This window comes from Cheilinus undulatus, linkage group 16, assembly GCF_018320785.1.
Source record: "Cheilinus undulatus linkage group 16, ASM1832078v1, whole genome shotgun sequence".
Classification (NCBI taxonomy): Eukaryota; Metazoa; Chordata; class Actinopteri; order Labriformes; family Labridae; genus Cheilinus; species Cheilinus undulatus.
Genome location: NC_054880.1, coordinates 20,187,231 through 20,257,236, shown reverse-complemented (window position 1 = coordinate 20,257,236; position 70,006 = coordinate 20,187,231). Strand labels below are relative to the sequence as shown.

Sequence of the window (70,006 nt, the reverse complement as noted above, 5' to 3'; positions counted from 1 at the left end):
CCTTTTTTATGGAACAAAGCTGTTTTTCTGAGGCATTCCTCAAGAAACTGCTTAAATTTTTATAGTATCTTGGTATTATACTCTCATCAACGCTGTAAATAATGTCTGTTCCAGTAATCTCTTCGGCTAACATCTCCCCTACAGCCGTGACGGGCAGTAAAGATTATTGTAATAAAATCTTGTTGATCATCGTCTTGTTTTTTTTTTTTAGATCATAAAGAGGTACTGATATTACCTTTGGCCTGTTTAATAACCAGATAACCCCCCTACAAGAGTTTTAAAGGCAAACTCTCAGTTATTCATTGTCATAGGTTGGTTAATCAGGAATTCATATTTAAGCTAATTTGAATGTATTTGATTAAGACTCACTTTTGTTAAACCCATATCTACTGACTTTGTCTTTCCTCTCCCCCGTCAACAGGGCTGTGTGACTGCCAGTGACATCATGATAGAGGTCAATTCATCTTCACCCGACCAGGAACAGGAAATCGGTGCAGTTTTGGGTCGCGTCCTGTACCATGCCTTGCTGGGTCGATGCTTTATCAGCCGTTCTCTGCCTGAAGAGAGCTTCTTCCTCGACTACATCCTGGACCGTCTGGGGTCGGAGAATTTCACAGTTGGGGGTAAAAGTCCTTCAGAGAAACACTGATGCAGACCCAGATGTACAAGAGATAGAGCCAGTCCATGTAAATTTACATATTAATGGTATTCATACATATTTAATGTTGTGTTTGTGTTGTGTAGATCTGGAGGCTCTCATGAAAAGTTTGAATATCGGGCCTGAAGGCGAACATGGACACGAGGACAATGGCCATGATCACGATCATCATGATCATCGCCATTGGAGAAGAAAGAAGAGGAGCAGCCATAAGCATGAACATCATGAGGATCATGAAGGAAACTCCACCTCGGATCATGTACATATGCGCACACCAAATAAATTAATAAATATGTAAATATATAGAGTCCATAGTATCATAATGTGCATGTGCACAATTCCCAATCTAGCTGATTCACCTAATTTTTGCTTCTATGCTCAACGTTCATTTTCAGTTATGTTTCTCGGCCAAAGAGCTTGTCGTGATCTATGGCCTAACAGACAACAGCTCCGCCTCCCCTGGCCTGGGTCGGTCCAGCTTGGCTCGGCTCAGCCCTGCACTCGTACAGCAGATCCTGAGTGGAGCCTGCACAGACACCACAGAAACAGTGACGCCTGATGGGCTCACCAAGACAGAGAGTAAGTCTCTGAGATCCTGACAAACTGAAAGAGGTCTTCACCTATCCTGACGATAAAAAAGCAGCAGGTGACATTGTACTACAGATCTTAAAGCTGTTCTTCCTTTCTGCTCTCTTTTTCTCATGTAGGATACATCTATGCCACTGTTGCTAATCTGGTGATAACACTGACAAGCATGTTTGGCATTGTGGTGCTGCTGTGTACTTCTTGCACCTCTGTATTCCAGATGTGCATTCAGTTCTGCATCAGCCTGGCTGTGGGATCACTGACTGGAGATGCTTTACTGCACCTGCTACCAATGGTAGGTAAAGCTGCATTTCCACCTGTCCCATTCAGTATGCTACAGTTATTTGTGTTTCCACTGTCAAAAGGAGGGAAAGGAGCCAAAATAACCAGACTACACCGTCCAACTTATTTTGGCACCATTCTGTTTTGGTACAAAACCACTGATTTGTCGAAAGAGTCGCTACTTCCTATGCAACAGGAGTTGTAATGGACAAAAACAAAATTCACCATGATTTGTACTGTGTTAACAAGCTAGCAACACGTCTTTAGCAGCTTTAGGTCCTCAGCATTCTTTAGACCACTTAGTCAAAACACAGTTTGCTGTTATTCATATTTTGTTTTTATTAGCAGCTGTTATTAAGCATTTATTGCTGTTATTAATATTTGGTGGAATGACTGTCCTGGGATCCAGTCAGTTGGTAGAAATGCAATTAAAGTTTTTTAATTTCACTTTCAGAGCAAGGTTTGCAATTTTTTTTTCCTTGGGTTGTAAAGATACTGGATTTTAAAACTCCAAGATCATACTAGTTAAAATTGAACAGAATTGATGCCTGTTTTGATACCAGTCCTAGACACCGTAATACAGGTGATTGTCAAAGTAAAAACGGCAGGGATCATTGGCAAGATTTTGTGACTGCAACATTGTAAGCATTTCTGTGCAGTTAAGACAGTGCCCTCTTTCTCAAAGCAGCACCTTTGGTTAAAAACATGATTTTCATATCAGCCTGTTTCATAGTAGAGATATTGTTTTGTTTTTTTTTTTTTAAGTTTAATACTTTTATATACCATTTATCATACATTTCCATAGAATGTCTTGTTTCCAAACACGTGGTATCAAAAGTATCAAATAATCATCTACAGTCATATTCATTAAGATTTTAGCTCTGTTTTTTTCATAATTGTGTCATGACATTGATAATTAACAAAGTGTTTGTGTTTAGTTTCTAGGTTTACATGTGCACTCTGTAGGAGAGGCTCATCATTCACATGAGGAAGAAACTCCAGACTACATTTATAAGATGCTGGTGGTGATTGGAGGGATCTACTATTTCTATCTGATGGAAACAATCTTCTCTCTGATCGCATATAAAAACAAAAATCATCACCATCATCAGCATCACCACGGGGTAAGAGACAGACATGTGAAGCAATGTGGTTAAAAACAGAGGGCATACAAACAGACGAGGTTTCCTCTTTTGCCATCAGTTATCAGCTGTGACTGTTTTGTTATACAAGAATTGCTTCTGAATATTGAATGTCCACAGATTTTTTTGTTTGAGTTTTTAAATGTGAAAAAGGCCGAAATCAATTCTGACGACCTTCAAAAGCAAACCAAGAAACACTGACAAGATTGTTTCAGTATTGTATTTATGTAGTTCTTTAAATGTCTTGAAACCCCTATCGCAGGGTAGGTGTCTGACAAAATGAGTTAAAGCAACCAAACCAGCCTTTGTTTACTCTCTCTATAAATAAATAAATAACCACAGCAACACATACTGAAAAAGAAGAATGAGAATCTTTGTCAGAAAACACTGCCAACACATGGTTATGAAAAAAGTAAGCAAAGGCATAGGATGTTACTCTTTCCACAGGGGGTGCCAATTTCAACACAAATTTGAAGTTCCTCACTGGTGTGTGTTTTCCAAATTGTGCTAACCCGAATGGTGGAGCTAATAGATGAATAAAACAGCTGGAGAAGTGCAAAACCATCTTCTCTGCCATAAAAGGCTTTCTGTGCTCCTCTTTTAATAAAGAAATGTTGTCCAAATCTGATAAAAAAAAATGTGCCGCTGTTGCTACATAAGAGCTAGCTGCTACACCAGCATCCACTGAATATATCTGTCTACAGTGCAGCTGCACCTCGCCTGTATCTATTACAAACTCATGCAAAAGCAGGTCTGCTGAGAGGGAAAACATCCTTTCCACCATGAAAAGCATTTAATGCTTGCTCTTTTTCATCAGGAAATATTGTGCAAAACTGCCACTATACTGTAGCTACCTCTGTGCTAATCACTACACAGGCAACAGCCATTTCTACCAGTTTTCAGTACAACTGAAACTCGCCCTTAGTTACTGCCTCGTTCTTCTCAAATTGGTTAGGTCTGTTTGCAGACCGGCATCATTTCAGATTGAAATTTTAAAAAAATAATCCACCTGATGACAAACGTGAAATCTGGCCAATCCATCCTCTGCAAGGTTAAAATGGTGCTGCATCTCTGAAGTTATTATTCTAACTAAAATGCCTAAATTGCTTTTGTCACTAGCAGTAGAAGTAGTATTGTAATGCAGCTACCTACATTTTAAGATCTTTTATTTGACTAACATTCTGTCCTGTGAATAAGTCCTTATAGTCATTTAACTTCTTTTGCTAACTTAAAATTATTCTCCCTTTTTCTCTCCTCAGGAAGAATCAGAGCCTCACCACTGTGATCATGGGAGAGTTTTAGAGATGTATCAACAAGAGAGAAAAAAGAAAGATAGGACGGCATCAAAAGCAGATCTGGTGAGACACAAACACACAAAAAGACTAAAGACTGAATATTAATTCAAACTTGAAGAATAGAGAAAAAATTTTGCCTCTTAATACCGAATCAATATTCAGTCAGTCAAAGCATTTCCCCCAATTTTGAACTTGGATATGATTTAGATCACCACAGGAACCAAAGCTCTAGGCACTCAATGTTGCCTAAGTTCTTGGTTTTTAACTGTAAAAAATGGAGGGAAACTCCTGAACATTGTCTAAATGGCACAAGTTGTCAACATATCCGTGCACTTTAGACAGTTTGCAGGAATTTGCCTGCATTTTTTTTTTTTGCCTGCTTTTATTCTTTTTGACACTACAATCATAGATTTATGGTTTTAAAGCAGCAATTTGTAACTATTACACATTAAGCTGTCACACAATAATCCTGGGAATGTCAAAACAGGATTATTTTCAGAAGTTTTTGTGACGGGTTGATTATTTATATAAGTGGTTCTCAACTGGTCTGGCCTTAGCACCCAGCCATCCGTCTTACGACAGATCACAACCCAAGTTTCTAAAAACATTTTAAGCAACGCATGTTTAGTTAATTCAATATGTTGCAGTTTGGAGTATGATGAGCAGACTAAAACAGCTGATATAAAAATAGAAAAGGGACAAAACTGACAAATTTTATACCCTGTTTTCCCCATCATTATGTGTCAATTTTTGCCAATTTTGTAGAGAACTTGTGAAATTACATCATTATCATGGAAAAATAGCCATTTATTGGAAGAAGAAGAGATAAATTAGTTGAAATATTGATTAAACATTTAAATTGACCTAATTTCACAGTAAAACTGGGTAAAATAAACAGTGTTGATGCATTTTCAATAAAGACGTCAGGTTTTTTGCCACCATGTTTTTTCCAGACACCTAGTTGTGACCCACTGAAAAACTGCTCCGCGACCCACTTTTGGGTCCCGACCCACCACTTGAGAACCACTGATTTGTATGTTTGTTTCAGGTTGGCGCTGAAGACAATGAAAAGTCACTCCCAGAGCAAAAAGAGCGCACCAGAGGTGAGTGAAGTCATTTTTTACACGAGTATGTCATCATAATGTGACGACAACTCTCCACCACTAACGACACCCCTGTCCGCCTCTGCAGAGCAGCGTCTGCTGCCCTATATGATAACTATCGGTGACGGCATCCACAACTTTGCAGACGGCTTAGCAATAGGCGCAGCTTTCTCCCTGTCATGGAAGTCTGGTCTGGCTACATCCCTGGCTGTGCTCTGCCATGAGCTACCACACGAGCTGGGTAAAAACATACAAAATAGGCAGAATGTGATATCATCAGTTTCTGTTAAATATTTCAAATGACCAGTCTTTCTCTCTCTTGTTTGTTCACAGGTGATTTTGCCATTTTGCTCTACAGTGGTATGTCCGTCCGTAGGGCATTACTCTTAAACATAGGCAGTGCTTTAACATCATTCATAGGCATGTACATCGCTCTGTCTGTGGCCACTGACCTCGCGACCAAACAGTGGATAGCTGCCGTCACTGCTGGGCTCTTTCTTTATGTCGGGCTTGCTGATATGGTGAGTATTTACCAGACAATATAAACCGCAACTGATTATTGAGAAATCAAACTTGAATCTTTGACATTTATAAATTCTTTTAATCTTTCCAGCTCCCCACCATGGTCCACATCAGTAACAAGAAACCCTGGCTGATGTTCCTGCTGCAGAACCTCGGCCTGCTGACTGGATGGGGTATTCTGCTGGTGCTGTCACTTTATGAGGAGAGAATCACCTTTTAAAGTGTGGACAGTCATTACAGTCAACTGAGTTTATTATAGCTTTAATGAAATGTCCTGGAACAGATTAAAGAGACTAAATGACACGGCCAGTCTGATGAGAAACTTATCCAGTTGTATGAGTTCTTGAATGTCGAAAGTTTACTCAGCCACCCAAAGCCTTAACTTCTAAAACCAACCTACATGTATTTTTTATTTGACTTGTTTCAAATGTTGTTTAAAAATATTTGATACAGGCCCCCTAACTGCTATCTTTGGCGTACCCCCAGCAAATGTATCCACAACTTCTAAACAGAATAAGGCTCTTGCATTCTCTTCCCTGTTAGCACAGTGGTTGATATTACTGAACTGGAAAATTGCTGCTCCACCCACCCACACTCATCTCATCTGCATTATTATGTCTAATCTTCAATTAAAAAAGATCCGATATAGTGTAAATGACGCCCTCCAGAACTTCCACAACACTTGGGATGATTTTATGAACTTTGTCAGGAATCTTGATGGTCTGCAGTTGGACTGATTTATATCCAGCAGATTTGATACACAATTAAAATACTTTGACAACACTTCACCTATGTGTGCAACTGTCTCTCTGATTATTATGAATGTATTTCCATGAAAATTCAATAAAAATATATATTAAAAAAATTATAATATTTGATACAGAAAACTGATCAGTTCCAGTCAATCTTCCTTTAATTTTTGTGTCCTTTCTATAGCTCTATATATTTTTGTACCAAATCAGTTGGAAACCACTTTAAGTTATATTCATAGGGAATATTTTGTAAACTAGCAAAGACTTTCTGTGTACAAATCAGTATGCCTGTATTAGATTATCAGGACTGATCTACTAAGAACAGGATTGTGGCCTCAAAAGTTCCAAAAGTTGCACATCATCTGTCCATCTCAAGGTCTGATTCACAAAGTACTTTATATGCAGTTATGTGCATACGTTGTAGGCATGTAGGGTGCTTAGGATTGCCCCGATATGGCACAACCTGAGGCTGGAGAGGGGGGTGGCAGCCAGAGTCAAGCTTGTCCAAACACGTGTCACTCAGCAAACAAGGTCAAGCTTGGCGGCATCTCTCTTTTGTTTGGGCCTTTTCACACCTGGTAATATATTCGGATACTGTTTGTGGTTTTCAGGCCCTTGGGCCATCCACAGCACAACCAGTGGCTCATGGAACCCCTATTACCCATCCAGATTGTACCCTAGGCCATGCTTACCACATCTACCCTAAAGGTATGGACTTTGTCATTTTTCAACAGGCTATTTCCCATGCCCCTGGTAGTATGCAAGGACATCCAGAGCACAACCAGGGTTGTGTCAATCCACTTGCCATTACACACCTTACTTCAACCTTAATTCTTGGCTCAAACATGCCTGAACATTTGGCACAGTACTGTTGCTTTTATGTCTGGGCGCAAGCATGCCCAAAATGTAGCTCCAATTCTTTTATTGTGTCTGACTGAAATAAGCTATCTGCACCTTTACCCTTCAGAGCTGTGCTATGATGCTAGCAGAGCATATTTCTGTCCACAAAAAGAGGATGCACCCGGTGAGAAAAGAACACATTTTCAGGTTTATTTTTAGATAAGACTAGAAAAGTGGGATTTGGGTTCACTGAGGGGCAGATTTAAGCACAGGTTAGCCAAGGCTGCAGCCTAGATGCCCCATGTGTGCAAAGCTCCCTGGAATGGCCAGACAGTTCATGATTTAAAGTTACTTCAGGGGAGAAAGTATGATATTGACCCATATAGGTCCACAAGAAGCATTTATTTTTTAAATCAGCACTTATTTGATTAGATATAATGGGCCTCATTAGGGCCTACAAAATCATAGACAGGCCTCCTCTAGCCATGTTCATAAAAACAATTTTTCTTCTACATGATACCTCTGCATTCACAGTGGCAAAATGTCAGTGAGAAAAATCTCACAGCTGTTATCAGCCTATAAATGCACTTCAAATAGCTTTAGATAGGACTGCTGTTCATACTAAAAGCCCCTTTAATAAATATGTAGTGTATGCAATTGTGCACCAAGGACAGTATTGTTCAGTTGATCACCAGAAAGTTTGCACAACTTCTCCTAAATGCTCTCTGCAGATGTCATTTTTCAGCCCATGGCTATTGGCAGTACTCAGGTTGATTAATAAGACACTTTTTGCAATGAGGCCCATTTGCATTGGAGGGGAGCAGTATTTCCCCCGAATACCGCCTACACAAGCAGCCCCACGGATGACGCTGTTTGCTCTGCAGCACAGTTAAGGGTGTATTTGAACCTTTTGTGTGGGTTTTGTGAATAAGCCACTGACTTTCTGATTCATTTGCACAAATCTAGCAGATGCAAAAACTGCATTCCTTTAGATTACATTCACACTACAGGCCTTAATGTTCAATTTTGCTCAGATCTGATGGCTTGTTTGTGTTTTTGGCTGTTCACACCACTGCCATTCTCCAAAAGATCATATATGTATCTGATTTAGTACCACATATGAAAGTGGCCTGAATCTGGTCTGAAAGGACCGATCCAAGGTGACTTGTGCTGTATACACTGCCAGAAAACAAATCAGATTTAAGTCACATAAAAGCAAAAAAAACCCAAAAACAAACAAACAAAAAAATTTGGGTCACTTTTAACTACAGTGTGACTGTAGCCTTGGTGAATCCAGCCCAGAATGTTTTGAAAAAGTGTACAGCTGTCTTCTGAAATGTGTTTTTTATAAAGAAGAAGTGTAGAAGAGAAATATCCAGTCTGTAAAAGAAAACCCTGAAAAAGTGTCAGTTATATAGTATTTTTTTTAACTACAAATCCCACCACTCACAGCATACATTTAACAATCTATGTTTTGATACATTTATATGTATGTGACGTGTATTTTTAGTCTGCTGTGTTTGAAAAAATAAAAAATAAAACTCATTCACAATCTATTTCCTGCATGTTTTTTTAGTCTTTTACTTGTAGCAGTTGGGTCAAGACTTTGGTCACTTTGAAGGATAAAAGAAAAGCGCCTCAACTATCTTTTCATATTTTTATGTATTTGCACACATTGTGCATTTACATTTAAAATGCAGGCAGGTCAGACCTGTTTATTTCAAATATTTCATGAATGAAGCCAGAGTTGCAGAACAGACGCTCTGCTCTCTCTTTCCGTCTCATCTAATCTCATTTTACAGGTTATGGGAACATTTTCATTGGTGACAGAGTCCGCTGACAACTCATCACAAAGAGGAGGACGTAATATTTTGACATGCTGTGTATTGTACATGTCACCACAAGCATGGCCCTGTGTCTAAGTTCAAAATGACCCATGTAATGACAACTCTCAGGGTGTGTTCTAATCCTTTAAGCGTGTGCTGTAAATGCAAATTGCACATCAGCAACACGAAGCTGCTGACTGAGGAAAAGTAGATTTTCCTGAAGTCAGCTTTACAACAAAAGATGATCCATGAATTGAAAATCTCAGTGATGTCTTTTTGGGGTTTTATGAGTCTTTTTAAGTACAGTACCTTACTCCATTAATAAGCTTAGGCCTCTCATATATCCCAATGATATATTAATTTTTAAAGCTTAAGAAGACAGCAGCTGATTATAGAGACAGGTGAAAGGGAGACAAAGGGGAGACGGAGATGAACTCTGTATAGTTGGATTAGTAGTTTTACAACTTTGCAGATAAGTTTATCAGGCAGGTATACGCTGCATGGGCGGAAAAATGAAAGAAGCAGCGCAGGAGTGACAAAAGGATTCTGCTGAAACTTTAATGTCTGAGTTATAAATACTCATTACAAGGACACATGTGAGAGGTGTAGTTAGGACAGAGCATTACAGTGACTGTATGATTTAAAGATGATGAGAAAGAGACGTGAGTGTCGGTGTTTGAATCATCCGCAGGTCTGAAGAGTGCAGGGAGTATTACAGGACAATAACATGACATAACATGTTATTTTGATAACACAGTGTAGACATCTGAAACAAACTGAATGTGTTGTCTGAGTTTAAATCACTTTCAGTGTCACAGGTTAACTAAGGTTAGAAGGTCTTGGTTGTGCTTATATAACAGTTTCACGTAGGCATTAGTTCACAAAATCTATACAGAGATGGTTTTACCTTCCTGGAAAAGGAGAATATTTCTGCTGTCTGCCTTCTTGATTGTTTCCTGACAGAGCTGAACTTAAAATGTACTTGCGAAAGCCGATTCAAGAATAGATGAGAAACAAATTCCCTGGCATCTATCAATCTGTAAAGGGGTATGATTCAACAATAAGAAAGCGACTGGGCAAAAATGGCATCCATGGGAGAGTTCTAAGGCCAAAAACTCAAAGTCTTGTCTCACATTTGCTAAAAAAAAAAAAAAAAACCTCTCGATGATCCCCAGGACTTTCTGGAATATATTATGTGGACTGAAAAGACAAAAGTTGCATTTGTGCATCTCGTTGCATCTGGCGTAAAACTAACAGCATTTCATAAGAACATCTACCAACAGTAAACATGGCGGTGGTTGTGTGATGGTCTGGGGCGGTTTGCGGCTTCAGGACTTGGACTACTTGCTGTTATTGATGGAACCATGAATTCTGTTCCCTAACAGAAAATCCTGAAGGATAATGTCCGGTCATCAGTTCATGACCTCAAGCTCAAGCACGCTTGGGTTATGGAGCAGGACAATGATCCAAAACACATTAGCAAGTCCACCGCTGGATGGCCTAAAAAACAAAAAGAAGTTTTACGAGTGACCTGGTCAATGCCTGGACTTAAATCTGATTGAAATGCATGACCTTAAACATGCTATTTATGCAATTCTGCAAAAAACAGAAGGTCATGCATTTCAACATAGCGATGTGAAAGACTCATCATCAGGTATCACAAACGCTTGATGCACTTGTAGCTGCCAAGGTTGGCACGCCCAGTCATTAGGTTCAGGGAGCGATTACTGTCAGTGTAGACCCAGGTAGGTTAGAATGGATTTTTTTTTCATAAATAATTTGTCTGATATAATATTAAAATTTTCTGATGATCCAAAACATTTAAATGTGACAAATATGCAGACAAATAAGAAATCAGAAAGGGGGCAAGTAACCTACTTTTTACAGCACTGTAAGTTTCTGATAAAATAATCAATATCGCACAAAATGCACTGAAGAACAAATTTTTGCATCTGTATCAGACACTCAGAAACTTGTTTTCGCACATACAGCTCATCCAGGTACATTCAGGAGTTTTATTCAAGTGTGAACAAGGCTTATTGTTAGTTTTTGTTATGTTTTTTCTTCTTCCGTTCTTTTCTACTCCTGCTGCAAATGCTAAAAGAGAGTTTTTTTGCAGCATATGACTAAATAAAAAACACTAAGAAAAATAAACACATGGAAATAAATCAGCAATTCAACAGCAAGCTATCTCATGATTATCTGAGTCTGACAACAATTTATTCAAGGTATATTTTCTGTTTATAGTTTGAACCATATCCCATCTGTTAACATGGGATAGGCTAGGTTTATGATCTTTACTGTAGCCAGTTTGTAGAAGGAGATCTACATCTATTTGCTTCATTCATCCATCGTATATACAATCTTTTTTTTTTTTCCAAATAATCTGGCAATGTTACCATGCTAACATGGTAACCCAAAACATGATAGTATTAAGCCCAAAGCCTTGCTGTGCTTAAACACAGCCAAAACAAACAATTAGAATACTTTTCAGTAGTTACACAATTATCCAAACAAGAACATGTTTGTCTTGGTATAACTTTTTTACTAGCAGAAGAGTAGCGTGGGTGTTGGCTTTCTTCTGAACTCCACATACACAAAAATCGTCACTCTCTCTCTTAATAATACAACCATTGTTAGTTATCAACATCATCGGAATTCCTCCTTCCATGACAACTCAGAGTGTCACCTGTGAACAATGTCTGTTGTTCTGAGTTTATGGAAATATCTGGTGTTGTCTTACTTTACCAAACCCTTTCAACATTCTTCAGCTAATTCCACTCTTCACCTGCCAAGAGGACAACCTGGTTTAATAATGAACAGTCAGCAGGAGTGGCTGCTAGTGCATCAATCCCTGCTGCTTGTCTTTACTTAACCTTTATGAGAGCAGGGAGACTTCATGGCCTGCTTTTTTCTTTTTCCTGGTTTTCACACAGTGGTGTGCCTATCATGTCCAATAGGAGCAGAAACACTTCACAAGTAGAACAACTTTTTATGTAAATTTTTCAGTGTTCAAAATGTGCTGGTACATGTTTAACTCAGAGGGTAATGAAGCCACTTTGCAGCTTTTTTTTTTAAGTTTTTTTTTTCTTTTTTTAAATTATTATTTTAACTGTATTATTGATAAAAAAAAAATTTGGTGGCCAAAAATGCCCCATTGAAATCCATTAAAAACACAATATTTGATTCCTCTCATTAGCAGCTGAGTAATCAGCCATTTTCCCATATTTGGCATGCATTTTTCCTGGTTTCCTGTGAGGGCAATATTTTAACAATTTATTAAAGTCATGAAATAAAAATAGAAAAAGGAAGGAAGGAAATCCAATTTGCATGTATGAGAAATATTGTTTTTTACTAAATATATATCAGGGTTATTTGCACTTGAACTGGTATTGAAAGGGTTGAATTCCTAAGAAAACAGCATTTGATATTTTTGGTTTATATATTTAAGTGATATACTTTATTATAATCTTAAAATAATAATGATGATGATAATGAATAAAAATCCAAATTTTTGCTCATTATCAAAATACTTAAGGCTGTAATGATCCCCTTTAAGGAAATACGATTTGAAAAATACTTCATTTTTTAAGTTTTTTCACATTACCTACATCAGGGTTTTGCACTTTAACTGACATTTAAATGGTTAAACTAAAAAAAATATATACTAGTGTATTTCGTTCATGAACAGGTCTAATCTTGATCAGAAATTAATGCAAAAGAAGTTGGAAAAAAATACCATGGTATTTTTATTATTTATGTATGCTGCCACATTTGGCCACAAACATTCTCAGTGTCACAATTTCTTTAACACCATGTGTGAGTGAAAACTTACAGTAGATCACAGATGTGACTGGCTAAGAAAGAAAAAGCAGAACACATGGTCATGCAATGAAAAAGGTCCCTTTTTTAATAAATGTCATAAGGGGTCAGGGAAAAAATTATGTCTAATAAAGCCACCCAAAAAAAAACTCAAAAGCGTTTAAAAAAGTTTTCTGAATTCTGAGCATCACTGAGAAGACAGCAACAGCGCAAAACTCTGAAAGTGTGCTATGATGGCAGAATATAATCAAAACAGCTTCAGAAGGCTGGTATTTAACATGAGTCTTCCCCTGTGGTTCAATCTGAAGACTAACAGAACAGCAGACGTCACTCTATTCTATTATCTGACAACAACACAACCACACAGGTGACTGATCGAGCACAGATAATCTTCTAGTTCATTAATCAAAGATGGCAGTTTAATATTTATTAAAAAATAAGTAACCCTAAAACAGTCAGCATATATTCTTTGGTGGGGGAAGTATCATACCCCTGATTGACAGCAAAGATGATCCTGGACGTTCAGGTTTTGTTTTCTCTGCTGTTAGGCTTAGAAGCTGTCGTTTTCACAAATTAAGGCACGTTATCAGAGTTTGGGATGATTGAAATTCTTCAAAAAGATAATCTGGACAGGACGGAATAAGAACAACTGACCCTTTTCATGCTCTCTGATTGGTCCACTGACCCACTAACCTCTGCTGGGCTACTTCCACTAAACTTTCATCTGGTTTCTCAGTGGTGAACTTGTGATCTTAATTTCATTTCTTCATAGCTAAAAAGGTGTGCTTTGGGTGTCTGAAAGATGACTCAAATATCTGCATCGTGATCCAGGAGTATTTTCCACCTGATTTAATAAGCCAAAGGTTAATAATGAAGATGCAGTCAGGATTTGACCCTGGATGACTGACAATTCAATTTTTAAGACTTTTCTAACTCCAAAGAAAATTAAAACATTTTTTGCTCCATGTAACTCGGGTGCTTTTAGGACTTTTTTAGGACCATCTTCTCCTTTCTTCCTTTCATGTGTCATCACTTAACAAGCAAATCCACAAAAAGAGAATACAAAATTAGGACAACTCTTCACAAATATTTTAGATAAATAAAGTTTTCAGACTAGTCTCCATCTATAATAGTTAATAAACGCAGTATCTTTAAATTAGAACATAAACCTCTTGTGACCGGTTGCAAATTTTAAATTTTAAAAGTAAAGTTAAAGAAAAAAAATCCAAAGGCACTAATCTGAAACTAGACCACATTCTTCTGTTAGGATTTGTTTATTTATTCATCTACTGCTCTTAAAAGTAAGGAGACACACAGAAACATTTTTCCTTCATGTCTAAAAGAGATTCAAAAGCTTTAAGTGTCTTTAAATGTTTAACAAAGGTGTGGAAATTGGAAACTCCCCTAACTTTATTTCGGGAATGCACTGTTGTCATGAGTAATCATTACCCAGTTATTCCCATCAATACAAGTTAATATTTGCATTCTTATCCATGCTTAAAGCTCTTTATGTCAGCAGCAACATAAAAAACAAAGATGTGAAGCAGTCAGAAGTAAAGCTCTCCCTGTTTGAGCTCTTCTATTTTTACTTCCTTGTATCAGTTTATGTCTGAGTCAGGACGTTTTTACTCTGAGTGTCAAAGTTTCCATAAAACAAGACTTATGAGTTTTGTCTGACATCAGAGTGGTGTTGTCTTTGGATGGAGTGAAAAAAAAGTCAACGTCAAGTTAGAAAAATAGAAATATTTTATTTAATTAATCTTCAAAACAAACTAATATTTAAATTCTTCATAGGCCTAAAACTTTACACTGTAGAAAACACCACAGATCAAATAATCAGACCTGATAATGAGGTTAAACAAACAAAAACAGGTGTTTTTTTGGATGATAACCGAACTTCAGGAATGTGAGAGAGTGTGTGAAGTGTGGACTTGAGTCGACCTGTGTCTCTACATGCTGCGTGTTTGTTTAAAGGCACGCTCACTTAAAGCGGATGATTTCCTGAGTGGCCAGTTTGATGAGCTGGTTGAAATCAAACTGGATGTACTTCCTCCAGTAGCGTCTGTCTCTGCCGTAAGTTTGAGCAGGAAAACAAGGACTGCCTGGAACACAAATATAGAAGAGGGTGTTTCTACATAAAGGACTTAATGATTCAGAGCAATAACACAATGTCACGTGAGTATTAAAATTTCTCTCCAGCAGAGGAGTTAAGTCCTAGAGTTATTTCAATAATGGCCAATATTAATTATAATTATTGTGGGAAACAAAACAAACTTTAAGACCTATTATGAACAACATTTATTAGCTTTTATTTAGTACAGGGAAGAGTCGCATATCACTTTTTTATAGGCTTAATAGTAAATAAACTGTATGATAAAAACTTTAAAAACATTTAGGAAAAACATCAGTCAATAAATTAAAATAGAGAAGAGGCCAAGAAAAAAACAGACAAAACAATAAAGCAGTTTTGTTTGTTTAAAGCTGTGATATTTACAGCCATGTGACATTTCCCCTCAATTATGAACACTGTGGAGGCTCAAGGAGAGGGGAGCGAGGTGACCCCCCACTGCGCTGTTTTTTGGTGAAAGTAACAGAGGCAATGCAGGGGTTAAAACAGGATCAGTGGAGCCAGCACCGTGAAATGCAATATGCTCTGATCAGGGTTCTTACACACTTTAAAAAAGCAGTTTAAGCTTTTTTAAGACCCTTTTAAGACCTGAACTGAGAGAAATTACTTTGTTTTGCTTGGCAAACAGTCAAAAATGAAAGGCTTGGTACACCAACAGGGCCGGATTTTTTAAATTTAATATGCCGTTTATAAAATGTCAGATGTCAGATCATAAATGCCCAAATTTGATGATTTTATTTTAAATTTAATGCTTATATTCTATGCTAATATTCAACAGAACAAATTATAGCAGATGTGCTAAGATGATTCTAAACAATTTAACTATTGAAAAGTAGAATAATACTTTTTTATTAAGGAAGACTTATTAAAACAAGGGTGAGTTGCACATTTTTTTAAGCAGGCCCCTTGGTAGCTCAGATGTACTGGTTTCATTTAGTCTCAGTGACTAATAGAAAATAGGAGAGGGGTCGGGGGACCTCCCCCAGGAAATTTTGAGCATCCAGCTACTACTGTGCTTTGCATTAAAATCAAAACTTGATCGGTGAGGATTTTCTATGGGCTGAGCCTGAGTTACAAAAGACTGTTCAGTCAATGATCCTTTAGCGCCCTCTAGAGGACACATTTGCCATCGGGTTGTAATACTGCAATGGAGTCTCTCTTCATGACACTCTACAGTATAAGACATTTACTCCATCATTTAGTTATACAAAAGCTTCTGTTACTTGTTTCTTCCCTTATTAAGATTGCTTCATGCAAAACAGAGGAAATTATCAAAGTAGAGCTTAAACATTACTCCATAAACCCATTAACATAAAGTTACTTTGCAGCTTCTCCAACATATAGTCATTCATACTAAAAAGTTCTGGTTTCTAAAATTTGTGAGAATGCAGCTAAACTTTAAATGATTGCAATGATGTAGAAAAAATATTTGTAAGATGCATTACAGGGTTTCTTTTGGCTTCTGGATATTTGTGACAGCATTTCACACTTTCTGATTGACATTTTACAAACCAAACTATGAATAGACTTATGGATAAAATCACTAGCAGATTTACCTGTACTCTTAAGTCTTTGACTCAAAATAATATATGTGTATTTTCTTCCTGGTTTTAGAATATTATATAGAATATAACAATATCTAACTCACATGATATGTTTTTTTACTGATGACTTTGCCTTTAATATTTTAAGTTTTTTTTCTTCAGAGGGACTTCTTATCTATTTCCTGTTCTTGACCTTAAAATGTGCAAAGTATGTTTCGAAACTAAAGATGTCATTCTGCTGTCTACTCAAAGGGTAACATGAAACTCTGCTGTGAAAATATGAAACAAAGGTTGTTTTTGCAGCACACTGTAAAGCCTGACACTTTTCCTGCAGCAGCATTAAAAATAACTTGATAGAAATGACCAATAATGTTGATGATGTTCATGGTTGCTTCATATAAAGGCATCAGTTTATTTCCATTGGTTTTATAAAAAGCTACTCACAGGAACTTTTAATATGTGTATTTAAATTTTTAACAACAGCCTTTATTTGTGTAGGGATATCTTTATTTTTGAGACTATGTTGAGCCAGTTATTATACTAAAGTGGCTGACTTCTCCACAGACTTTAAATAAAGGAACAATACTGGGAAAGTGTGTTAGCATGCTCTTACCTATCCCATGCAGGATTCTGGCCACAGCTCTTCCTGAGAATTTCTCATCACTTCGTTGGGAAAGGAAACTTCTGATGTCTGCTCTGATCTGATTCTCCCAGTCCAAAAACTACAAAAACACACACATGAGATCAGAACAGATAAAAGAACAAATCTCGACTCACATTCCTCTAAAACTTTCAATGACCATCGTGTGTGCTTTACTTTATATTTGTCGAGCTCCTCTGTGTCCACTGGTGCGAGTGTTTGGCTTCTGTCTCGCCTCTTTTCAAAATATTCAGAGAGAAGACTTTTCAGCTGGAGACTGCGACTCTCATCCAAATCATCCACACAGGACGATACACTGCGGTACGCAACACTGCAACACAAGAAAAACACAAACACAAGATAAAGAAGATTACTGTAGGACACACGAACATTTAAGTAACAAACTACAACAGACCTGAAACCGTAAAACACTCAGTCCCAAATCCTGTGTACAAAGGTTTCTTTTAGAAGACAGCCGCTGAAGATATTTTAGGACTCTTTTTATCTGGTGTTTCAAAGATGTGAAAGGCTTTTTACTAAGAGACAGAGATGGTGATAAACAAATACAAAAAGAAACATTTCTTAAGTACCAAGCTTCACAGATTTTAAAAGTAAAATGTAAAACCTTTTAAAACCTTCTTTAGACCCAGACAAAGAAAAATCAATGCAACTTTTGCACTGCATAGCATCTATATATCTCTGATTTCAGGACTCAATGGCTTTAATTCTCATTGCCCCAAGTTTAAAAACTTGTTCCATATATTTCAAGTCAGCAGACATGCAAAGAAATGAAGGTTACTGTTGTTTGCCACAGCAATATAAATAAAAAATATTGTTATGGGTTTTAATGACTTAACTTTGTGTGTATGAAGACAAGTGTGTGAAGTGTGTGTACCTTTTGAAGGCTTTAAAGCATGCAGACAGCTGGTAGAGCTGGGTTCTCTCTTGGTTTTGAACTCGATTATGGAGAAACTGACAAACTTTGTCCATCTCTTCATCGCTGAGGTCACCATAAGAACGGAAATAGAAAGACATGGAGGTGAACTCAACCTGGACACCGCTACGGCCACCAGCTGGAAAAAAGAAAAAGAAAAATAAATCAGTAAGTGTCTTAATCATTCATTCTTTTAAAAATCCAGTTTTTAAGCTATTTTCACACCACCTCTTTTATATCAAATGCCAGTAGAGTAGCTCTGTACCTTTGCCAGTGCTCCACTGCAGCTGTCTGAGTCCTCTTTTCACCAGAGGAAGTTCCCATCCCATCGTGTCAGCGACTTCAACCACATCAAACTCCAGCTGATCACATGACTCCACTCGCTCGCCTGCCATCCTCCTCCTGGCCAAAACAACAGCAACTGGAGGACAACTGGGGGAAAAAGAGAGATTAAAAAAAATTAAACCATAGCCAATCAATCTTCTCCACTGATGAAAGGTGCAGTCCAAAACATTTAAATAGCTTTCAGTGCCTTATTATTCCAAAAATGTGACGTGTATTTTGTACATTTTTGTGATTTTCTGCAGCTGCCTCGGCCCCTCATAACAGCTGATTTTACAGACGGACAGCGTTGGGTGGAGGAGTTCAACAAAGCGCTGGGGGTGAAGTTCCAGGTAGCAGAGGAGAGTTTCTACACCTAAAGGCACAAAAGACAAAGAGAGGAAAATGACATTTGAGTTATATCATTACCCCGTTTCTGTCCTGTGTCTTAATTGTTTTTTATGGACTGGAAATGTATTTTCAGCAAATTTTCAATCAACATTTTAGGGATTTTCAAAATAGCCGTTCTGTTTGAATGTACCTTCCTCTGTGATGTCCAAAGCCTCGACAGTTTCCTGAATGGGAATCGCTCTCTCATGCGTGTGACAAACTCGCTTCGTGGGCCAATCGCTGCTCTCCTCTTCCTGCTCCCTCAGCCAATCACTGCCTTTTTTCACCTCTACATCTTTGTGCACCAGGGAACCATCAGCTTCTTCACGTTTAACTTCATCCTCCTCTTTCTCCTTTTTCTTTTCTTCATCTCTGATTTCAGAAAGGGGAGTGTCCACTGCCTCAGGAAGTGACGTCTCCTTGTGATGAACAGTCACACGACATTCACCCATTTAATTAAAATTCTAGTTTTCTGCACTTCTTCTTATGTTTGTAAAAATGTTTCCTCTTTAAAGTGAACTAAAACCAATTTTAATTTGTAATGTTTCTTTTATTTGTTAGTCCTTGCTCTCTTTTAATTTGAAGATTAAGAGTAAAACATACCTTTTCAGTAGGCGCTGCTGGTGTTTCTGTCGGTAACACTTCCTGCTGTGCGGGAGGGTTCACACTGCTCTCCTGATCGCACACATCCATCAGCTCCAGAAGCTCTGAATCTTCTATTTCTTCTTTTTTCTGTGTAAATTATATAAAGGAGTTTCTGATTAGTAGAAAGGTGTCGTTTTTTTGTTTTGTTTCTTTCAACCGCGTGATAAGCAAGCCATTTGTTCAAACAGCATTTAGACCACATACACAGATAGCGGTTACCTTCACTAGCTCCTGTTGTCTCTGGTGTATCCGTTTACATTTACAAGGAGGAAAAACCTTCTGGACCAGTTTCTTCACTGTGTAGTAGTCCACTGTGTCAGCATAGATGTGACGACGGAGCTCATGGAGGTCTCCACCCTACAGATAAACACAGACAGCACAATTTGATTTACACCACTTTAAATATGTCATAGGTCTTTTTCCTACCCTTTTATTTATTTTGTTCTTCTTCAGGAGCCTATTCTAAAATTCAGCCAGGGACTGCAGATGGAAACTAGCCTTTTCGCAAACTCTATCATATTTACAGAAATGTTGATTAATATGCAGCATACCAGGGAAATGTAAATAAATCAATGAAAATAAATACAGTGTGTGAGCCAGACAGCAACAGGCCTAAATTGAAAACACCAATGTGAACAAGAACATCTTATTTCCCTCTGTTAATGTACAAAATTACAGTCTATTTCCTTATATTTTGCAATGTCATAAGACATATTCAAGTGAGAAAAAGTATTGTCAAGGTAATGAAATGCAACTAATTTCTTTTAAAATGATCCAGTTTTGTGATCTGCTTGTATGGCTTAGACAGCAGCGGGCAAGTGGTGGCTGAGCTCCTTACAATTCAGGTCCAAAGTCAATTTCAAATACCAATAAATTATAAATGTAAAAAAATGCAAAAAAATCTGCCATGAAAGCATGAACATAAAAACAATTTCCTAAAATCTTTCATTACTGGTACATGGTAAGTTCTTGCATTCAGTTTTTTATTTGATTAAAATAACATGCAACTTCTCAGTTTCCTGATTTTTTAAATCTTTATTTCAACGTTTTTATATCACTTTTACTTAACATTTTCTTTTTTTAAATTTTAACATGATTGTTTTTTTTTGCCTTGATCAAAAATTTAAAATGTATGTGTTAACTTCCCCTTAACTTCTTTATTTCTATTTTTATTGTAGTTTTTATTATTTTTGTGTTTAAATTCATATCTATTTTATTTGTTTTTATCATTTTTTTTTTAATTTCTTTGAATTTGTTTTTTTTTATTTAGTACTTATTCTATTTTGGTCTTTTTAGTAGATTTCATTAGCTGCAAGTGTTTCTGTAAAACTTCTTTATATGCATTGCTAAACGTACTTGTAAAAAGATAAAGTTAAAAAGTTAACCGTCATCAAAAAACAGCTTAAAATCAATTTAAATCTGTGTTTATCTTGTTAAATGAACTTTTTTTGCACTAGAGTTTAAAAACATAAATGTTGGTATCATAAATGATCATGATTGCAACATAAACTTCCTTTAATTTCACGGGGATTAAACAGAGAATTTTCAACAATCTGTAACAATTTAGCTCCTTTGGCACTGACTATAAAGTCGCCCATTCCTGGCTTAAGAAATTCATAGATGGAGAGTAGTAAGGAAGCAGGCACTGATTCAGTGATGGTTAACCATGAACTACAGCAAATAGCTTCATATTTCTTTGTCTTACCTTAAACTTAAATTACGCCCTGTGTCTCCATTGAGCCCCAAAAGTCTTAGGTAGGAAAAACAAAAGGCTGACTAAAAATCTGCACCCATGCTTTACAAAGCTGTTTACGAATTTTCAATCTTTGGGCACGGTTTACAAAACTGTGTCCACATCTAGGCTCTAATGTGAGCGCTGTAAGGCTCTGTACATGTCTGATATTGTAAGGTAATTAAATTCTGATTCTAGCCCAGAAAGAAGAATAAACATCTGAAATCCTTTAATGAGGAGGGAAAGTTTTAGTCTTACCTCAGGATCTAGAAAGAGGTGACAGTGTGCCGGCTCTCCATCTCTTCCTGCCCTCCCAATCTCCTGAACGTAGCTCTCAAAGCTCTGGAAACACATTTACCATTTACAGATGATAACAAACTGCAGACTCTGAAGCCCTTGTTTTAGTCCAGAATCATCTAATTTGTACACTTTGACAGGATAAAGAAACTGCTCTTGTAAAACATATATATATATTTTTTTTTTGTTTTAACAAATGCAGATGTAGACTGTATGTTTTCAGTTGATCAGTGGCAAAATGAGCCCGGATGCAGAAAAAAAATCATGATAACAATGACAAATTGTTTTAGTCTATCTAGATTTCTGCCCACCTTTGGCATGTTGTAGTGGACGATACCACGGACGTCAGACTTATCGAGGCCCATGCCAAAGGCCACTGTGGCCACCACGATCCTGAGCTCTCCACACATGAAGTTGTTCTGTACACGACGGCGCTCAGACGCAGACAAGCCTGCGTGGTATGACTCAGCCTGCCATTTCAGAGGTTTACGGATCTTCTTTCTTGCTACATGTAGTAAAGACAGGGTTGAACAGAAACAGTGGAAAAAGACTGAGTCAATGGAGGAGAAGAAAATGAACAACAGTAGTAAATGCTTTTTTTGGGACATCATCAACAAACTAAGAGATTGTTTTATTAATCTAGCATGTCTGAAGAAGTTCTTTTCATCGTCTTTTTTTAATCAGTCATCATTAATATAAGTATACATTTCATACCCAATTCTTTCTTTTTCTGCCCCACTGGGTTGTTTAGTGTCTGACTGCTGTTGATGAATTTATTTTCTTTTAACAGCATCCCCTGTAGGCAGGTTCTGAGCAGCGCTGCAACACGAGTGGTTTCCTCTCGTCTAGTGCAGTAGACGATTATGGAGTCCAAACAACCAAATCGATCACCCTTTAACAAGGACACTAAAGCCTGATGGGATAAAAGAACAAAGTTGAAAAGACCTTGAGACGGATTCTGGCAACACATAACTATATATACTAAAATCCAGCAGTTTTGTACTCCTACAATCAATCTTTGTGAAATAATCATAAAAATTCAGCCATTTTTCTGCCTTTCTTTGAGTTTCCTATAACCGCACCTGATCCTTTTCTCGGTCTGTGGACACAGACAGGTAGAGATTAGGAGGCACCGCTGCAGATCGGACTGCGATGCCATCTTGATCAGTGATGTCCAGATGTCGTGCAATGTCCAGAGCCGTGGACAAGGTGGCTGTAGCCGTGAGTCCAAGCAAACACTGCACTCCTAAACGCTCCCTTAGTACCTGAAAAACACACAGTATTTATGCTATGACTGTGCAACCAAGTACAAGGAGATCTCTGATTGGCTGCTGACATGGACACTTTAGTGCTGATGTTTCAATCCCATTTGAGTTCATCAAGGAATGCAAATCTGCTTAAGACTGAAAACAGAGATGAAGAGAGGAATTTAAGATTATGATCATTTTAACAACTTACGAAGGTTTTTTCCTTTAAATTATTGTTTGCTGACATATAACCTTAAAAAAAATAACTGTATACTCTTTGTTGTCTGATCATAAAGGTTCACATTTTTTAAATAAAATCCTTCACATTGTATGAATCAAAGACAGATGGAAACCATAGTTCTGGTACTCACATCAAGATCCTCACTAACACAAGCCTACCTTACAGAGTCGTAGGTAGCAGGGTCTGAAGTTGTGCGACCACTCTGACACACAGTGCGCCTCGTCGATACAGGCAAAAGCCACAGGGGGGAGCTCCTGAGCCGAGGGCAGACACCCTGAACCTGAACCACCTCCACCAACCAGAGCCTCTGGAGAGAGGAGCAGCACACACACCTGGCCTGCTTTCACCTGCACAGAGGAGGGAGGGTCATGTATTAATGGCTAAAAATTCAACTGAACTTAAATTCTTCACAACAATGTGTAAGAAGATCGTTTCCTGGTACTCTGGACCAAGACTGAATTTTCTGATTTATTGCGGTGTTAATAAAAAGTCAAATGGTATAGGGCAAAGATTTTTTTTTGTCATAATTCCCCTAATTTGATGATTTCTGGTGCATTTGAATGCCTCTACTGTATCAATTTACCATATAGTGGTATTTCTAACATATTAGCAGTTATGCTGAGTTGATTCTAAACCGTAACTTTGAAAAGGAGAATAACGTTTTTGTCAGGATATAAGGGTGTGATGTAACAAGGTTTTAGGTGGGCAGCCTAAAAATCCAGATGTTGGAGAACTGGACTAGTGACTAGGCTTACATAACTTTATCATAATTTGAGCATCCCTCATTCTTTCCCTGCATTCTAATGAATATATATGAAACAATTTGTAGTGGAAATTAAGTTAAACATTCAAAATAATTGATTAATTAAAAAAAGACAATGCTGTTTCCCTTATAAATCTTAGAATCTGGAAGCATAAACACAAAAAAGAATGATTTGAATTGTATAAATTTGTCTAGAAAACGAAAAATAGATAAAAACATGTAGTACTTGTCAATGTGCCTAAGATATCTCTTTTAAGCCTTTTTGGCCTTAAATTTCAAAAGTTCAGTCAAAGACTTTTGAGACTTTTCAAGGATCTGCAAAAATGCTGTACATTATATATATATGTATAAATGCTGAAGATATTTACAAGAGTATGATTTAGGTATTAGGGAGCTCACTAGCAAAGGGTTAAAAAAAAGTTTAAGAAAACTGGGAAATGCCGAAAAACCTGCAGAATTAGATGGTCAATTTTTATAAGGACAAGACATAAAATTGGATCTCTGTTTCTCTGGTCACCTGCAAAACAAAAAAAAGCTAATCCTATCACATAGATTTCTTAATCAGATTGCTCATGAGAGCATGTGCAGCTGGTCCACCAATTAGAGTTAGATGTAAACAACATTTTAAAAAAGAAAAATGACAAAACAGTCCAAAATATGGCCTTCTTGGACAGCCTTGACTATGCCAGCCCACCCCTGGGGTAGGAAACTCTCGTGGACAATTAAAGTCTTGTGAATTAACTATTCAGGACAGAAAACCCAAAATTCCAGCTAAATCTGGTATCTTATCCCTTAGGTGTGTTGTGGGAATCTTTACTGTTGCTGCATCTGATACCTTTTCTATGGCAGCTTCTCTTTGTTTCATGGTCATGTTGGAGTGGATACAAGCTGCCTTCAGCTTTCCTGGCAGACCAGACAGCTACAAACACAAACAGGAAACATCAGCGACAAAACCTGTGAACTTCACCAACAACTGTGACTGGCAGTGACAAAACTTTGCTTGTGAGTTTTGTATTTGCTCTATATGAGAGAGAAAGAGGGGTTTATTACCTGATCGTCCATGAGTGACACCAGAGGTGAAATTACCAAAGTGATGCTCTTTGATCGCTGAGCGTACATGTAAGCAGGGAGCTGATAACACAACGATTTACCCATCCCTGTAGACAGCACCACAAGGGTAGACAGACCTAAAGAGAGAGAGACACAGGAATAAAAAGGGAGTATGTGTACAGGTGTGTTGATGGGTGCTGTATTTTCTTCTCTGTGTTACAAACATACCTGAGAGGATCCTCATGATGGCCTCTTCTTGTCCTGCTCTAAATGACTGGTACCCGAGGTCTTTCAGAGCTGCGTACACCTCAGCAGGTGTTTCTGAACAGACACACATTTTCTCAAATAAAGCTTCAACTTTTGCACAAATTTAAGGACAATTATTATGTTTTATTTCACTTAATAATGAAGAAAGATTTTAAGAAAAACATGCGTTAAAGTTACCCTGGACTTTTCCATCCTCTCCGAGGTGAAAAAGTGGCTCCATCGGTGGCGGAGGAGCTGGACGCTCATAGTCAGGACGGATCACGTTCAGCAAGACCTCCTCTCTTTGGCTACTGTCCAGCTCTTTGTCTGGGTACGACTGCTGTTCTTGGACACTTGGAGATGCAACTAGGACACACAAACGTATGGGTTTAAGCACTAAAAACGAAGATAAAATCCCCCAATACATAACTAGTATTGTACTTCCTGGTTTTCAGCTGCCTGAAAATCTGATTTTGTCCACATGTCCATGTATTTTCCTTACATATAACACCCAGCTAGATTCTTTCAACCTCACTGACATGCACAATTTCACTAGTTCTACAATGTTTTTATACCCAGTGGCTCAGGGTGCAGCGTCCCAGTTGCCCTGGCAACTTCCTCCAGCGTGGGCAGTTCAAACGGCTCCTCTTCAGCAGGCGTGTCCTCAGAAACAGGAGGCGGAGGAGCTGCAAACCAGAATCAAGAGGTTTCATGAATTTAATTCATGAAGACAATATAAGAAGTGTTATTTAGAGGCTTGTGCAACAAATTCTCCTCAAAAGTTGTGTCTTCTTTAAAGGCTTTCACTTCATAGTGGCCACAGGAATTTTGCTCACAGTGGAGAGTTTCAGCTGAAAGTTTTCAGCTGTCATCCTGTGTGATTATTCCCATTTCAACAGATTGCAACATGTTTCTGTGCAGCTGTGATGATGGGCTGCGATAATGAATAGAGTGGAAGTCTTATATCCATTTCCTCCATGTGGAGTTTGTAATCCTGCTTGTTACCAGTCCATTAGCTGAGCTTCCAGCCTTTGGTGATAGAAGTGAAGGACAGACCACGCAAATCACACTGCCCACCTCAAGTGGTTGCTTATTGTCTTTAATTGAGGAGTCTATGAAATCAAACCAGGAGTCTACAACTGAAATGTTTGTATAGTAACCTAAACCTTATTATATTAACACTTCTTTAAATGCAGTTTTTTAAACTAACAAGGGAAAAGCTGTTAAAAAGTGGCACCATCAGCCTTGTCCCTGATGCTTACATTGAACAATGAATGAGAGAAAATCTAATTCAGCTCCGTTCACATGGAGTGGGTGATGATGGCAGCTGCATTTGCAGTAATTACAGAACATCTCTGTATTTCATACTGGTGTATTGTAATGAAAAAATAGAAATCAAAGTGTGTCATACACCAGATTTTATGGTAACTAAGGGAAAAGGGACTCCAACAGATAAACCGAAGCCCTGAATAAAGGAAAAAAATAGCTGGAGAGAAATCAACTCATTCAAGAGTGCCTACCATAAAAGCCTTTATCTGTGAATGTGCATTGCATTCATTACCTCGTCCCTTACAGTCGATGGCCCAGTGTCCCGTCCCTCCACATTTGTAGCATGTGTCACCTTGTCGATTGAACCCGCCTCTGAATCCGCCTCTCCTTCCTCTTCCAAAAAATCCACCGCCTCCACCAAAGCGCTCGCCTTTCAGCTGGAACTTTTGCATGTAGAGCTACAAGGCACAGTGAACATTAATGACAGCTTAGAACAAACACACTTTTATAATACTTGTAACCTAACAAAGGCACAGAGTTACATCATTGTTTCAAAAAAACATTGTTGAGAATAACCCAAAAGAGATATATTTTACAACCCTAACCCTATTCTGTTTATGGCTCAGTTACAACAAAACTTCTTTAAACTGTCATACATAAACTTTAAAACAAACTGTACCTGTTTACGTAGACCAACACCTCTAAGAGCATATCCTTTCACATGAGATTTCTTCTTCAGATTTATTTTCACGAAGTTTCCCTCTGCACCTTTGTTATTTCTGTAAAGATAAAGAATTTGTTTGTTCACAGATTTTTCCAGAACGTTGTAAAAATTTTACTGTAAAATGAAATATTTGCTCTTACTTGGGTCTGATAGGCTGACGGTGATACATCCTCTTAGTCTCATATTCCTCTTCTATTTCTCCCAACAAGTTCTCCTGAGGAGCCTTGAGGGGGATAAACGTAGATTTAACTTATTTGCACAAGATTTCAAACACACATTTTGTTTGAATTGATTCACATAGGCTGACCTTATTTGATGTCTTGGATTCTTTTTCTTCTCCGTCTTCATCTTCCTTCTTCTTGACTTTTCTTTTCTTCCCTCCCTCTGGTCCTGGACTGGTCTTTCCATCAGAGCTCTCTTCTGTCTTTTTGCCATTCCTTCGCTTCTTCTTCACCCCTCCCTCCTCTGTGGTCTCTCCCTCGATGTTCTCGCCCTCTCTCTGCCTTTTTGTGCCTTTCTTCTTAGTCACTTTAGACTTGCAACCACTCTCCATGTCATCTGGCATTAAAGGCGGCATTAGTCCTCCACCTGTCTCTTCACTTTCCATCTTTTTCAGTTTTTCTTCGCCTCCTCCTCCTCTGCTTTTCCCACTGGGTTTTGAAGCCTTTTTTAAAACACTATTATTAGCTGTACTGTCACTAGAAATGATTTTAATCCCTTCATCGTTTACTGCCTTTCTGTCTTCCACTGCATCTATTTCGATTTTACTAACATCTTCTTCTCCACGCATCTTTTCTTCAGTTTCACATCCTTTTTTTCTCTCTTCTCTTTTCTCTGGTTTTATCTCCTGGTTGCCCGCTCCAGGCATCTCAGCCTCCATCTCTCCAAACACCTGACACCTCTCCAACCACTTTCTATCAACAAAACTCAGCCTGCTGGCAGGAGAGGGCCTTCCTCCCACTTTTCCCCTGACACCTCCAAGAATCTGTGGGCTTCCTCTGAAGCCATTTGAAAAACCAGTACCCTTATGTGGAGTTTGCACTGCTTCAAAGTTTTCTTTTTTGTCTTCTGAAGCTCCTAGACTTTCATCTAACTCCTCAGTTGTTCCAACACCTCCTCTTGACGTCCCTGTACTACGTGGAGAAGATAATGACAACAATAGAGGAGAAGATCTAGCTGGAGAGAAGGGTAAAGCAGTGACAATTTCATTCTGGGGACTGATAACTTTACAAATACGACTCTTGCTGTCAGTATTGTTATTGCAACTACTGGAGGCACCTGAAAGCTCTTCACAAGGCTCTCTGAAAGGCTCAAATGATTCAAACTGGTCTTCAGGCTCTGCTGGATGTTGAGGCAGTGAATCCAGGGGTTGTTGGTGAGACTTCCCCCCTCTGTCAACAGGGACACAGTTACTCTTGACAATAAAAAGGTACAAAATACTGGTATATAACCTACTTTTCAAAAGTTAAAGCACATAAATAAGAATCTAAGTTAGGATGAAATACTTTTAAAGTATGGACAATGATTCACATGTCTCATAAATGTAACAGGACTGAAATACAAGAATATACAGCAGTATAACTGGCAGATATTTATCAGTAATTGGCTCAAACACTTGGACATAAATACCTTGGTGAGAAAGGGCTAGATACAGAAACCGCCAAAGCTGTCTTGACAGTGGCAGCAGCTGCAGCAGTGCTGTTTGTCTGTCCAATCCCTCCATCTTTCAAGGAGTTAAAAGGTACCCGGCCAGGAGTAGAGGATTTCCTCAGCGAGACTGGTCTCTCCTGGAATAACAAAACAGGATCAAGGGCTGTTTTTTAGTAATGTGGAGATCCCAAGCAAAGAGCAAATTTGCAAACAAAGCTAGTGAAGGAAACTATTTGAAGAATTTCTACATTATCAGCTCAACTGTCATATATTATCATTTTATTTTTTGCCATTTTAACACACTTTAATTCACTAGTCATTGATATGATGTTTCTATATTGATCTACATTGCTATAATTTGCCTGATATAAAGACATAATGAGGCTTTTGGAGGGGGCTGAGCTCAGTAGTGGGTCCAGGGCTTCATTCCAGGGAATTATCTGGACTATAAAACTCTATTCTCATGCTATTTTATGCACTTTAAGCTCTTTTTACATTTAAAATATACATCTAATCATCAGAAGTGATTGCCCACCCTTGCCTAATGAGAAACCACCACTGAATACAACAGATCAACTTTTTTTTTTTTAGGTTTATGATATATTAAGTAATCAGCCAACTAAATCTTCACAGTGCAGTGTTTGGTATGTGTTTGTCACCTTGCTGAGTGTAGACAGGTTGTTTTTAAGCTTCAGACCATAGTATTGAGCAGAGGCTTTCAGGCTGTCTCTGTCCTCTTGGGTCAGTCTGGGAGAAGATGTAGGAAGTTTACTTCTGTTCAGGTGGGCACCCCAGCAACCTGACTCCTGCAAAGATCAATGATAGCAAATGGCAAAATGAGCAAGTCATGTTTATTGTCTATGTTTTATGAATTATAAAATACCTTCACCCACACACCTTTTCGACCTTCTGGGTTGTTGTGACCCCAGCTGAAGATTTGGACGGTTCAGGTGCATCACTGCTGCTGTTTTCGTTTGCTTTTTTTAAGCTGCGGTACTCTTTGTACAGCTCTGAAATACAAATCAACATGTATGTCTCTGTTACTAATTTAAGCAAGCATTAGACTAAATACAGGGTCAGAAAAAAACAATTACTCATATTCTTAGTGTGAGGGATTTTAATCACCTTTTGTCTCCTCTGGAGCTTGATCAATATCATCCTGCAAATGACAGAAATTTATATCCAGCTGTATGTCTAAATGTCAAAAATAAATCATGTGTTGTCGTATTTTTTACCTCTCGGACAGTCTGAGTGATTACCAACCTTGTTTGGCTTCCTCTGATGTTGAGAGACGAAACCCTGCTCCCACTTTTTCAGCAGAAGCTTCACCTCGTTGTATCGATCCATACGACACTCCTTTCCTCGACGATTAAATAGGTTATTGTCTTATATTGAGCGTAAACATTAGTTAAAGCACAACGAAAAGCTGATAAGACCTACTGTCACAACGGTACACATGCAAGCTAGCGTTTTAAATATGACGTTAACTCGGTATTTTCCGGGCTGAAGATGCGAGAAGTTATTAGGTTCTTGTGATTCCAAATAATTTCTTTCATATCTTAAGATAGAGCACGTTTAAGAGACAGAATGACATCATGCTTAAAGCCGTAACTACAGAGGAGTGCAGTACAATGCTTTCTTCCGTCGTGTTGTTTACGATTTTCCCGCGCCGCAAAGTGACAGCTCATGTTGCCAGGTTTTGTCTGGTATCCTCCATTTTCAACACATATATCTATGTTCCTATGTAAAAAAAAACAAAAACAAAAAAAAAACTTTATAATCGCCAGAAACTACGGCAAATGGAGTTAAACGTGAGAGCCATTGTAAATGTCGTATTAATATTTCAAACTCCTATTCCATTATTTAGGTTTCTCCTCAGTTTGAGCCTGGCCGGGCAACACAAATGTGCCGCAGAGGCTCCGCCTTCTTCTTAAAGGGGCAGTCATACTTTTTCCACAGGCGCTATCCAGGTAAAAATCCTTCTGAGGCCTGAGCTTTTGTTTGCGTGTTGTGTGTCTTCAGTCAGTAAGAAATTGTGCCATTCATTGAGACAGGTGTAGTAAAGTCATGTTCTTGCCATTTTGATAATGAATCATGGGGGCTTGTTAAGGTCAGGCATCAGCTAAATTTCCTCTAAAATTTCGGAATTTCTTGGAAGTTTTTACTTCTAAAATTACCACTAATTCCCCAAAAATGTCATAGAAATTACCTACAATTCTTTTACATATTTGTAAAGTATCCATAAAAGGCACCCCCAAAATAATTCTAATATTTCAAAGGATTCAGTGAAATTCTTTCATAGAGTCATAACATTTCAGTAACAATTTTCCACAAAATTCCATGTAAATTCCTAAGTTTCAAGCTCATTCCCAGAATTTCAACGCAAATTCTCTCTAAAATGTCTTATTTTCCAAGAGTTTACAAATACATTCTCCTAATATTCCATTAAAATGATGGAAAATTCCTCCAAACAAATTCCTCAAAAACGCTATGAAGTCTTGAAAATTTCATTGGAAATACCACCAAATTCCCAAAATTTTACAGATTGTTTCTCAAATTACAATAAAAATTTCTGAACATTTCAAAACATTTTTTTCAAAATACTCATAAAAATGCAAAATAATAATGATAATGAAATTCAAAGCATTTTCCCCCATTTTTTTCCAAATTCTTGTAAAAATAAAAACATTTCCCCAAAATTTCCATTAGATTTGCAAGCAATTTCCCCAAAATATCAAAATTCCCTTAATTAGCAAATTCCCATAAAAATGTGTTATAATTTTCCATAGGTTTAGAAGTATGTACCCCAAATATTTCATGAAAATAATGGAAAATTCCTCAATCCATTGAAAATCTTAGAAATTTCTATTCAAATTCACTGAAATTCACAAATACATATCCAATTTTCATTAAAATAATTTAAAATTTCAAAGTACCCACACCAAAAAATATCAAATACAAGTCCCTAAAATTATTTATATGTCCAGTATATCAATGAAAATGCCTTAATTTCCTAAAAAAAATGTCCAAATTCCCATGAAAATGCAAAAACATAAATAAATAAATAAATTTAAAAAACTAATAATTTTCCCCCAAAAATGAAACTCTTAAATATAAGAGCATTTCTCATTAAACATGCTTTAACATTTCCAAGCAAATTTCCCCCTAATTTTCTGATTTTTTTTTTTTTTTTAGCAAATTCTCCCAACATTTGAAGCAAATTACTTAAACCTAAATTGACATTCAGGATGATTATCTCAAATATTTTACCAACAGGAATGACCACTATGTTGTAGGAAAGCCACGGGGTCAAGATAAGTTTGGACATTATGTAGGGCATGTTGATATTTAATTTTACTTACCTGAGAATTTCTTTTTAAATAGATTATATATATATATGTATTACACCTTCACATTTAAGGATACAGCTCTGGACATTTACATACACTTCCTTTATTCAACAACGTATATCAAGTTTAAAGAATGCAGTTGTGGCCCTTTGTATATGATTGTATATGATGACTGTGATATGATAGTGAATTACTCATTCATTTAAAAATTAATTCTGCAACATCAGTTTAAAGCATGTCATTTCTAGTCTTCAAGTACTTATTGTTTATCTTAATTTGCTGTAGTATTGACTTTGACACAATGATGACACTTCTCACAGATATAAAGTAATCAAGACTAAAAAAAAATACCTTTAGTCAGCTATTATAAACTCTTACCAGCTTTAACACTACTAATGTAATATTTTTTCAAATTCATGTTTTTGTGGATTATTTTGGCAAGCTATTCAGTGCACTACAGCAACTGAGAAATGCATAATGGAAACAAAGGAAACACATGGTAACAAAGAAAGCATTTTTATTATTAGGAGGCAGTGATATAAAACTATTAACCCTGAAGGTAAATAATACCACATAGGTTATGACTCTGATAGTGAGGATGGAATTTTGTTACAATATTCAAAATGATGCATCATTTTATTCCAGCAGGGAAACCTCATGGAAGTACGCACCCAGCATCTTGATCCCTTGAATGTAGTTGGTTCTGAAATGAAGAGTTGCACATCATTTTAAATGGAAAAATCTAACAAAGAACTTAAACTGGTACAAAATTAAACATACAATAAAAAAGTAGGTGACAGCAAGAATCCATAAGCGATGAAATAATTCATTGCTTATTATTAATCACATCAAAACATGTCAACACTTCTTATTTCTTTTCTTTATACCTGTTGAACTTTTCATTCTGGGAGTGAGCTCCATCATCTGAGGATCCCACAGGGAGCAGCATGACGTTGCGTCCTGTAGCCTCCTGGAAGGTCAGGGTAACGGGGATGCTTCCACCCTCACGGGTCAGGTCAGGCTCCACACCAAAGACTATTATGATCAAAGAGGAGGTGTGGATGAAAAATGGGAAGAGGAGACTGTAAATGTATGATGGCTTTCAAAATGTAAACATTAATCCCACATTAAGAAAATGCTGAACTAAACAAAAACAAATACTTGAACACTGTAAGAGTTATGTCTTTAGAGTAAATATGTCCTTTAATCATAGACATTTCTATTAATCATACACTCCTCAGTTTCTCTACCTGTCTTCATGGCCTTTCGACCAGCCATGTAGTGAGGGTGGTCAAAGTCAGACACCCAGGCCTTGGCTCCGTGGCCCATGTACACTTTCAGTTTGTTGGGACTTCCACGTTCAGCAAATTGCTTCTCCAGGTGGCTGACAACCTAAATAAAGACAAAGTGAAAAAAAAAAAATCGAAATTAAAGCACCCCGAAGATTCTTAAATTTTGTTTGGGTAACCTTGAGATCCTTAAAGTATCTAAACTGACGCAGAGCCTTCTGTGATGATCAATCACAGCTGCCACGATAAGAATCAACACAGATGATACTAAAACAAATGGAAGCCTGGGTTAATGGGTTAATCTAGGCTACAAAAAAATCTGAAGGCAAACTGTCCGACATGTAGCTTATATAGATGAACAAACTCACGTAGTGTAACAGCAGGGTTTGTAAATCTTAACCTAGTTAACATAAAGCTATTCATTCAAAGCTTGAATTTGTGTTATAAATGAAACACCTCTCTTCAGCCAGCTCTCAATGTATTTTGCTTGTTAGCACAGTCGTGCAGATTTCAGTTTAAGTCTTACTTGTTCTAGTCACATATTAAAGTAATCAGTACCTGCTTCTCCACAGTTTTTGGGTCCATGTCAGGGACAAGGCGGATGGAGAACTTTCCAGTGACCTTGCGGGGGATGACAGTTTTGGCTCCTGCTTCAGCGAATGCTCCCTCTATACCATGAAGGGAAAGAGATGGATATCTCCACCGGTGCATCAGGATATCCTCCTACAGCAGAGAGGAAAGAACCACACACTCTAAGTTATAATAAATGGCAATGCCAACATGCAGAGCAAAGCAGCATGTTAACATCTCTGCTGCCTTGCCTTTGTGTCATGCAGCAACTGTCCAACTCCAACATCTTTGCAGTATTCGTCCAAGTCAAAGTCGATTTTTTCATACAGCTTTTTCTCCGCCTCTGTCAGAGGGGCCACATCATTGTACATACCAGGGACCTGGATCTTTCCCTTTCTGTCAACCAGAGAGCCTATTAAAGTAGAGAAAAACACAGTTTAGACACTCCTGAAATAACTATATCATACTGGTTTGAAGCAAAACTTTTAGACCAGAGTCATCTAAAGGCAGCATTTGCAGGAGATCATAGTTAAATCTTTAACTTGCCCATAAGTGCAACCAGGTCAGTCATGGCTTCATAAACAGAGCCGCCAAACACCCCTGAGTGCAGGTCTTTGTCACCACACTCCACCTTTAAAGGGAAAGAAAAAACACAATTTTAATGTCAGCGTAAAAACAGAAATAGACAAGGGTGTGCTGAACACTAATGGAGGGTTGCAGACATGTTTTTGGCTGTTTCGACATGAAAATATCTACAAAACTCTCAAGAGGAATTTCCCTGAAATCCTGGGTGAGAGTATCCTTGTGGGACGGACACAACAGGAAACATAATGAAACAGTTTGATTGCATGCATGGGGATTGTGCGTCAAGTCTTGCACAAGTCGCAGGATATAAACGTCATCACCTCCCCCTGCTTGCTCCCAGTGAATTTTCCTGAATATTTCCCACTGCATTGGCACATCAGCGCCCCACGACTTAAAAAATATACCAGAGGACTGTAAGGAAAAAGTCCAGGTAGGCTCTAGGTTAAAAAAAAAAAACAAATATGCTCTTTGCATTCACACATGCAGCTCACCAAGAAACAATCTGGAAATTTCAGGAGATTTGTGCATATGTCAGCAGGGTCACTTAAACACTGTAGACTCAGTCTTCACCTCACAGAAGAAGTAGCAGATTCCTCTCAGGCCATAGGTGATGCAGGGTTTGGTTTTGCCCAGCCAGTAGTTATCGGAGATGCAGACATAGTCCACATCTTTTAGGAAGGTGTCTTTACGGGAAAACACCAGCTCATCTAGACCCTCAGATCCAGACTCCTCCATCCCCTCAAAGCAGAACTTGATGTTGATGGGAAGCTCCTGCAGAAAGACATGGGTAAAAGTAATGGAAACTTTTAATTCACTGAAACTCTGTGCAGCAATCTAAGTCTGACTTCAGTTGTATGTTTATTAATAGGATCAAATAAAACAGAAATCTTTGCCCCATGAACCTGAATCTTCTCACTGAAGTTCTTTCAGCTATCACATAGTCGCTCTATGCCATCTTAACGTGAATTTCTTCCCAAATAATGAGTGCTTATGAGTCCTTTACTGTCTTTGAAAACCAACAGTAGTAAAAAAATCAAGAAGCAGGTGATGTGACTGTTTAATCATTAAGTGATGTCTTGATAAGACAGTGACATGCGACACATTTACCTGATTCATTCAGAGACCTTTGATCACCTGATCTGCTGACAGCTCTAAAGTCACTGACAAGTTATTTCTGAATGAGCTCTGTATGTAATCAAAGATCATTCATCATGATAATGCAACATCACTCTGGATAATCTCTACTTTGAAAATCCATGGTTCTGTACCTTAAATTTGACATCTTTAGTTTTTCTTTATTAAATATTTGATCTTACACTGCATGTAGTCATGAACAAAGCATACTCTGTTTAGGAATCCACATCCTAGTCAAACATGTACACATACTGTTGGCTTGTTTAACAACATAAGTTTGTGACAGCATCTGCTTTATATCAATACAGCATTTTAGGTTTTTCCTGTTTTCAGTTACTCATCTTATCCACTTTAATTTTGCTTCACCAGAGAGCATTACAAAAATCTAGAGAACAGACTGAAGACATAGTGACATTATGTAGGATATGACTACTGCTTTTAATTCTTCTGTAATGTTTTTTACACAAAGTGATTCAGTTTGGTTGGGGATAGACGTTCTAAATTTCTAAGAGCAAATTAGTTTTTTTAAGTTAAAGTGAGTTAGAGACCTCAGTTTTAGAATCCACCATGTTTTATGGTTCTCAAACAAATTTGGATGCTGTACGTGGGTTCTAACTTGAGCAGAGCTCAGATGTAGAGTTTCAGCTCCTGCAATGGAGTCCAAAAAACAGAACTGATTTATCAAATGATGCAATTTTTGCAAACAGCATTCTAAAACTACATACAACCATTAGTTCTCTCTGAAAATCATAAAAAAGTTACCCTTGCTGGAATTATGTCAAGCTATTAATAAATAAAAGAAAAAAAATTAATAAAAGAGTAAAAAGAAAGTGAAATCGAAGCGACTCTCTCTTTTAATGAACAAAGAATTGGGTGCAACTGGGAATTATCATTCTATTCATGTCTTAGTCCTGAAACACATCAGCACACCTCTTTATCACTATTTAAGCAATCAATCAACATTCCTAGTTCTGATCTGTGCTGATGTTCCCATCACTGTTTACCACCAAATCTGTTTATAAATAATAAGCTTAGTGCAGTTTAGCTTTACAGACAGAACATTGTCACAGAGATGAAAGAAGTTTGTACTCTTAGTTCAAACGTCAGTGTAAGACTGTCTTAGCAAATCAAATACCAGAAAGATTAGTTGATGTACGTTTGAGTGCACAGAAATAAGGATTTAATACAGATCAAAATTTACAGTCACACTCAGTATGTTTGCATACAGTAAAAGTAGAATTATTGCGTTAGTCCGATGTATTTGTCCATCAGAAACCTTCCTCATTATGCCTTTACCTGCATGAACCCGTCTATGCTCTGAATCAGCCACAAATGTCTTCTATGTTAACATGTAACTTTGCCTGTTAAGATGTTTTTGATTGAAACAGCTTTTGATTTCAGTAAATATGACCTCCTAATGCTGCAAATTCAATGAATGACCATTTTCAGTTCTTTACAACCTATAAAATCTTTTAAAACTCTGTTTTACATAATAATGTGGAACAGTGCATTTTGAGGTTTTTATTTTTAAAAATAATGGTTATCATTATGAAGTTTGTTCAAAAACATTTGAATTTTGCTCTAACAGCTGATGACTTGAAAAATATTTTGTCATTTGCATTAATATTTAGGAAAATAAGAGAAAAATGTCTTTTGCATAATAATGCGGAAAGCATTGTACTACCAAGAAATCCTCACCAACACTAACAAACATTTGTATGTGTGTTGTTCAACTCTTGGGGCACTCAGATGACCTTGTGATTAGTTCATGTCCCGACACTGGCTCCTTTCCCCTCTGTCATCCCTGTTTCTGATTCGATTCACTGTCTTCCTCTATAAATAAAAGGCATAAAAAGCCCCAAAATATCTCTCTCTCAATATATATATGTTTTTATCAGCCAGTTAGCTGCTTTCTAGCTTGTTATCATGGTTAACAGAGAAAAGGTCCAACAGTAGCTACCTGACAGGGAGCACATACCGCAGTAGAGTCGGACACACTTCCATCAATTAATCAGTTCTCCCCACAGGCTTGTCACAAGGGCAGTTGTTGGATGAAATATCCGAATTAAGCTATGGCCATACCTTAACTTAATTGTGCATGTGACTGTAAACTGGAGTAACTGAAAAGATTTTTGTAACTTAAAACTGTGTCAATAATTGCATTGACTATAGAATGGTGAAGTTCGTGATGACGTAGTGCTAACTTTACCTGCCCAATCTTCTGGTAGGCTTCGATGCAGTTAAACCAGGCCAGCACTGGACCTTTGTCATCAGTGGAGCCTCTCCCATAGAGTTTGCCTACAGACAGAGAACAGTGTTTGGTTAAAAAGCCTGAAACATATGCCAGCATAGCATGGAAGCTTTCATATATGAAACGATCTCTGTCTCTCTGTTGAGAGCCTGTATCTTGGTCTATGTTAATGGTTGATTCATAAAAATTTCAAGAGGAAACAGGATTGTGTGAGCTCTGAGATTTGAAGTGACTTTTGCTCTATACAATTCTGATTAAATCTTTTGTGCAAAAAGTGAAAAACATTGTTAACATGATAGCAAATCTAACAACAAGAAAGCAGAGTTAAAATGACTGATGGCAACAACAACTCAATTAACAAATCATGAACAAATGAAACTTAACACTGGTGAAACACATGACTATTCCACTGCAAAAACAGCCCAGGTGTACTTTTCACGGCAATGTGACATTTATAGATATATATATATATATTTTTAATAGCCTGTACAGAGGCAATGGTGGATATTTTCTTATGCATTGATCTTCCTTTCTTAATTTATGTACACACTGTCAGAATTTCCTTCCTTTTTCTTTTCTTTCATAGAATAAGTGAAAGTCTCCCTCTTTATTCAGATCCTCCTCCTTCTTTGGAATTTTAAACCCAACTGTCTCGACTATGTTTTATATGAATGTATTGTTATAAACAACTGAAAACTTTCTTTCTTGTATTTGTTACTCGTTTGAAATGACATGTTTGTTAGTTCATGGAAAGTTGCAATACAAACTGATGACAAGTGGGGTGTGGCTCTGTTTTTTGTAATGTCACACTCTTCAACAACTGGACAGTAAGACATGACGTAAGCAAGAAGAAAGCTGAGCAGACAGGAATAAGACAGGAGGAAGTGGATGTGGTGCTTTCTGTCAGCTGACTGTCACCAGAATTTACACAAGAACACTTTGGGTTTCGCACTAGGTGAACAAAAACCTGACAGTGTATCCTCCAGCACAATCTCACTGTTATTAAAAAATATATACTGTCAAAAATATGTGGCTTAATGCGTCATTATTGCTAGCAAAGCTTATCTTTCATGCTTCATCTGAGATAAAGAGCTACCCAGGTCAATTAGTGCCAATAAATTACTAATCATATCAGGGTCTTTAAACAGTCTAAATAAAATACATCTTATATATCTATGCAAAAATGCTGCACAACATTTGTTACCTCACATTTAGCCGACAAAACTCTTCACTAAATCTATTGAGCCATTTCAAAATCAGATTATTTCACTGTTTAAATGAAATGTAACACTATTTGTTCAACTTGAACTGAGGTTTTGCAGATAAGATGTGATTAAGAACACCTCACTGCCCTAAAACATGCAGCAACTGAGATGGACTTTGTAACAAACTATGACATGCTCACCAGTGCAAGGCTGATAAAAGCTCAAAGAGCATTTAAACAAGATATTACATTCAAATCATGGAGATGAAAATGACTCCTGTGCTTGCAGAGGAAGGAGTTTAAAATCACTGCAGTGTGAAAGAAGTGCAAATGACCTGGAGACATTTTAACATTTTTTATACTAGGTTTCACTTGATTACCTAGCTTGGTTATGCTAAAGTTGAAGACATTTTCCTTCACATGCTCTACCTTCTCCTCAGCTTCTTTATTACAGTGAAATTTGAGAGCAGGTTTGCAAAACCAGAGGAAAAGATGCATGATTGTTACATGAAAGACAGAAAACAGAAGCCTTGAAAGGAATCACATCACGTGTCATCTTACATGCCAAAACAGCATTCCAGTCGACTTCAGTAATGTCAGGCGCTTTGTTTTGTTTTAAATTGGCAAGCTTTCAGCATCAAATTGAAAGTTAACAAAAGAGAAATCAAAACAAGTTCTGCTCTCACCGTCTTTCTCCACCAGAGTAAAAGGCTCTGTATCCCAGCCGTCATCGATGCTGGCTGGCTGGACATCGAGGTGGCCGTAGATACACACGGTCTTCTTGCCTGGATCAGACCCCAAACGACCGAGGACGATAGGGGGGAGGGGGATCTCCTCTCCAGAGGGGAGCTGAATGCAGAGACAAATATAAGAGAAAAGGGTGAAGTTTACCAGGAGGGCCCCTTTGACAACAGTGTAGGGCACCAAATTAAGAAAACAACTGTCTTAGAATAAAAACAGTGCATCATTTATGATGAAACAGATATAAACTGGAAAGAAAAGTTACAAATATCCAACAAGCAAACCCTGTGCAACAGCTACAATCTTGCACAGTCAGACCTTCTGTTTTCCAATGTCCACCATCTCCACTGTTCCCCCGAGCCTCTCAATGTCCTTGCCGGCCATCTCCATCATCTTCTTGATCTCCCCACGCTTCTCTGGCCAAGCAGACACACTCTGGACCTCCACCCAGTCTGCAAGACGCTAGGGAATAAAAACAGGTCACATACTGAGCTACAGAGTTGCTAGTTATAACAAGATCAGACTCATCTGTATGCCAGTCTATCCTAATAATAAATATTAGTTAATTAGTTAATATTAGTTAATCAAGCAGCAAAAGTCTGAAATGTTGATTCGAATATATGTTCAAATGAGTGTCTTTGCATGTTAGGTTTCATCTTATATAGCGAATAGAGCTGCTGTGATGCAAGAAAAAAGTCTGACGATAAAGTCATTTTAGTTCATCAATAATATGCAGAAAAAAAATAAAGGTGGCACAGCTTGTGGTTCACACGTGAAATAAAACTGAGATAGCATATTAACTGCCACAAATGTTAACAACTGAAACACTAGATATGCTTCTGTATAAGCCCAAAGAGGTCTTAATTTCAATTTCCTGTGATACAAGTAAATGTCAGTCATTTCTGTCAAGATAAAGAAATCAACTGTTACCACAGGAAAACCATCACTGATATCCCAAGAGAATGACAAAAATGTGTTGTTATCATGCGTTAACAACTGAATTTTTTCTCTATCATAGGAAACAATAAAAATAGGCATAGTGATGTCTGTCCACGTAGGGCTTTGCCAGCCTCTGTGCATTTCAGTTTCAATTGTGTTGAACATTTCACACATTAAGGAAAGCTGACTTTATTTCATGTGTTCCAGTGACTTAGCTTTAAGCTTTTCTCACACACACTCATTTACTAAGAGTGAATGAGTTACGAAACTGTTTCAGTTTTAGGATCTAATTACAATCTGATCAGGCTAAGACAGACTTGCAGCTCTAATCTAATCACAAGTAACTGACCACAATACTTTGAAATAAAAACAGGAAAACTGTGCCCAAAGTAAGAGGCCCCTCCCATGCACACATGCAATAAGCCTACCTTCACATACAGATCCTGGTGTTCATCCACATAGTTGAACAGTGTTGGGAGATGAGCCATCTTTGCCAGTGACGGAGCTGAGGGTTAAACAGACAGAACAGAGTGACAGTCTACCTTTCACCCCTTGCTGTCTTATTGAAGCACAAAAACCACGCCCACTGCAAACCTGCTGACTGTGGCTGTATTTAGAGCTCCTCTGTCATGCACATACAAAACTGTTTATATGCCAATAGAGCATGTTTTATATCAGGATGTGGTCATAATTTTGCAACATTAAGTCACAGCTGACTCGAACTTTTTTTAAAACTATTGTGTCTGTGTGTATTTTTTTTTTTTAAGAAAGGAAAAAGTAGAAAATAATAAAATAGAAAAGTCCGACTGTAACGGACAGGCTACTTTTCTTCCTTAAAGCCAATATGTAAAGATGTGTATCATTATTTTGACTGAGTCATTACTATAATTGTATTAATTTGTGTGAATTTGATCACTTAAAGGCATGACTCTGCTTGAGGATTTTTAACAAAACTTAGTCAAATTTAAATAAAAAAATTCTCTTGGAGAAAATTTAGCTCCACGTCCTGTATCACTGAAATGAACACTTCACAGGAAGTTATCCTGGCTGACTGGAAAGTTATGTTAAAAAGTATACTTAGATGAATATTTGTATAACTGAAACAAAGACGACAGGGAATACGATGGGGTCTTTCTACAGTCTATGGTTTTACTATGTTAACGGCTCGTCCTCTCGAGACTTCTCATCAGGGAAAAAACAACGTTATTCCTAATTAAGGAGATGCATGTCTGCTTAGGGCTTCCGTAGCCATGAACTTTTGCAACAGTGAATATTTGTTGTATGCGCGCGGTTTTAGTTGAAAACATTTTATGCCCAGCCATGGCGTACATGATGGTGTTTTCACTGTTATTGTGATGCAGCCAGTATAGTTACTGAATAAACTTACGATTACTGGATTTTGACTTTATGGCTTTGTCTTTTCAATTAAAGTACGACATTCAACGTTAGCCGAAACTCTGCACATTATTATTACCTTTGACGGCCGAAACCTAGCCGTTTGCCCTTCCTCCGCTGATGCATGAGTATTTAATTTAAATCACCTAACGAGCCTAATTTTATCAGATGAGTAATCAAAACCAGAGGAGCTGGCAAGTGAAAAGTTGAGAAGGGTGGTATTAGCTTACTTGCTAACTACCCTAAATACCACAAACAGAAGAGTTAGCTAGGCAACCCAACGATACACTGGATTAAAGGTAGCATTTTCGTGACACATGCTGTTTAACGCGCAAAGAAACACTAAAACAAGCTAGGTGTACATTGAAAGTACTCACTTCGTGTTTATCACCGTCCAGCTGATGTCCACATGTGACTCCTCACCTGACAGACACTTCTTCTGTTCCCCTGACGCTGACACGTAGCCGACACGGTTTATGTGCTTTATTTTCAGTGTTAAAAGCAACAAGGCAGACTTCACACTGGGGTAGCAGCAGACACACAAACTGGCAATTTTAATGTGTCACTGCGCAAAGGATTGTGGGTGACCGGCAGATGCTTGGTCATGTTGATAAGTAGTCCAGAGACAGTCCACAGAGGAGAGTGACCCTCTCTGCTAAATCTGCGTATCTGTACAAAATAGACGACTTTTATGTAAGCTATACGCGTAAACGACCCTTAAACATGTTTATCATTGTTTTGCACCATTTTCTACTTTTACCAATAATCTTCATTTAGGATAAAATAAAATATAATTGTATTTATCCCAGTTAATTGTGTTGTCAGGTTTAGGGCTGGACGATTATGGCAAAAATAATAATCACAATAACTTTGATTGATATTGAAATCACGATTAATAAACGAGATTATTCATTGATTTCCAAATTTGAGTATTTATTGAACCACAACTTAAAAGAACAATCAACAATAAATTAGTAACAAGTAAAATAATAAAAATATATTAAATAATAGCAATAAAAAACAATAAATAAAAATAAAAATCCAATCTACATGCACTCCTGTAAAACTTGCAAAATTTGCAACATGCAAAAAACACTAATAACACAGCCAAAAACACAACCCAAAAATACTCTTTGAAGCACACATTAATCGTTTTTTTTCGATTACAATATTTTTATGATCATGAGAAGCCAAAATTGAAATCACGATTAAAATTCAATTAATTGTCTAGCCCTAGTCAGGTTGCTCAAGCATTACAGGGATAATGCAAAAGAACATCCAACTCAGAACAAAATGCGCAATGCAAAATGCTTTATAAGGGATTTGATAAGATTTTACACAAAATGTAAACAGTAAACAATTTGAGAGTAAGGCACGTGATGAAAATGATTTAAAAAAATTAAAGTGGACTTAAATAGATGTGCTAAATTATTTAACAAACCTCAGTGAGACATCAATTTGCAAAAAAAAAAAAAAAAAAAAAGTCATATTTATGGCATTCAGTTCCTTTTCTGTCATGCGCATCTACATGCTGCGAAGGACACTCCATTGTTTCACCCCATTCAGATGGCAGGAGGGGAACTCTAGAGTGAACTTTACTGCGATTTGTCCACAGAGAGGGGGAAAAGCCTTCATTAAGCATCGTTTAGTCTGCAGGTACACTAGAACAGAGGTTCCCAAACTTTTCAGCCTGTGACCACTAAAATAACGGTGCCATATAAAGGGGACCCCCACCATCCACGGAGATGGTTAAAGCACATGATGTGCTAAAAGCATCATGTACAACTTTAATTGTGGGCAGTTTTTGCACCCATAACTTACATTTAAGCACAAATCTCAACATCAATGTTTTTATTGTCAACTGAAGTCATGAGGATATTCTTTGCAATTACAGATAAAACTAAAAAAAATTTAAAGTTAATTTTTTAGGAAAGCATTTTGCAATCCCCACTTCTGGAACCACTGCACTGGAAGGCCTGCCATGTATTGCCTTTATTGAAGAGACAGCAGCCCGCATCACATTGTCTGCCCCTAAAGCATACCCTACAACATGCTCCATGTCCTTACTTACTGGAAATGTACTCTACATTACATGTTTAGTCATGTCATATTAAAGGGGTTTTCATGTACACACATTTTCAGTCTGTGGTACATTAAGCCACAAAGGCCTAATCTGTCTAAAGATGAAGGGCATTTATGATTTATTTATTATGTTTATGTTAATAAATTAGGAGGTTGAGTTTCTTAGTCTTAAGATATGACCCCTACCTTCAGTTGACATCAGAATTATGAAATCGCTATACAGACATTTTAATTTTCAAAACTACTTGACACATGAACTCTAAATTGGCGCAGAGCTTCAGAAAACTTCGATCAATTTAGTGACAATCATTGACTTCACACAGGGGCAGAGATTTCAGGGGAGATACAAGGCTTCGTCTACTCTGAAGTTTTCAAAATTAGGTTTGCATGCAGTAACTACAAATCATTGTAACAGGTAAGCATGTCTTTAAACAGAAGTATATGGGCCTGTTTGGGATATTTGACTGAAAACCAGTAAAGTCAATGCTAATCTTTGACAGCAATGCATCATTTTCTTTCCTGTGTGGGTCCTGGGGGGGGGGGGGGGCTGCAAACCATTTTTAACGATGCAAGTAGGAGGTGCTTCAAGTAAAAAGGTTAGGAACCACTGCTTTAGATAGTCAAGCCATGAGGGCAGTCAGGAGCTTGAAGTGCTCTAAAATCTCCTAGAAGTTGACTGCATGGACTCTTGACTTGAAGACACATGGCACCCTGGATGAGTCTGTGGGGTATTGTCAAGAGGAAAACAAGACAGTAGACCCAACAATACACATGAACTGAAGTCTGTCAAAGATACCTGGGCTTCCAAAACACCCAACATTGCCATAGGTAAAATGAGCCTATAATGTAATATTCAAATACTTTGAATTCATCAATCAAATAACTGAGTTCAACTCCAGAATCCAAGGGCTGATGAGTTAATTACCCCTACAAGGTTTCAGAAGCAGCCTCTCATTTCAACAGAAACATCTTAAACTTTGTTTAAAAGCTTTTATTTCTTATTTCATAGTCTTCTCCAACATTCTTTTGCAGCAAATCCTTATGGTGCCTGAAAACAAATTAATTGATTAGATCATAGTAATACCATTCAAATAAATTTCTTAGTGAATATTCACCTTTCCATCAAAGCAGCGTTCCTCACAAGTCTTTTCTGCAGTCCTACAAACCTCCGTCGAGCACATGAAATAGATCTGCAGAAAATAAGATCCAGTAAGGTAATGGTTCGTACATCCTTTGACAACTTTGCCCTCATCATGGCTCTCATTAAATTTGACTCACTTCTTCATCAAGGTACTTGTTTGTCTTTTGATCCATGAACTGGAAGGCTTTGACCACAAAACGCCTCTGGTGGCGGTTCTTCGGAAGGTTGTTCACTTTAAGGATAGACACACTGGTATCATATGGATTGGCACATCTGCAAAGACAAATAACCAATGGATCAGCTCTCACCACACAAGGATTATTTTAATCAACACAAGGTGGGGTCAGTAGTGGTCTTACCCTTCATAAACAAGCACTAGTGCATTCTTTGCAGACCGAGGGTAAGCTATACAGTAGTTGACAAGAATGACCGCATCAGGTTTTGGAGACTTGAGTCTCAGTTCAAGATAAACTGGCTTGCCCAGGAGCAGTTTAAGGGGCTGATGGTAGGAAGGCAAGTAGCTTGAATAAGTTGAATCTGTAAGTTTAGAAGACAAAAATGAGAACATGCAGGGAAATGTAAAGGTTGTAATTTCAGATCTTTAGAGAAACTCCACCCAAAGAGAGGTCTAAATTCATGTAGGGATACCAGACCTTTAGAGATTCTCAGCTCAACACCATACAAGCCATTTGAGGTGACCTCTGATGGTAAGCTAGAACTTGGAGTCTTGACCATGAAGCCAATACTGGCCAGTGGGTTTGAAGGACTTCCCGATTTTCCGTATCTGCATTCGACCATAAACCTAGAGCAACATAGCAACCTTTAAGATTTGTTCCAAAGACAAATTAACTTAGTTTTCGTTGGACATTCAAAATCTGATATTTCTCCAATGTGGGTAAATCAATCGTCAAAATACAATGCATTTATAACTATTCCGTCTCTCAGCTGTAGAAAGCAGGGCTCCAGGTTTAGCAGAGTGCAGAGAACAGTGTACCATGATTTGGCATCAGATTTAGGAAAGAAAATAAATGCTTGAACTAAAAGTAAAAACTAAAATGTGAGGACTTTTATGGATTAAAATTATACTAAAATTAAAAAGGGTTGAAATGACTACAACTAAAATGCATTTCATTTAAAGATTAAAACAAAAAACTAAAATTAAAAATAGCAGCCAAAATTAACACCGTTTTGCATAGCCCACTAACCTGAGTGGATCACTTCTTGTAACAATGCCGTACTTGAGGTTCAGAGCTTGGACAGCCGACTGCACTTCAGCCAAGTAGATCTTTGTCTCGCCAACCATCTGTGAGAACAAACTTGTCAGGTTTGGGCTTTGAGCCGCTCAGCTTGGGCAGAGTACAAGCACTGCTGCCTGAGACCAAATTAGAATACGCATCAGTCTTTTCCTACAGTCTCAGAGGCCAAGATGAAACCAGTAGACCAGGGTAAGCAGTGCTGCATGTAAAAATGGCACTGGACAGATTAGTTTCTCACCACACAAAATTAACAAATTAAGCTGGAAAATGTAGGCCCGTCTAAAAACATCCATATAGGCATTTCCTAACACCATAAAAAGCAGAACGCTAGGATGGCAGGTTTGGGCCAGATGTTTATACAACAAGGTCTGAAATACTTGCTGTCAACTATGTGGATGCATCTTGGCTGCCATACAGCCCCAGCAGTGATGTGTTGAATTGGCTGTGGACATCCTCAAAAATTGACATGAAAAACAACAGTTGCAGTATGCATTCAACCGGTAAGTGGTTTGACAGTCAACACAGCAGCAGAAGCAACAATGGCTGAAAGTTTCAAAGACATTGATGAACTGAGGTAACAATTCTCCACACCTATGATGTGTTAATGCCACTGCACAGAGGCAAACATGTCTGTCAACAAGCTGAAAGAGCTCTTTTCAAAATACAAATTTTAAACTGCAAATTAAAAAAAATTAAAGATTGGTGTTGCAGTTCAAAACTGCTGAAACTAACTTAGACTAGAAATTTCCATCAGCTTTTTCCCATGAGAAAGCTTAGTCCAAGACTGGCCAAAAATACATCTTGACTAAAAGTTTAGTTTTCATCAAGATGACTAAAACTAGACTAAAATGTAATTGAGTTTTCATCAGACATTCAAAACTGATAATTCTCCACTGTAGGTAAATCTGTCAAAACCATGCATTACGGCTATTCTGCCTCTCAACTATAGAAAGCAGAGACCCCAGGTCAGGCAGGGTGCATGGAACCCACCATCATGACTCAGTACCAGATTTAGGAAAGAGAATAAATGTTTGGACTAAAAGTTAAGACTAAAATGCAAGGACTTTTTAATGGACTAAAGCTAGACTAAAATGTTTGAGTTTTGTCAATGAAAACTGGGCTTAAACTATAAAGGGTAGAAATTACTTAAACTAAAATGCATTAAATCTTAAGACTAAAATTAAAAATAACTGTCAAATTTAACACTGGTTTAAAAAGTGACCATTCAAAGTAGAGACTTTCAGAACAATATGTCTGATTCTTTGAGTTAGTTTAGTTTCATCTAATACAAATGAGGATATTTTGACGGCATTATTCATGAGGACTCTTCCAGTCTTTGCAACAACCACATGTAAGAATGCAGAAAACCAACAGTCACCATTTAAAATGGTCACTAAATAACCAATGCACTAAACTGTTACATCTACCAGATCTGTTCTGACATCCTGCCATCAGTCTGAGCTTATCTGGTGTTATGTTAGTTCGAATTTCAGCACTGTCATCATGGTAACTAAATTCAACCAAGTGTCTCAATGTTGGGCACTGGTTCAGCTCAGTTGGTAGAGAAGGTGTCCAAATACAGACCAAGTCCCAGTCTTGATGCATGTCCCCCACTCTCTCCCCATGTTTCCCATCTCTTCCTCATCTCTGAAACTACAAACTGGACAGCAGCAAGGTATCGTTTTAGCTGGCTGCATTAGATCAAACAGTTTAAAAATGTAGCAAACTTACATAACTCCGAGTTCCACATTCTGTAACTTTGAATTTAAAGACTGCAACCTTGTCATTGACAATGACCGGTTTACAGTTTGGACTGGCCGGAATAACAAGCTTAGTGGGATCCACAGGGATAGATGCAGAGTCATGGCGAATGGTGAAAACGAAGTGTTGATCCCCAGTGCACTCTAGGGGAGGAGAAAGTGTGTTCTGATAAGTTAAACTATATATTTTACAACAGCCAACTAAATAGAAACCTCACCATCTGTTGGGTAGAAGCAGGCAGATGTGGAAGAATCCACACAGCATCCCATCTTCTCACAATCTGCAGAAGATATTCCTGATTGACCACAAGTCACCCGCTCCCCTGTGGCAACAGCACAATCTGAAATGACAAAACATTTTAGAGTGATTGTCCAAACCCTACAAATGTCATGTAAACCCTGTTGACTTATACCCATGCATAATCAATTCTGGCCTTACTTTGTGCCTTTGTGGTTGATGGGTTACTGCACTTAGAGGGGTTGGACTGACCAGTGGCACGTGGGGAGAGGCCCAGTTCAGACTCTGGGAGTTCCTCACAAGATGCAGTTGTAAGTTTTGTCTGACCAAACTCATCAACGAACAACAGCTGCAGGCTGTAGCCGTCACCCTGTATTTGAAAAATAAAGCTCGATTTAAAAAATTACAAAGTATTATAATTTTTCCCAGATAATGGCATTAAGGATTTACAAGTAACCTACATGTTTCACATTGCACCCAGTGAAGGGTACACTCAAAATGTTGCTGAAAAGATTTATGTCATAACCACAAGATTCAGGAGCTTCCGTGACAGACAGCAGGTCCTTTGAGCCTGCAGAAGGACATAAAGTTTGCAAATCCAGCCTCATTAAAAGTATTTACGATATGCCAAGAATTTAAAATACATACCCAACACTTGAACATCTCTTAATGAACCAGTCAGCAGAGTTATTTGGAAGCCGTTGTCACTGCAGACTACATCTAGCCCACCAGGACTGGGAGTGCTGCTGCCAATCCAGCTCCTCGGTTGGGCTTCTATAAACTCAATCTCATCGTCATCGTCTGCACTACTGGACCAGTTTGGCTCAGGGGAGTCTACAAATTCCACATGGTATCCACCATCGCTTCCTCTGATCCAGCTGTTTGGCCCAGTCTCTCCCTGGTTCACCTGATACTCGAGGCCAGTAAAACGGTCCAGGTCTTCAGTGGTAGCACCACCATCAACTTCAGAAAAGTCCTCTTCGAGTAGTTCGTCATCAGAGTCAGACTCACTGATTATACCTAGAGGAGGAGGAAGCAGTTTAAGAGCATCAGAAGACACACCAGGCATTTTCTTTGATAAAGTTTTGTACGGCCTAGCCTAGCTTCATTTCAAGTGTTATTCCGAAAATATACATTTTAAGTTTGGTATATGACAGACGGCCTTCTAATTCGCCAGGCCAAGTTGCAGTGAGGAAAAAAAAAACACTTCCAAGTATATGAAAGGAAGTTCCCAAATCCGCTTTCACGCTGACTGAACACACCTGCTCTCATTCCTTCTATACTGGATCACTGAGCGTCTCTTACCTGGCGCTACAGTGCTTTGCTGCCGATTAAAATCTCTCATCTGGTACATACTAAGAAGCTCATCTTCATTGATCCACTCCCATTTCTGAGCTGAAACCAGCAGCAGAGAACCAGCCAGCACCACCAGAAGTTCAACCCCGTACCGAGCCATGGATCCAAGTGAAGCCCATCTGCAGCTGCTGACACCGGATAAGGATGACACATCCGTCGTGTACTAGTAGTGCTTTGTAGTTAATTAATTGCACCTGGCGGCCGTGATTAATTGTTAATTGCAGACTCACGTGCGTGAATGAAGACTGAGGCGGTTTAATCTTTCAAGGACCCTTTTCCGGTATAAAAATCAACAAACTAACAAGTAGAACTGGACACCTTTCTCCACAAATAGGCCTTTTACTGAGTTTTAATTAAGCGATTTCTTTTTTATTTTTGGCAGTTAAACCATTGACGTTTTTACGTTACTAAATAGCCTATTCATTTGAATTCTTAAGTAACACTGGCTTTTTAATTTTGCAAATAGCCTCAACCAAAACATTTATTGTAGTTATTTCTTTTATTTTATATATTTAAGCAAACTGTAAATGTTACCAAAATTATTTATCCTTGAATATAAAACTATCTCAATGGTTAGCCTCCAACAAAGACAGACCATGTTGCCTATGTTGCCCTTTCAACATTATAAACTAAGTGTAAGGTTTGACACTAACATTGGAATTATACTTTATCAAAAACTTTTTTTTTTCAGATAATAAAATACACTCAACTATTAATTCCAACAGAATAAAAAAAGTACGTTAATGTAATCAATGACTAATTTTACAGTACTTCTGATTTAACCTCCCAAGAGTATTAAGAAAAAAAAAATGAAATAGACATTTCTTAGTGTGGCAAAAAAATTTTATTGCATATTTCAAGTATACAAACATGTTCTACTTCTGCAACACAGCTCAAACAGACTATTCAATAGTCTTTTTCAAATATAACCAAATATTTTCTCTGGTGAATTCCACTCTCTGGTAAATAATAAAACAACAAAGCATGAGTTTTTCAAGTCCCAAAATAAAGGTGAGTTCACTTGTAGGCATTAGCTTTATGTTTGGGTAAAAAGTTGAAGGTTTTCGGCACAGGTCCTAGCAGCATTTCACTGGAGAAGGTTAACAGTGAGAGAATTGTCAGTTACAACATTCACTGATGATTGATTTTCGTTTTTAAAGACAGTTCATGATGGTGCAGATCGTTTTTTCGCCTCACCTAATCCTGACCCAATCCCCAACATGTTGACTGGCCATCAGTGACTCCATGTAGTTTCTGCCCATGTAGTATGGAGGTCGCTCATTGATCTTCTGCGGCACTCGCTCCAATAAGCCCACAGGGATATACCTGAAAGAGAGAGGGAGATAAAGAGGGGAAGAGAAATACAATCTTCAGCCTAATTCACAGAGTGGAGCTGTGAAAGAACATGATCGTTTCTCGCTTGAAAATTGTGGATATAAGTGCAATGAAACTGGGGTAAAAGATTTGTAAACTTCAATTCAGGTATTCAAAAAAAATCACAAAAACACACGCAACTTCTCAACCAAATGCACAGTAATACTTGCTTTTAGTAGATAGATTACAGTATACTGAAGTGTGTGTTGGTGCATACCTGCACATAAAAGACAGCCACTCCAGCATGAAGGTGCGAGTCTTCTCCACACCTCGAGTATCAGAGCCCCAGTGCTCCAAACCAAAGTTGGAGAAATCCCTGAGGATATCTAGTCGCTCACTGGATGAGATGTCCCAGTGCCTGCTCTCCTTTATTTCAGTGAAGATCCACGGCTTAATGAGAGCACCTCTGAGGAAAGCAAAACAAAACATCAAATATGTTCCTTACATTTTTACTGCACATGGTTTCTATGGTATTGCTGTCTAAAAGGCTTCAAGTGATAGACATTTTATTACATCTTTTCAATATTTTGTCTACACTGAATGTGGCACTAACCTTGCAATCATAATACCAGAAACTCCTGTCTCTCTGGCTTTCATTGCATCTTCATAGGACAGAATATCTCCATTACCTGTGATGATAAACAACACATGCCATCAACAGCGTAAAAAAACCTGTACTGTTATTGCAACCTTAAGATTCCTTAATTGCAAAATAATGCATTTTTGCCTCTTACCAAAAAGTGGGACAGGACTGGCCAGCTTAGAGCAAGTGTTGATATAATCCCAGTCTGCTAACTTGGTGTAGCGCTGCTCTCTGGATCTGCCATGCAACTAGAAGTAAAACAAGAGGGTCAACACTGAAATGCATTTATTAAATACATTTATTCAAACTTGATGACTCAGAAAAGGAGAGAGGAGAAGTTACTGTGACATAAAAAAGAGAAAAAAAATCATATTTCTGTGTCTCACATATATTCCTATTATTTTAAGACTTACTGTGACCATTGAGACACCCCATTTCTTCATCTCAGGGATGAGTTTGTGTGCTATGTTTGATTTCTCCTGGACACCAGTGCGGATCTTGACTGTCAAAGGTACATCAAGGACCTTCAGCAAGAAATGTTTTAAATTAGCCTTTGACTTGGAAGCAGAATTTCACATTTATTCATTCATGTATTTTAAATTTATCAGGCAAAAAGACTTACATAATTCATTCCCTTGATGATCTGTTCAAACTTTCTGGTGCGTGTCATCAACCCGCAGCCTCCACCCTAACAAGGAGAGGCAAATAAGCACCTGCAGTTACAGAAACGTGTCTGACAACATTCTGTGTGCTTAAACCAGTCACAAAGCATTAAAGTCTGTCTGACTGTAAAGCTCTCATTCATTACAGTTACACTGAGTTCACCTTAAATGGCCTTTTTTATTTACCTTTATAAATTTTTTCTTGATTCTATCCTGACCACAGTGGTGAAACTGGTTTTACTGTCTCCAACATAACCCAAGTGGATTAATATTTTAAAGCTACTTTTTATGGCAAAAAGTGGAAGCCCATTTAAGCTGGGATCTATGTAAGCAAAGAGGACTGTACATGCTACCCTCACAATGTAGGGCCTGTGGCCACTGAAGATATACTGCTGGTGGGTTTAACAGAAAGAGAGCTAAAATCAGTGGAGTCTACTTTTATCTCAATGAAAATAAATGATTTCACCTTCTTGTAAACTAGGTCAATGGGGCATCCAGAGTTTATGTCCACAAAGTCAACTTCAGTGTTGTTGTTGATGAGCTCTGCACACCTCGTCATAGTGTCAGGGAAGCAGCCTTCCACCTGCAGACACAAAAAGATCCAGACATCAGAACAGAGGCCATTTTCAGTGTTTGACAAAAACTTCTGTTGACCTAAACATGTCACAAACCATGCAAAAAAACAGTCAGCAGTTATTTTAGCACAATGGCAAGTTCTGAAGATTCTGAATAATCTACGATGAAATCACCTGGACGCCAAATAAATCTTCACTTTCGTGCCGTTTCAGGAGAGCCCACTCTGACTGTTGCCCCTGCAGCAGGTTTGTGCACATGGCCATTTCCCCACACGTGATATCGGCTCCAAAGCGCTTACACACACGACGGAAAGGCAGATTTCCGCACTAAAAATGGAGAAAAGTTTTATGATGGATGAAACCATTTTGATTACCCAACATTTAATACCACTTGGAGTGGTTTTTTTTGTTTCTAATAGAGAAATATAAAATAAACCACGTAGGTTAGGGGTTGCACCAGCTTTGGATAAGTTCAGTCTAGTAAGTCTAGTCTGAACACAAGTTAAAATAGAACTTTACTAGTTTCAATGTAGGATTGAAGTGTTGACTTTACATTACTTAAGACATAGAAACGGGCAACAGGTCTGGTACTACTTACAGTCGTTAAAGGAGCAAGGTACAGCTTATCTTGAAAATCCACCTTAAACAAAAGGAGACATTTATTGAATATATTCCTGCGATGCAATGTCAGTAGTTTAAAAAGTGCAAATACCCTCTTCTTTGCCTATCTATCACTTTGCTTTTATGAATTGATAAATTTATTAAGTGGACCAGGTGATTACATGACAGTCCTTGTATTCAAGAAAATGACTCATTATAGAATTAAGGGGATGTTTGGGATTTAAAAGGTGTCTCTGTCATCTAACTGTCAACTGTACTGCTGTACAGCCTAGCTTCCTTGCTGGTGCTCCAGCATGCTCACTTAAAGAGTAACAAAACCCCTTAGACCACTTTTTTTCAGATGAAAATGTACATAAATAGAGATACATTAGTACTATTAACAGCTAGGGTCTTGTAATTTTAGTACAAAGTGTCTAAATTTTACATTTTGTGTTAAAAATGCGCACAATGGCATGGTGAATAAAGCTGTAACTTTTGCTAAGTACCTTAAACAACCTAACTTCAAAAATACCATAACATGCCTTTAAACTTTGGAGAAGGAAGTGTAGTTTGAAATGTACCTGTTTCTTTTCACACGGGCGCAACTTGATAACATCCACATCAGTGAGTGGGCCGACAGTCTTCACTGGAGGGTGTATGTCAGGGCTGGTCTGCAACTTTTCACAATGCAAACATGAAAAAAATACAAAAAACTATTGGTGTGTTGTTTATAGAGTATATATATTAAAAAATAGTGATCCTAGAGGAAGTTTATACCTTTTGTTCTGTTTCTGTCAACTGATCCTGCCCATCCTGTGTTGAATCTGTAGATGCTTCCATGACTGGTTTGTTACCTGCGTGTCAAAAGATTAAATTATTGTACAAATTTTACTTAATTCTAATTCAACTTTCTAAAGCAGGATACTTTAATTAAATTTCCTATGATGAGCTTTCAGCTTGTCAATTTTAGTGCTCTCTTTGGACAAAGCAGTACCCATAATCTGTCCAATGATTTTGTCCTACTCGTGTGTAAGTGGTATGTCATTGAGAAAAATTTATCCAAAATCGAACTCATTGTGATTCTTATTTGTGGAAATAGTAAAAAGAGGCTGTTTCAGCTGCAAGTTGTTAATCACCTAGTTTAAAGCCTACCCTACTGCAGCAGCTATGGACATTAAAAATAAAGTATAAAACAAATATTATTTTTCCCGGATGGTCTCTGCTACTTTTATATATCAGAGACATCCTTATTCATTAAAGTCTTTTCTTCACACAGATTAACCACAACAGTTTTAAATATGTCAGGAAATAAAAAAACAAGTGGATTGTAAAAAATAAAAGTAGTTCTTAAGGCAGGGGATCAAGGATCCTAAAACTGCCAGAAAAATGTCAATTTTCCTCAAGGAAATCTATCAGACTATTTCTAAGTGTGACTAATAAAAGAAAATTCAACCTAAACCACTGTTGCTGTCTTACCATTCCCCTGCTGTTGTTGTTTATTGTTTGAAAGTATTTTCAGGTACTCCTCTGACTTCTTGAAGGCCACAGAGTGCTTCCTCAGACGATTCTGGAGGTCTTTACTCAAGTTGTTTTTCACAGTGGTCCTGCCCTCATTTGCCTTTATGAGGTCTGCATTTTCCATGGTTTTAAAGTCAGGAGTAGTGTGAGCTTTGGCAAAGCGGCAGGAGAGGCCATAAAAACATTTCCCAAACGTGTCGTAGAGGTAGCAGCTTTCCCCGATGTCAGCGGGCTTATTGGCCATGTACTCTGCAACATCATGGTAAAAGTGGCACTTGTCTCCGAAGTGGCATTCCTTATCACTCTGCATGGAGGGGAAAAGTGTTGGAGACAACTAAATAATAGTAATAATATTAGCACATTTTCAAATAGTGGCTTAAAGGTTCATACCTGAATGACTGAGACACACAGGCGTTTCTCATCATAAGCAGAAGATTTGGTGTGAGGCCTTGACTTATTCTGTCCGCGATGTCTTTTACCGTCTGGTTTTCCCCATTTATTTGTCTCCTCGGGCTCTAGTTTGAGCTTTTTGGCTTCGGGTTCCTCAGTAGATGTTTCCTTTGTCTCTTCCTTTATGTCAGTTTCACCAACTTTTTCTCTGTTTCTGGCCTGCCACTCAGAGTCTACAAACCCATGAAATGTTTCCTTAGTGGTTAGGAATCTGCCAATACAAGACAAAAAAGAGGAAAAATGAAATGGTGCTGTGTATAATATGACATACAAAAAATAATTTTATGCCTTGTGTAAAGGCCACTGTATGAAACTTTGACACTGAATATTGAAAGACTTTTAATGTTTGTTTCTTGTTGCTACTCTGCTTTAAGAGCTGAAGTTACAATGATAACGCCAAATCGAACCTTAAAAAACTTGAGAGGGAGCTAAACTGATACAGTTTAAAAGAACTCAGGTCAGGTGTATTCAATATTGTTTTAAAAGTCTTTTGGACTGTGCAGTCCCGTTTGCCCCTTTAGACAAAGCAGCATGTAGTGTTAAAAACTTGCGGGGGTGGGGCAGCTTCAAGTAAGAGTCCATTCTGTTGTAAAGGGGTGTTTTACAATGTTCTGTCTGGTAGCTAGTAGAGACCTTTAAGGATATTAAGGGCAACTCTGTGCGCCCAAAAGGACAAGATGGAGCATGGGCCAGTTTAGGGGGGTTAACATGGTAAAGAGGGGCTGGCAGGCAAATCAAGGGAATTTTGCCAAAGCGTCTGCATCATTGATGACACTTTGATTATTACGATGTAGAGATGCTTTGCAATGCAATTAATAATCACTAACAGATATGCACAATCGAAATCTATTCAAAATATATACAATGCAATACTTTCATATTTTACAATAAACTCTATGTACTACGTTTTTTTACTTATTCAGGCTGTAAACGATTTCATTTGTTCAAGATTTGATTCAAAAACTTTTTTGTAGAAAAGTTTCAAAGAGGTCTCTGTATGAAATTTTCACTGTCACTTTTTTAACGATCTCTTCTGATCATCACCTATAAAACCTTTAAACCATAAATCATTATACTTACAAAGAGGCCGGCTCACAGAGTTGGCTGGGCCCCTGAAAAACCCAGAGGATGGACCCTCGCTAGTTGTGATTTATTAATGATATCAGTGCATGTGTGTTGGATCAGTAGCATTAGTGCTAGCATCCTGGTTAACAGTTACTTTATTTTGGAGCTGAAAAGTGTGTCAAACAATTATTGGGTTGTGATGTTTGAATTATTTATTTGAGCAACTTTTGAAACCCTTTTCATCACTATTTATGCCCATTTTTGTTACTTCTTTTTGCCTCTTTTAACCAACTTTTGCAGTTTGCTATCCTTTTTGGCCACTCATTTGCTACTTCAAGCCTTTTTTTTTGCTATTTTTCATCCATTTTTTCCAGTTAAGGCCCATTTTGCCACACCTGTTTCCACATTAAATTCAACGTTTTAATTTTAAGCCAATGTTTGCTACTTTTTAACCTATTTTCACAACTTTAACCACTCATTTCGCCAAATTGGATTAATTTTGGACTTTTTTTTAACCATTTATGACATTTTTTTCTTTCCTTAACCCATTTTTCTGCTTTACTCCAATTTTTGCCTCTTTTAGCCACTTCTGACCCATTTTGCCACTCTTAAACCCCTTGTAATGATTTATTTCTTCCAACTTTGCCCACTTTTAACCCATTTTTGTCCCTATTTTGCAATTATTTTATTAGTATTTCCATATAGTCATTACAGTTTCTTGGACTCTATTTTTGTATCCTTCTGCTTTATTCTCTGGAAAGACTCAATCAAGTCTTTTAAAAATTAGTTAACATACTTGTTTAGACAGGCTTATGATGAATCTTCCTCATCTTGACAATTTACTGTAAGTGACTTTTGCTTTGTTTTGCCAGTAATTGTGCCTGCCTGGCCATTGTTTGTTTTTATTAGGTGGTCTGTGTGACCACCATTTTCTCCCCTGATGACCTGTCATCATTATATCATGATATATCTCATGCTGTTTGTTTCTGCTTTTTGTGATGTGCGTTGTTGATGTAAAGCACTTTGTGGCCTCTGTCTGTGAAAAGTGCTATATAAACAAAGATCACTTACTTATTCACTCATCCTGATGTTTGTGCACACCATGGCTTAGCTAAAAAGTCTGACATTACCTTCAACATGGTTTAGCCAATGTGCCAGTCCACATTGTTAACATAAAAAATGAAATGGTAATTCTGTTTCCAGAAAATGGGTTTACATTTTAAAAAGGTACTAGTACATAGTGTACCACAGCATAAAAAATAAAATACCGTCTTTGTTTTGATAAGAGTGTTTATTATTCAGTATAAAAATAAAATAGCACTATCAGAGATTAACTTTCCAATGAACCATAGTTTCCTTCACCTCCATAGGCCTCCCAGAGCTACGCCCCAGAAAGCTTCCCCCTGATCGCCCCTTATGTGCGGCTTTGCAAACAACGAAAAAAGATTAAAACGAGATTTTGACATTTGCATTTTCAGTTAATTGGAAAAAGGTCATATCAAATCATATTTACGTGAAACTGACTTCAAGCTAATTTATCTATTAAGAAAAGGAAGATAACGATACTAATTGTACCGTGCACTAAGTATCACGAGTTATCTTATTTCCTGTATTGTTAAATATCCATGAATTTAAAATGTTTGAAAGTAAGAGTCAAAGTGACCTTGGTGAAAACTCTTGTTCTGCCAATACAAGCACCTGAAACATAATTTGCTTTGATTTAACAGTTCTGAGTGAACCTCTATCACCCACACCCTTTGACTTACTCTTGTTTGATGGCAGCTTCCCCCTTAACAGTAACATCAGGCTTCGTTGCTGCTTGCTCCTCCGCCGTGTTTTCCATCACTTCCACAAGCTTTCTCCAATCCTTTAATCTGAAACACGTCAATGCATCAGCTGATTACATTAAATCTAACTACACTGCTTCACATTACATCAAGAGATTAATACTGCTGTTTCCAGATAAATAACTACAAACTAGCTTTAGGAAAATGACAAGTAAACTTAACTGAATATGAAACTTAACATTGCCTTATATAGGTTACCTTTTAGGTACCTAGTCATCGACTTCCCCTGATATGACACTCTATTTAAACTTTCAGTCACTTACCCGTTTTTGGGCTGCAGTAGTGAACAGCTAATCTAGCATGCTGTGCTCCCTGAAATCTGCTGTGAACATAAACACTGCAAATAAGCTAACAGCTAACGTGACCGCAGTATGCGGAAAAGTGCGCTGGCTAACTAGCCGATTCAGAGCTAATACAAAGTGTCGTCAGTTTTTGTTAAATTGGCTTTAGTTTTGTATATGTTTCACTGTCGTACTAGCACAACGACACCCTTGCAGCGTGAGTAAATTGTTGTGCATCACTCTGTGGAGGTCCGGGTGTGTAACCCGGCGCACACATGGTTCCGGATGTTACGGGTAAACAAGTGACACAGACGAATCTGTGCTAGTAGTCACAGAGCTGCAAAACCTTCAAAAATGGGTTCATGTTGGCAAAAAAAAAGTTGGTAAAAAGGGCAGACAGTGGCAAAACAGATTAAAAGTGGCTAAAACAAGTGGTACAAACGGGCAACGAGTGCCAAAATGGGCATTTACTGGCAAAATGGATGAAGAGAGGCAAAAATTGGTCAGAAGTGGCAAAAAAGTGGCAAATTAGTGGCCAAAAAGCATGAAAAACTGCAAAAATTGGTTACAAGAGGCAAAAAAAATCGTAAAAATGGACAGAAAATGTGTTAAAAGGGGTTAAAAATGAGCACTAATGAGTAATTTCAATATTAGAACCCAGCAATAGTTTGATTCACTTTTCAGGTCCTGAATAAGGTAACTGTTAGCCAGGCCACTGGCACCAATACTGATCCAACACACATGCACTGATATCATCAATAAATCACAACTGATGAGGGTCCATTCTCTGGGTTTTTCAGGGGCCTAGCCAATTATGTGGGCAGGCCTGGTGAGGAGTACATGTGACATATGCACTGCACTGTGCAGAATTCACAAGGAATAACTTTAAACACCTGTTGCAACTACAACACCCAGATGCATTCGGCTGAAAGTTGCTGGTTAACTCAGAGATTCCTTTTGCCAAAACAGCGTTAATCACAGTCTTCTGAGGTTTGCAGTCAACCCATTTATTTCATGTTTTTACATATACAGAATGTGAATATAGATTGAAACATGTTTTTTGGATAAAAACTCACCTTAATTCCAAAAGAAGTGTATCTGTTAAAATAACATGTTCATTCAGATATGGGGGACTTTGAGTAGTTTACGGTGTCTAAAAGAAAAAAAAGAGCCAACTTGGAAAAAAATAACACTCGGTTCCAAATTCTTACGATTTTTGCATTTTATAGCACTTGCTATAACTCAACATCAATGGGTCTGTCAGTTATTGGTTGTATCAAGAAAGTGAAAAAGCGTTTGGGGTTTACAAACTTTTCCCCTCAATTTTCTGGTATTTTGGTCATGTCAAAATTAATCAGGGAAATTATTCAGCAAATTTATTCACCATAAAAGTCACAAAGTAGCCCTGTCTGATTATTTCAAAGTCATCAGAGACCTATTTAAAACTACAGCAGATAGAAGACATGGTTAATCTCAGAGTGAAGCTAAATCAACATACAGCTTTATTTAACATCATTATGACATTTATTTATTATTTATCTTGAGATTTTAAGTTTTTCCAGCTTTGCATCAAAGCGCTTTTTGCTTGTGTCCAAGATGTTTATGCCATTCTTTTCAAAGTCATATCCTACTTTCTTAAGCTCCTCTAGTCGCCCTGTAATGTTCTCTGTGCTGTAGTCCAACACCTTTGGCTTTTCTAGTATCTGTGTCATTTTTATTCCTCCTTTAAGAAGACAGTCTAGCTTGGAGATCAGTGTGTTCCGGCCAATGTACAGAACCAGTGGATAACTGTAAACCAGTTTCTTCAAGTCAGCCTTCTTGCAGCCAAGTGAAACCATCTTCTGCTGTAGACTGTTCAAATTATTTTTCAGATACTCATTGGAAAGGTCCAGAATTTCTGCCCCAGGGCCTTTAAAAAGGGCGAGCAGTTCTTCACCACTCAACTTAAGAGAAGCCCTCAGGATGTCAATGTTTGTCTTGACCCTCTTAGTGCTTCGTGTTAGAATGTAAGCGTTTCTGGATATGATGTTTTTAGCAAACTGTTGCGGATTCGTTCCTCCCAGTTCAGAACAGATATCCTCCAAAACTTCCACCATCTGCCTATTGAGCTCAAAACTGTTGGAGAACGTCCGTGGCGCTGCTGCCAGCAGCCGATGGAGGTCTTTGGATTCCAATCCCAGTGAGGACAGGAATGCTATGTTCTTCTCCAAGTTCTTGTTATCACTAGAGCGGAAGAAAGATTCAGGCGAGCGATCCAGGATGTTCACTATTTCTACATCAGTCTTGAAGATGTTTCTCCACAGCCCCCAGCGCTGTTCCATGTGTTCACCTGAACGTGTGATAGCGCGAGGATAGCGAGATATGATTCCTGCTACTACTTCTCTGCTTGCACCTTTGCCTTGCAGAAACTGAGCGACTTCTTGTTCATTAGTGAACGCTCTACGAAATACTCCAGGCTGACGCCGACGTGCCTCCCTCACATCCACTCCCATGAGGTTCAGGTTCTCCAGCAGAGATTCATTTTCCGTTACTTGTGGCTCTGGATCAGCATTTCCTGTACTAGAGCTGCAAAGCCTCCTGTGTGGGTGGCTGGATGTCGACTGCGCTGGAATGAGTGCAAAGCGCTGCAATGTCAGTGATCTATGGAGGCTAAAAAGAGTCTTCATCCCAGGTAGAGCTGCCATTTATAAAAAGTCAGGCTACCCTGTGTCCCTCAGTGTCAGTGGACCTAAAAGAACAACAAATGTAGTAAATTTAAAAAAAACATAACCTAGTGATTATAATTTACAGCCTTCAAAATAATGTTTGTCACATGTAACATACATGTAGGGATGTGAAGATCTGTGAAATACATTTCAAAAATTAAACAAGTTTAATTCAAATCAATGATATGAGAAAATATTTTGATACTTCGTTTATACCAGCAGAGGGTGCCAACTGCTTTTTGAAATAAGTTCAGACAAAATTTTGCATTTTTAATTTCATAGGATTTTAAAAAAGAGTAACATTTTTCCATAAATTGATGGTACTCCCATTCCTATGTACAAAATCCTGGAAAATTGAGACAATCAATCATATAGTAAGCTTTTTTATGATTCAGATTGTATTGTAGGTAGAGTGAATCAGTTCTTCACATAGATGATGCTTACATCATTACATCTTAAAGAGGCCGTTTAATTAGTTTTACTGTGGTGTTGGAGTAGTGGACAAAATACAGTACTTAGATCTATTACAGTTATTTCATCTCACAAAAAAATAGTAATAGGTTATTTGTTCATGAAGTCACACAGCAGCAGCAGAGAACTCCCCTTGGGGGCAAGAAGTGATTTCTGCATAAAGAAACACTACCAGAAAGGCCATGATTTTAGCTGTTTATGACTATGCCAAGTGTTTAAAGTGCAATAATAATTATAATAATAATAACTCTTCAGCTACTCTTGTGTCCTAAAAGTAATGAAATATTCAGGCAAAAATCTATATTTATTTTTAAAACTCATGGTTTAAAGACACGCAGGAATTAAAAAAGCCAGCATTTAAAGTCTTGATGAACATAGTCACACCCTGCTCATGTATGGTCCGTTCCCACGAAGTGGTTCAGTTTGGTTTAGCACAGTTTTGCAAAGACACATTAAACACTTCTCTTGCCTGAGTTACCTCAGCTAAAGTCAGTCCAGGCTCACTTGTTATGACAGGATATTCATCTCTTTTAAGAGATCCAGATCATTTGGTTCAGATCAGTTGATCTGGATGTTTGGCTCCCCAAGGGCTCTTTTTTTGTTAACAGTTTGTCTTTTTAAAGGTGCAGTGTGTAATATTTAGCCTGGTAGCATTTAGCTGAACAAACCTGGTAAAATAAAGCAAAACATTTCTAAGACGGTCTATCTAAATAAGTGTTTAGTTATCTAAATTCAAAAATAGCTATTTTGAAAAAAAAAAACAACTCAGAATAAACCTTTAATTCATACATAGGGAGGGTCCCCTCCATGGATGCTGCCATCTTGGATTTTTACATGTTTCCATGGTTCCAAAAAAGGATAAAGTTATTCTATTGTATTATATTTTATTCACATTGCAGACACACATTAAATTCAACTGGTTGCCACAGTTTCCAGTAGAGAAATGCAATCTAGAATCCACCTCGAGATGTTGATATTCAGTTTTACACACTGCACTTTAAATGTAGATTAAATAAAGACAAGAACGGTGGAAAGGAATCTGGCACTGAAATGGGAGCTACCTATGTGGCTCACATTAAAGAACTGTTTCTTTGCACAGGATCGTTCGTGGATGACCCTACAAGGTTAATTAGGTTGACAGTAGGGGTAAAGGAAAGTACAGGACAGTATTGCAACATTTTGCATTGCAATATATCATATCATATCTTTCGCTAAGTATAGATTTTTTTTTTTTTCAAATTAATTGCCAATATGAACTGAAATCTATGATACTGGATAAATGGCATCAGTCACTTTTGATGATGCTGTTGCACACTTTGTCCAATGAGGTTGGCAGAGGTGACAGTCCTACAATAGGAGAAAGTTAGTACAGCCAATACGGCAGCACCAGGGAAAGGACGTTAGGAATGCAAGTAGGGAACAACATGGACATGACACATGGGGTTTGCACGGAGTGCCGCATGAAAATAAAATACAGCGGTAATATGAAAAATGAAGGCAAGGCTAATGCTAAATCAGCTAAACAGTTGAAAAACAGGTATAGGTAGCAATATATCACAATATATGGTATCGTAAAACTCTGTGTATTGCAAAATGTTTAAAATCACAATAATATCGAATCGTGGCATAAGTATCATGATAATATCGTATCGTGGGGCCACTTCTGATTCCCACCCCTAGTTGACAGTACATCATTGTTTCAATTAAAGACATGTTTATGACGAAAGTAGTCATTTTTAATATGTTAAATGGACTAAGCTAACCTCTTAGCTCAGTACAAGACTCCTCCAAACCCTTGTCTCCCTTCATCTGGCTTAACGACACAAGGAGATCTGCAGGACTGAGTAAATGTGATATTTATCACCTCCATATTACGTACAAATTATCCTCTATAAATCCACTAGTATGTGAAAACTATGTGAGTAATGGCAGAGAAAGTTTCATTTAGATGGTCATCCTTCGTAAGTACTAGTCTGTAAAATAGTAAATACTTATACAGATTGGCTCCTCCTCTCAGAATATTATATTTCATAAAATGTACAATTTGTGAACATGGTAATAAGTGCTGTATTAAAAGTTGGTTGTGATAGCTGTGGCTGATTTTACTCCTAACAATTCATCTTCTTCTTAATTTAAAACTCTTCCTGTTCTACGTAACTTGTGACCTTAGCTGACAAACAATAGTCGAATAGAAAGCAAAGGCTGCCCAAGTTTTGTTAGTATACGTAGATTTTTATCATCTCCTCAGTGTTGAAACCATACTACCAGAGCTATTACGTCTTATTTGAAAGGAAACGGCACATAATGCTAGACCTGTGTCGGATCTTCCCCACAATAAAACTGATATCCACACAAATAAGCTCTCCTGTTCATCACATCGTTGAGATGTGCTTGTCCTTTAGTGGCTGAAATGGAAGTCTAAACAAACCTTACTAAATATCACAGCCCTTAAAACGTACACACATTATCACAGTTTGCAGTGTCGGTCATACATTCAACTTAATACATACCATTTACAACTTTTGGTCACTTGATGACTTGACAGAAGCCGGCGATTTCAGCATGCTGTTTGACGGCGATTTCACAGAAATGAAACTTCCTTAACTCTCGCGAGATTATCCATTTCAGTAAATCACCTTGACTACAATGGTATTTGTTGGCTAGGGCCATCTAGCGTTTTGGAGTTTTTATGGAGTCTTTTCGATGTTTCAACCACTAGATGGAACAGCAGGACCTTCAATAAGTATTTCTAGAAGTAAGAAGGTATCCACCGACTCTGGGCACTGTTTGTCCTAAATTATGAATAATGGTTTCATATAGAAGGCTGTTTAAGCTAAAATTTCACGTTAACTTTTCTGCTCAACACACATGAAAATGACTTTTGCCTCTATAATGATTACCCCCGTTATTATGGCTTAAATAAAGCTGTGATATACGTGTATCAACTAAATGGTGTATATCCATACATCAAGGCTTAACAAAGAATATGTTTTATTGTGGTAATTTTACTTGAGTAAACTTAAATCTCTACGTCTTCCTGTTTCAATAAACACATTTAGTGTATTATTTAGAATATTTAATGTCTTTTTTGGTTCACAGAGCCACAAACTTCAAACAATATCAGGGATAGTGAGAGAACCCTAATAAATGTATTGTTATTTTGCATTTTGCATATAATCTCTGTAAAATAATTATTCAGTCACTTTAACTGTCCTAATGGTAATTTTTCACAGCCATATCAAGATATTTATCAGGACATGGATACCTTAATGTTTTCACATACTGAATTGAGTATGGACTATTGGACTGTGAGTAACATAATACTTAATTCATTTCAGACACACAGCTGACGTTCCTGTATTCCCATGAGGTATAAGGCACCGTTTGCCATGTGGTTTGGCTCACAGCTTGGCTCTGAGAAACCTACTGATCCATTGCAACTCTTTACAGATGAGCCCTCTTCACTCATGAATATTTTAATGCAGCACAGTGATATGTTCAGTATGGATATGAGCTTTCACCCTGCTGCTCAAAAACAAGTGAGGGTTGTGTATTTGTTTAAACAGCTTTCTTCGTGATAGAGTCACAGTTTTGTTTCATTGGTTGTCAGCAGGACTTAGTTGTTTTTCGTCAGTTCCACTTTCCTCACACTTGTCCAGAGCACTTTAGGCTGCATTTGCATAATGATGTGATGGGGAGCAGCTCTTCTGGCCTGTGTTTCTGACTGTCCAAATCATTTATACTGAGACACAAATGATGAGAGGAGGAAAGTGGAGTGCTTAAGAGGGGTGGCTGTGGTTTAATTTGCACCCACACAAGACGAGACATTTCTTAAAGCTGATGTATTGCATTTCCATGGCCAGTCTGTTATATCTGTATATTATGCACACATAATCAGCTAACACTGTATTGCTGTGTATATCAAGACAGACATTTGGGTCATGCATCTTTAGGTTACAGTCAAAAAACATGATAAAAATTACAAGACTCACTTCCAAAAAATTTGGGACACAATGCAAAATGTGAATAAAAACATATGATATGCACATCTTTTTATACCTCTACTCAGTTGAATATACCACAAATACAAAATGTTCAGAGTTCATACAGATAAAATTTGTTGTTCTTGTGGAAATATACACACATTCTCAATTTGATGACTGCAACATGTCCCAAAAAGTTGGGACACAAGCATGTTTACCACTGTGCCACATCACCTTTTCTTCTAACAACAACCTATGCATTTTGGCACTGAAGACACCCAAATGCATCTTCAGTGAAATACTGAATTCTTTCCCGTTCTTGCTTGATGGTCATCTTAAGTTGCTCAACAATGCAGGGTCATACTTTTGACTTCAAACTGTACCATACATTTTCAGTGGGAGACAGGTCTGGGCTGCATTAAGGCCATTGTAGTACATGCATTTTTTACTGCAAACCCATGCTGTTACAACTCATGCAGAATGTGACTTGGCAATGTTTTGTTGAAATAATAATAGATATCCCTGAAAATGTGTTTTCTGGATGAAAGTTTTGCTCCAAAACCTGTGTGTACCTCTCAGCATCAGTGGTACCTTCACTGATGTGCAACTTACCAATTCCATGGGCACTGATACACCCCCACGCCATCACAGATGCTAGCTTTTGAACTTTTCTTTGATGTCATCTGTAACCTGGAGGACTCAACTGCAATTATTTTCAAAAACAATTTAAATTGCGGACTCATCAGACCACAGCACACTTTTCCACTTTAGGTCAGTCCATCTTAGACGGGCTCAGACCCAGAGAAGTCAGGAGTGCTTTTGTATGTTGTTGATAGATGGCCTAAAGTCTTTATCATAAAAGCAGTGACTTACATTGCTAGCTGACAATGGTTTTAGGATGTATTCACAAGTCCTTGTTGTAATATCTGTCCAAGAAAGGTTTTCAATTTTTGTGCAATTTGCAACTTTTTGCCTCTAAACACTTTTGTGGTCACATTTTAACCCTTCCATCACGTTTAACCACCCATACTTGCCACTTTAAGCCCATTTTTGTTCATTTTTAAATCACATTTTAATAATTTTATGCCCATTTTGCCACTCACTCCTTTTTCTGCCTTTTTTAACCCATTTTGCCACTTTCCGCCTGCTGTTGCCTGCAGTTGACTCATATCACCACTATCAACCTCTTTTTATCACTTTTAATCTCATTTCTGCCCAACCTAATTTCACTGTTTGATATTCATTTTTGCCACTTCCTATTCATTGTGGAATTTTGATGTTTTTTGGCTCTTTAAACACATATCTGCTACTATTAAAATCCCGTTTTACCACCTTTTCTGCCCGTTTTTACCTTTTCTTTTTTTGGCCCTTTTAAATACATTTTTTAACGAATGGGCTGACATTTTAGAAGGCTCTATGCTACAACAAAATATGCAGCTTTGATAAGTGTGGTTATTATTCAGGTAAAAATATAAAAAGATCAAATAACATATACTTATTACAGCTTAACTTTACAATGGACCAAGACTATAGCTGGGCCCCAGAAAGCTCATCCCTTTGCCCCCCCTTATGGGCAGCCTTGAGTGCTGCCTTAGGGGACATAAGTCACATGCATTCAGTGTTGGTTTTCAGCTTTGCCCCTTACATGCAGAGATTTCTCCAGGTTCTCTGAATCTTTTGATAATATTATGGACTGTAGATGGGGAAATCTCTAAATTCCTTAAAACTGCAAAAGGAGGAATCATGCTCATAAACTGCTAGACTATCTGCCTATTCAGTCTTTAACAAAAAGGAGAACCTTGCAGGGTTGTAGATTGTGATTGACTAAGCCTCTAAGGAGTGCTTCTTTTATACCCCATCATGGTACTATCACCTGTTACCAATGAACCTTCTTACCTGTGGAATGTTCCAGGTGTTTTCGCAAGTGTTGCAAGCATCAAATTTAATAAAATACATAATTTTGAACATTAAATATTGTACTGAATTTAAATGAATATAGGTTTAAAAGGATTTGCAAATAACTATTTTATTCACATTTTATACCACATTCCAACTTTTTTGGAATTAGGGTTTGCACAGGATTTTTAAACTTAATTTTCTAAACATTAAAGTAAGATATTTCACTATGTTACTGTGAGACACACTACACACTGCACAGGGACTGGAACCCTGCTGTTGGGGATTTGGAGTTTCTCTCAGTAATGGATGCTATGTGAGATGTAGCAAGAAACGATTCAATACTTCCATAAAAGTGCTGAAAAAGTACAACTACACAAAAAAGCCACCTGATTAAAGTAATGTGAGTAATTGTAATTCATTATTTCCACCCCTGGTGAATGGATCCTTTTATGTCTTGGTTTGTTCTGGTCTATTCAGTATAAGGTTGCTTGGGTGAATGCTGACACTCTACTCCTCCAGAGAATGAATAATTCAGAAACTGACGAAACTTTCAAATGCACACAGGTTCCTGTGTTTCCTGTAGACGTTGCAGCACAAACACTTGAGGGTTTACAGGTGGGATCAGGTTGGAGAGAATGTCCAAAAGAAGATGGGTAGAATTCAAAATCTGCCAGACCATCAGCTGTTCAGCTCCTGTCAGCCGACGACACCGAGCATCCTCTCCTGCTGCTGCTGCTACTGGTATGAATTTTAATTTGCAACTTGATGGGGAAACTTTGAAATGTAGTGATTAATGCATTTTTTTGAGGATTTAATTGTAATTTTGTACACCACACCAAAACCTAAGATGGTAGGAATGTAGCCTACCTAAGGAGGTTTTTTACATTCATCTTGTTTTTTAGATTTATTGAGTCTCCAAAGGCTTTATGTTGTAACTGGCAACAGACATATTCATGTGAATTTAAAGGTTTCCAACAACTTGTTACTGAGTTTTTTCATTGAGTGCACAGAGACACAAATTATTGTTATTTATTTACTCTTTCTACCTCCATTCACAATAGCTAAATATACTTCACTTTAAACTTGTCACAAATATGTCATCCTACACAGCGAAATCATCAGTGTTAAGGGTTAGTATAGTGTTAAACTCTTTTCTGAGTTTATATAATTCTCACAAGTTCTGAGTTAAATTCTTAACACTCAAAGTCATGTTTTTACACAACACAATACTTTATTTCATTCCACTTTGGGTGTAAATCTGAAGTCCTTACAATATTAATTAGTGACACATTGCAATGCGATTTTTATACCTGATAAAGATGCCATCTTGTTACCTGTGTTAAAATCAGGAGTCATATGGCAAAAATGGAGCCAAGAGACAAATGCAAAGCTATGAAACATCCGTGAATTAAAATCAACACACTGTACATTACATCCTGGCACAGACAGGAAGTAACTGACTCAGTGGATAACTTCACTCATGGTGCAGAAGTGTCTAAAATCAAACCAGAAAACAAGCAAAAAAATCTCAGCAGTGATCACTGAACAACAGGCAAAATTGAAATGCCTCTAAACACTCGGCCCAAGGGCATAATGGGAAAAATCCAACCCCCAGATTCCCCCTCAGCTGTGGGCGGAGCCTAGATCAATTGACTCTTCACGGGTTGATTAACACTGAATTGATCAATTCTGTCAAATAACTTCAACACCAAAGAACTCAGAATGGAGTTAGAGTTACACTTTGGGAGTTAAAATCAACTCTAAAATGTTTAACCCTGAGAATTTAACATTCCAGTTTTTGTTGTGTATGTTTAGTCACAAAATAATATATATGTAAAGTCACAGTTTAAAAACGTATCAAGGGAAATGGGTCTCATTGAAATGCCAAGAATTAGTATTTGCAGCCTGCTACAACACAATCTCAGTTGATGATTTTAACAAATCCTTGTTAAGGATTTTCAGGTGGCCTGGCAGATTTCAGAGGTCCATGGCCCTCTGGACAGTTGGATCTGCTCTGATTGCACATACTAAATTCAGACTCATGATCAGAAATA

At 37.8% G+C, this 70,006-nt stretch overlaps 6 protein-coding genes across 9 annotated transcripts in view; 1 reads left to right on the top strand and 5 right to left on the bottom strand.

Annotated features, from left to right (window-relative positions):
• Positions 1-6,106, top strand: part of slc39a4 (solute carrier family 39 member 4) — a 12,636-nt gene extending 6,530 nt beyond the window's left edge. The window contains exons 3-12 of the mRNA XM_041808150.1: positions 422-623; positions 745-917; positions 1,054-1,237; positions 1,366-1,538; positions 2,464-2,649; positions 3,927-4,025; positions 5,011-5,065; positions 5,154-5,306; positions 5,399-5,586; positions 5,679-6,106. Coding sequence (XP_041664084.1) covers positions 422-623; positions 745-917; positions 1,054-1,237; positions 1,366-1,538; positions 2,464-2,649; positions 3,927-4,025; positions 5,011-5,065; positions 5,154-5,306; positions 5,399-5,586; positions 5,679-5,807 — 1,542 coding nt within the window. The 3' untranslated portion in view covers positions 5,808-6,106. The remainder of the gene's footprint in view (positions 1-421; positions 624-744; positions 918-1,053; positions 1,238-1,365; positions 1,539-2,463; positions 2,650-3,926; positions 4,026-5,010; positions 5,066-5,153; positions 5,307-5,398; positions 5,587-5,678) is intronic.
• Positions 6,107-14,652: 8,546 nt separating this feature from the next.
• Positions 14,653-30,250, bottom strand: recql4 (RecQ helicase-like 4). Of its 4 annotated transcripts, XM_041809387.1 has the most exons (29): positions 29,912-30,250; positions 29,774-29,807; positions 29,546-29,658; positions 29,308-29,454; positions 28,628-28,785; positions 28,277-28,389; positions 27,306-28,174; positions 27,139-27,221; positions 26,954-27,053; positions 26,567-26,732; positions 25,581-25,691; positions 25,204-25,371; positions 24,988-25,080; positions 24,760-24,896; positions 24,545-24,628; positions 23,105-23,293; positions 22,541-22,723; positions 22,173-22,371; positions 21,770-21,963; positions 21,420-21,503; positions 19,649-19,786; positions 19,388-19,516; positions 18,936-19,203; positions 18,641-18,770; positions 18,339-18,505; positions 18,035-18,212; positions 17,317-17,470; positions 17,113-17,221; positions 14,653-14,929 (listed from the first exon to the last, which is right to left on the bottom strand). In XM_041809387.1, the coding sequence occupies exons 1-29, from the start codon at positions 29,993-29,995 to the stop codon at positions 14,808-14,810; spliced, it is 4,704 nt and encodes a 1,567-aa protein (XP_041665321.1). In that variant the 5' UTR covers positions 29,996-30,250; the 3' UTR covers positions 14,653-14,807. The 4 variants fall into 4 exon arrangements, with proteins under 4 accessions (XP_041665321.1, XP_041665318.1, XP_041665319.1 ...); XM_041809384.1 differs by having other exon boundaries at positions 27,306-28,389; XM_041809385.1 differs by having other exon boundaries at positions 18,936-19,200; positions 27,306-28,389.
• Positions 30,251-32,498: 2,248 nt separating this feature from the next.
• cndp2 (carnosine dipeptidase 2) lies at positions 32,499-42,686 on the bottom strand. The gene is made up of 12 exons (XM_041807976.1): positions 42,484-42,686; positions 41,140-41,216; positions 40,091-40,234; positions 39,718-39,880; positions 37,786-37,874; positions 35,013-35,213; positions 34,404-34,488; positions 34,109-34,269; positions 33,846-34,010; positions 33,249-33,390; positions 32,886-33,033; positions 32,499-32,701 (listed from the first exon to the last, which is right to left on the bottom strand). The coding sequence occupies exons 2-12, from the start codon at positions 41,197-41,199 to the stop codon at positions 32,635-32,637; spliced, it is 1,425 nt and encodes a 474-aa protein (XP_041663910.1). The 5' UTR covers positions 41,200-41,216; positions 42,484-42,686; the 3' UTR covers positions 32,499-32,634.
• A 2,478-nt stretch (positions 42,687-45,164) lies between these two features.
• On the bottom strand, positions 45,165-50,091 carry LOC121524491 (zona pellucida sperm-binding protein 4-like). The gene is made up of 12 exons (XM_041809913.1): positions 49,889-50,091; positions 49,232-49,603; positions 49,045-49,154; positions 48,785-48,953; positions 48,564-48,686; positions 48,317-48,489; positions 46,535-46,632; positions 45,983-46,131; positions 45,689-45,866; positions 45,467-45,602; positions 45,304-45,378; positions 45,165-45,236 (listed from the first exon to the last, which is right to left on the bottom strand). The coding sequence occupies exons 1-12, from the start codon at positions 50,037-50,039 to the stop codon at positions 45,228-45,230; spliced, it is 1,743 nt and encodes a 580-aa protein (XP_041665847.1). The 5' UTR covers positions 50,040-50,091; the 3' UTR covers positions 45,165-45,227.
• Positions 50,092-50,770: 679 nt separating this feature from the next.
• dus3l (dihydrouridine synthase 3-like (S. cerevisiae)) lies at positions 50,771-59,133 on the bottom strand. Its single transcript, XM_041808059.1, has 16 exons — positions 58,877-59,133; positions 58,533-58,640; positions 55,642-55,912; positions 55,210-55,555; positions 54,511-54,587; positions 54,315-54,410; positions 53,732-53,773; positions 53,308-53,460; positions 53,025-53,141; positions 52,519-52,584; positions 52,310-52,420; positions 52,048-52,144; positions 51,867-51,942; positions 51,531-51,719; positions 51,137-51,265; positions 50,771-51,029 (listed from the first exon to the last, which is right to left on the bottom strand). Exons 2-16 carry the CDS (start codon positions 58,607-58,609, stop codon positions 50,957-50,959), a joined length of 1,920 nt encoding a protein of 639 aa, XP_041663993.1. The 5' UTR covers positions 58,610-58,640; positions 58,877-59,133; the 3' UTR covers positions 50,771-50,956.
• An 801-nt stretch (positions 59,134-59,934) lies between these two features.
• Positions 59,935-64,660, bottom strand: LOC121524153 (transcription termination factor 1, mitochondrial). The gene is made up of 2 exons (XM_041809400.1): positions 64,581-64,660; positions 59,935-61,622 (listed from the first exon to the last, which is right to left on the bottom strand). The coding sequence occupies exon 2, from the start codon at positions 61,576-61,578 to the stop codon at positions 60,430-60,432; it is 1,149 nt and encodes a 382-aa protein (XP_041665334.1). The 5' UTR covers positions 61,579-61,622; positions 64,581-64,660; the 3' UTR covers positions 59,935-60,429.
• Positions 64,661-70,006: the final 5,346 nt, after the last annotated feature.

Excerpts from the sequence above, each read along its gene's own strand:
- recql4 (XM_041809384.1), bottom strand. The coding sequence starts at position 29,995 with ATGGATCGATACAACGAGGTGAAGCTTCTGCTGAAAAAGTGGGAGCAG. Across the intron at positions 29,659-29,773 it reads AGCTCCAGAGGAGACAAAAG|AGCTGTACAAAGAGTACCGC; the intron begins GTGATTAAAATC and ends TTTGTATTTCAG. Across the intron at positions 25,372-25,580 it reads GCTGCACCCTGAGCCACTGG|TTGCATCTCCAAGTGTCCAA; the intron begins GTATAAAAACAT and ends TGTGTGTCCTAG.
- cndp2 (XM_041807976.1), bottom strand. The coding sequence starts at position 41,199 with ATGGCTCATCTCCCAACACTGTTCAACTATGTGGATGAACACCAGGAT. Across the intron at positions 34,011-34,108 it reads AGTTGCTGCATGACACAAAG|GAGGATATCCTGATGCACCG; the intron begins GCAAGGCAGCAG and ends TCTCTGCTGTAG. Across the intron at positions 33,391-33,845 it reads CAAAAACTGTGGAGAAGCAG|GTTGTCAGCCACCTGGAGAA; the intron begins GTACTGATTACT and ends GTCTTTATTTAG.
- LOC121524491 (XM_041809913.1), bottom strand. The coding sequence starts at position 50,039 with ATGGCTCGGTACGGGGTTGAACTTCTGGTGGTGCTGGCTGGTTCTCTG. Across the intron at positions 48,687-48,784 it reads ATCAACCACAAAGGCACAAA|ATTGTGCTGTTGCCACAGGG; the intron begins GTAAGGCCAGAA and ends TTGTCATTTCAG. Across the intron at positions 45,867-45,982 it reads TGAGCTGAGAATCTCTAAAG|ATTCAACTTATTCAAGCTAC; the intron begins GTCTGGTATCCC and ends CTAAACTTACAG.
- dus3l (XM_041808059.1), bottom strand. The coding sequence starts at position 58,609 with ATGGAAAACACGGCGGAGGAGCAAGCAGCAACGAAGCCTGATGTTACT. Across the intron at positions 55,556-55,641 it reads TGTGTGTCTCAGTCATTCAG|AGTGATAAGGAATGCCACTT; the intron begins GTATGAACCTTT and ends CCCTCCATGCAG. Across the intron at positions 52,585-53,024 it reads TTGACCTAGTTTACAAGAAG|GGTGGAGGCTGCGGGTTGAT; the intron begins GTGAAATCATTT and ends TCTCCTTGTTAG.
- LOC121524153 (XM_041809400.1), bottom strand. The coding sequence starts at position 61,578 with ATGGCAGCTCTACCTGGGATGAAGACTCTTTTTAGCCTCCATAGATCA.